Source organism: Pogoniulus pusillus, chromosome 15 (assembly GCF_015220805.1).
Source record: "Pogoniulus pusillus isolate bPogPus1 chromosome 15, bPogPus1.pri, whole genome shotgun sequence".
NCBI classification, from domain to species: Eukaryota; Metazoa; Chordata; class Aves; order Piciformes; family Lybiidae; genus Pogoniulus; species Pogoniulus pusillus.
In genome coordinates, this window is record NC_087278.1 from 8,840,934 (window position 1) to 8,908,939 (window position 68,006).

The 68,006-nt window shown below is 50.0% G+C and overlaps 4 protein-coding genes across 8 annotated transcripts in view; all 4 read left to right on the forward strand.

Annotated features, from left to right (window-relative positions):
* The first annotated feature begins 5,975 nt into the window (after positions 1–5,975).
* Positions 5,976–22,189, forward strand: CBX7 (chromobox 7). 2 transcript variants are annotated; one of them, XM_064155234.1, is made up of 6 exons: positions 5,976–6,191; positions 7,560–7,603; positions 11,520–11,585; positions 12,095–12,161; positions 12,730–13,069; positions 15,037–22,189. In XM_064155234.1, the coding sequence occupies exons 1-6, from the start codon at positions 6,123–6,125 to the stop codon at positions 15,183–15,185; spliced, it is 735 nt and encodes a 244-aa protein (XP_064011304.1). In that variant the 5' UTR covers positions 5,976–6,122; the 3' UTR covers positions 15,186–22,189. The 2 variants fall into 2 exon arrangements, with proteins under 2 accessions (XP_064011304.1, XP_064011305.1); XM_064155235.1 differs by having other exon boundaries at positions 15,040–22,189.
* A 4,789-nt stretch (positions 22,190–26,978) lies between these two features.
* CBX6 (chromobox 6) lies at positions 26,979–44,433 on the forward strand. 2 transcript variants are annotated; one of them, XM_064155237.1, is made up of 5 exons: positions 26,979–27,098; positions 27,252–27,295; positions 27,493–27,558; positions 27,749–27,815; positions 35,828–44,433. In XM_064155237.1, the coding sequence occupies exons 1-5, from the start codon at positions 27,030–27,032 to the stop codon at positions 36,740–36,742; spliced, it is 1,161 nt and encodes a 386-aa protein (XP_064011307.1). In that variant the 5' UTR covers positions 26,979–27,029; the 3' UTR covers positions 36,743–44,433. The 2 variants fall into 2 exon arrangements, with proteins under 2 accessions (XP_064011307.1, XP_064011306.1); XM_064155236.1 differs by having other exon boundaries at positions 26,980–27,098; positions 35,774–44,433.
* Positions 44,434–47,722: 3,289 nt separating this feature from the next.
* NPTXR (neuronal pentraxin receptor) lies at positions 47,723–58,189 on the forward strand. Its single transcript, XM_064155238.1, has 5 exons — positions 47,723–48,485; positions 55,040–55,262; positions 55,375–55,619; positions 55,943–56,122; positions 56,519–58,189. The coding sequence occupies exons 1-5, from the start codon at positions 47,913–47,915 to the stop codon at positions 56,741–56,743; spliced, it is 1,446 nt and encodes a 481-aa protein (XP_064011308.1). The 5' UTR covers positions 47,723–47,912; the 3' UTR covers positions 56,744–58,189.
* Positions 58,190–64,084: 5,895 nt separating this feature from the next.
* The window catches only part of DNAL4 (dynein axonemal light chain 4), a 4,779-nt gene continuing 857 nt past the window's right edge, over positions 64,085–68,006 (forward strand). Inside the window, exons 1-4 of one of the 3 annotated variants that reach the window (XM_064155240.1) lie at positions 64,085–64,439; positions 65,489–65,712; positions 66,444–66,527; positions 67,693–68,006. The exon at positions 67,693–68,006 is cut by the window's right edge and continues 857 nt beyond it. In XM_064155240.1, the coding sequence (XP_064011310.1) occupies positions 65,641–65,712; positions 66,444–66,527; positions 67,693–67,857 (321 nt within the window). In that variant the 5' untranslated portion in view covers positions 64,085–64,439; positions 65,489–65,640 and the 3' untranslated portion in view covers positions 67,858–68,006. The remainder of the gene's footprint in view (positions 64,440–65,488; positions 65,713–66,443; positions 66,528–67,692) is intronic. The other 2 variants (XM_064155242.1, XM_064155243.1) reach the window with 2 other exon arrangements.

Genomic DNA, 68,006 nt, shown 5'->3' on the forward strand with positions numbered 1-68,006 from the left:
GATCTTAAAAGTGTTTTTCACCCTAAATGATTCTATGGTTCTATGAATGGCTCTAAAGGGCTTAGGGGATATTCTTTCAGGAAGAAGGTGCCTGGTGCTCACTTTTTACATAGGAAATCATCAACAAGTAGGAGAATGACTGCTCCACACAAAGCACATGCTTGATGCTGATGGCAATAATTGTCTTCTCAGACCCAGAGCAAAACACTGAGGTACTGAGGTGCTTCCTAGGGCCACGTTCAGGTTTCTGGCCTCTGCTCATAGAAGGAGGCACCCCAAAGGGTGAACAAGGAGCTCCCTAGAAGCAGAAGGCAGAAAAAGTGAGAAGTCAGTCCTTTCCTTGAACTTAGGAGCTAGAGCTGTGCATTCATCCTTCTCCTCCATTGTCCTTCTGTCCATCAGAGCAGAGGCCACTTGGAAAGGTACTGTCACGGAGTGCAATATGTGTAAATGGCAGCCATGTGGACAGAGACCTCACCCAGAAAGCAGGAGGTCTGAGCTAAGTGTTCTCCTCAGCTTTGAGGGACTGCAACGCTCTATGCTCTTTCCATCAGCTTAGTCTGTTCTCCTCTGCCTGGCCTGGCCTGTCCAGGCATGGTTTAACATGTACATCTTTAATATAGATGAAGAGCACCTCCTAGCTTCTGTGTCCCAAAAGCATAATCCAAATACTTGAAGGTTGGTTTCCTGCTTCTGGTACCAAAGCAGGAAATGTGAACACAAATGCCAGTCATGTCATGGCCTGCACAGGTGCTGAACTCTCACCTAAGTGTGAAGGATTCTCTGCCTCCCTACCTGGTTTTCACTATTTCAAAACTTTCAGGAGGCTTCAGACATGAAGGAAGTGGGCACTGTAAGTCTGTCCCACTTCGCAGCAGAAGGGAGAGTCAATATGCACAGTCTCACATGCAAACAGTCCTCTGTGGAAGGAAACATTTTGGGGGCTGGATGCTCTAGAAGCAGGAGGTGCTGCGAGAGGAGGATACATGAGAGTGGGAGTCTTTGGAAGTTGGAAGCAATGAACAGCTGAAGAAGTTTCTCTAGGGCATGTAGGAGCCAAAGCTTTTCAAAGACGTATCATCTGTCGACAGATGGGCAGGCTTTCACTAAAATAACAAAACTCAAATTAATTGAAACAACAAAACTCAATTTCATTGAGACCACAAAAATATTTCTTTATGAAAAACAAACCACAAAAGCACTTATTTTCCCTTGCCCACCCACGCTTCAAGCCTAGGCTTCAGACTGATTAAAATCCTACTCAGCTTCCCATGGAGCAACTTACCTGAACTGTGTACTTTGTGAACCAAACCAGCCTGCTTCACTCATGCTGCAACACAGAGGCACTCAGCGGCGCAAGTGACCCAGACCCAGAGGGGTGATGGTTCTCTAGCTAAGCATTTACCTTGGGAAGCAGAGAGTGGCATTTCAGCACCTTCACCAGGACCCACTTAGGTATTTTGTATGAGTTGGGCACTGAATAACACACACACAGTCAAGGATGGAGACAGAGAAATGCCCAGGAAAATGCCCATGCAGGTGAGATGTGTCATGCCTGTTCTCTGGCCCAGTGAACTTACAATTTGTATTGCACCAAATGAATCTGTGCTCCCCTTGCTCCTGAGACAAATAATCATTCTGGGGGGCCAGTTCCCCAGAAGATCAGATTTCATGGCCCCGAAGATAGGGAAGGGACTGGACCTTGATCTCCAGCACTGCCGGGTGTGTGCCATAACAGAGCTATTGTTTAACAGGTAATAAAACAAGTTACTTTCCAGTGGCATTTTTAAACAAAAATAGTAGCTGCTACTTTCTGTGTTGATCCTGCTCTGGGAAATAACTGAACTCCCCCAGAAAGACTGGTGGTTCCCAGTCACACCTAGGGGTGAGCCAAGGTGGAGAGGAAAACTGAGCTGCCCACCAATTTGAGGTGACCCTAAGGGACAAGTGCTAGCTGTGTGGTGTTTAGAGGACCACAGTCTGGAATTCAGTGCTTACCCTCCCGTTTAGATGGTACTTTACGTGCCTGAGATCTGTGCCACAGTGAAAGAGAAATTCCGGCTGCTGTGACCTAAAGAGGTTGAAAGGTAGAAGTGGACAACTGTCATGCCCCATGGTGGGCAAAGAAGGAAACTGAAATGACACTGGACTTTTCTTTCTTCGTGGCAGACCCCAACCAGAGCTCTCAGATGAACCTAAGATTGTGCCAGATGCTCTTTCTTCTAAGACTAGCTCCTGTGGCCAAAGCAAGGAGACACGTGTTTGTTTTCCTCATGTGCATGGGGCTGTGATTTGCTAGGCTTCCATCCACTGCCAGCAAATCCCTGTGCTGGGAGCAGGTCAGAACTAAGTGTGGAATGCAGAGCAGAAGTGCAGCTTTAAAAACGTTCTTCATTGGTTGCTGTCAGGATGGCTCCAAGTAAAAGCCAAGAGCAGCAGAGGGCAGCTGCTTTCCTTCCGTAGGTTTCAAGAAACTAACATTAAAGATACTAATTGATGTGGGCTTGTTGACAAGGTGGGTTTTTTTCCGATGCCTTTGGGCTTAACTGCACTGATACAGCAAGTATCCTGCCTGCGCCTCAGCCTACACTGCTTGCTGAGCCAGCTCGGGGGTCCGAGCGGGCTGCTCGCCTTGGCTAGGGCAGCACCGACCGTGCCATTCGCTGTCCTTTATTCCTGTGATGCGTTACTAAGGCTGCCTACCAAACCCGTAGTCTGGGTATAAAATGGACCTGCGCTCGCAGAGCAGCATGATGGGTGCCATCTACTGATAATTAAACATACAGCACCAGAGAGACTGGCTTGCCCACCGAGGCAGTGACACACCGCAAGCGGCACCGGCAGCGGGGCTCTTCATGGCTGCCACCTCCCGTGATCTTACAGAGCCACGGCAGCATCACTCTTGTGGGCTACTAAAGCTTGCTTCTGCTGCAAGGTCGTCCCTTGAAGCTTCATCAAGCAGCGTTTAACCAGAGATGTACTGGGTTGTTTTTGAAGCTATGCTGGTATTTGCTGCAGTCTTCTCCAGGGGGAAAAAAATCTTTGCAGGATTAGCCTTTGTAGGGTATAAATGACCATTAATAATTTTTTAGTGTTAATGTAAGTGCTTGTATCAACTGGAAGCTGAATCACTTAATCAGGCTAGTAGCAATTAAAATGGTAATTTTTCTGTACTAGATTGTGCTTCCAATTTTCACTCAAGTAAAACTCTTTGAAGTTAATTGGAATTTTGATTAAAGACTCCTGGATCTGGGTCTCCGAATTTGTACTAAGGAAGGTTCAATATTTGCTTTGGTTTTCTGCACATGGAGTTCACAGCTATATATTAGCACGACTGTACAATTAGTCGTAACAAGAACAACCCCAATAAAGATTTCTGTAATCTGGTTCTTGATACGCTTTATAGAAGGTCTTTTATCACAGAATGGCTTTTAAAGTGCTGTTAAAACAGAATTCAAGATCTGAAAAACCTTGATGGCTTAAATTGTTTGTCTTAATTATTTCCAGTTTCTGTAGATTTCTTAGTAACATTCACTTAATGATAATTCAGAACTTGGGATGGAGAGGGAGGAAGGGACACGTTCTTGCTTGCCACCTTTAGGGTTCAGGTTTTTGGTTGTGGTTGCAAAAAAAAAAAACCCCAACCCTACAGTAATTATATTAAAGCCATTGGTAGGATGAAAAATAACAGCTTTAAAGAGTGACATTTTTTTCCAAAGTGTTGCCAGCACACCCACCACACCTCCCCCTGCGACCTCTGCAAAAGGTGCCCAGACTGTTACGAGACAATTAATAGCATATCCTAAAAATTAAAATCAGGCAAAAGCAGGAGGTTGTGGTACTGAAGGCACTTGGAGAACCGGGGAGGGGAGCTCTGTCATTGCTTCAGTCCTGACTCATGCAGGTGTCAGCACAGCCACAAGTGAGGAAAGAGTCCCCGCAAAGGAAGGAAGCCTTGCTCAGAAAAAAAAAGAAAACAAAACCAAGGAACACATATTTTTGTTATGTCGTGGGATCTGCCCGGAACTTTGCTGCATGCTGATGTCATCTTGTGGACAGATTTCATCCCTCCAGGAAAAAAAAAAAAAAAAAAAAAAAAAAAAAAAAGAGTTTTTTTTTAAAGCTGTGGTGAAACTGATGCAAATATTGCTTAAACTTCACTTGGGTCAGCTGCTGGTATGAGAACAGGGGAAAACAGAGAGAAAGAAGGGAATAATTATGCAGAAATTATACTGACAGTACTGAGTGTGTGGGTTCTTGTGGTATAGTGCTGTTTGTAAGAAGAGTATTATCAATTATGACCAAAACGCAGGTCGATTCGTTTAGAGAACTCCTTTAGTATTCACGAACAAAGTCTCATCAATTTTGAAACACTACACTCCTGACTTTACAAAGGCACATTTTAAGTAACAAGCTGTAAATATCCTGTACTAAGAAGTGCAATAGTTCATCAACAGTGGATTCATGTGCACGTTTGTTGTGAGTGTGGGACTGAAATATTTTATTTTATCCCCAGGTGATCGCTGTAGAAATTTGTTCCATTTTCCAGTTCAGCACCACAGTAGTTGGAGTCAAGTGCAAGGATAGAGACTACAAACAGGTCGTTGCGATTTAGAGCAATTTCTGACCTTCTTTTGTCTCTACTTTTTCTGCAGGTCTTAATTTTTGGTAAACAAAGTAAACTTCATCTTAAATATTTTTCTCTATCTCCTTCAAAACGTAGAAGCATGAGAAAGGATTAAAAAAAATCAAAGCTTTTTATGTTATTTTGCAGTATGGTACAAAACCCTCACGGATGTGCTGCTACAGAGCCAAAGCTATGTTATAAACTGCTAGGTTTGCTTCATGGTCAGCCCAACAGTCACAATTGCCAACAGTAAACCTCTGAGTTCTTAAACGGCTGCAATAAAGAACAAGCTACTGCAGCCACGGTGCGGATCGAGCTTGTCCGGTGAAAACAAACACTTTCTAACTAAACGGCTGGCATTAACTTGCTCTCACCGTAGACTTCTTTCTTTGTATTTGCCATTTGTACAGGGCTCATCCCATCTCAAAAGTTTGCATGTGAACAGCATCCAGTGACGTGCAGTCACTGCGGAGGAGCGATGGAGTACATGTGTGACAGGTAAAGTAGCTACATGTGTAGAAATCCGTCCCTACTCTGATGAAAAGGTGTCCTAGGAGACTTCCAAAAAGTAATCTTCTGTTTAATGCAGTGGCCGGGAGGCAAAAGCACATTTCTGTGTGCCAGACTGGTGAGCAAAGAAGTGTGGACACCTCGGTGCTGAATGCCTGCTCACAAGGTTCTCCTGCAATACCCACGCAAGCCTCGGCCACCTAGAAGAGCTGGCGTTACGTCCTGCTTATTTGAAGATGTCAAATAGGTACGTGTGTGCTACGGCCAGAAAATCCCACAGCACCTGACGGCGAAGCACTTGCAGTGGGTGCCGGGACAGACGAGCCACGTCGGATTCCGCCTGCCTCGCCTGCTTCAACGCTGTCACCTGCTGTCTTCCCACCCGACGACAGGCGATGGCTCAGGGCCATTCCTGTGCCGCACACTGTGAACACCACCGCTTTGCGGCGGCTGCAGACAGCGCCGCGGGCGAGCCAAAGGCTCCGCACGCCGCTCCCCCCCGCAAGCACCGGGCGTTTTGGAAACCGACGACCCTTTTCGTTAAGGAAAGCGGTTGCCAGTAGCAACCCCCCGGAAAGGGGAACGGGAGGAGAGACCGCGGGCCGGCCGCTGGGGGAAGCGAGGGGAGGAAGGCGGAGCGGAACGGCGGGAACGGGGGCGCCGAGGCTGGAGGGGGGCTGACGCGGGAGCGGCCCCCGAGCCGGTTCCCGCCCAAGCCGCGGCGCGCGCCCCGCCTTCCACCCCCCACCCCCCCCCGCGCGCGCGCCGGGGAAAACGTTGCGCAGGTTCTAAAGCGGGGCCGGGGGAGGGGAGGGGGCGCGGCCGCGCACGAGGGGGCGTGTGTGTGGGAGCGGCGGGTAACGGCCGCCGCCGGGCTGCCCTCGCCGCCGCCGCCACCGGAGAGCAGTCCCCTCTCCGCCTTTGCGACAGCTGGCCGCGAGGCCCGCCGGTGTCCGGCGCCAGCGCCGCCGTCCCGGCCGCTCGCATGGAGCTGTCGGCCATCGGGGAGCAGGTGTTCGCCGTGGAGAGCATCCGCAAGAAGCGCGTGCGGAAGGTGGGCTGCGGTGAGGCGAGGCGGGGCGGGTCCCACCAGTGGTGGGGGGACGGCGCACCGGGACACCCCCCGCCCCTCCTTACTCGCACAAGCGCGGCGGCCGGGGGGCGTGGTGGGGTAACGGGCAGCGTGGGGTGGCGACAGCACCACCGGCACCTGCCTGGGGCCCGTGGGGCCGGCCGGGGGACGCGTGTGCTGGCGGGGATTGCTCATGAGGTGGGCGTGGGTGCTTCGGGGGTCCCTGGGGTAGCCGTGGGGTGTGTGTGTTGGGGGGGGTCACTACTGGAGGTTTGAATGTCTGTAGCATCAGTGATGAGGTCAGCGGACGGGACAGCCCGAATCAAGAGACGGTTTGTGGCGATGTGGTGGCTAGCTGCTTAGTGACTCAGTTTTCCCAGCCACGAAATCGCTCCCTGTCCCCACAGGTTGCTACAGGGATTAACCCCTAAGCATGCCGCCCGTAGAGATCCTTTGGTGCAAAGTTCCTTATAGGGCAGTGTTTTCCAACATTGGGAAGCTGATGAGCCCCCCATGAGAAAAACGAAACCGGTTCTGTGGCTCAAGTACCGGAGTGCTTTGCTTGCTGTGCTGTAACGTAAGGGTGTCCACAGCTGTCACTTCTGAGGGGTGGTCATCTTATATGCACTGAAAGCCGCTGCTCTGCTTTAGAAAGTGATCTGTACAACATTAAAGCTGCTCAGTATAACATCAAAGATTGTACTAGTTGTGCACGTTGCTCATTGAGCCCTTTGAACATGGTTTGCAGTTGCTACACTTTTTTTTTTTAAATATATATTCTTTTAAAGTCTTGTGCTGAGAGTGAACAAATAAATGGGTAACTCTGAACTTCAGCCGCAAGCTGCTGTTTGCTTAGGTCGAATTGTTGAGTGACTGTGATGAATTGAACAGCGTTTGAGTTAAGCATGTAACAACTGGAAGGGAGCATGCCAAAGAGATGCTTTATAGGTCTGAAACACTGTGTTTCTTCAGGAAAGTTCCCTTTGACACTTGCTCCTGGCATACATCTCCTTCTTGCGTTTATACGTGCTGACTTCTTGTAGAATTGCCTGTAAATGCAGGAATAGTTGCAACCTTGCTTAACTTTTGGGGTTCTGCCTGCTAGGCTCTGCAAAGGTACAATCCCAAGCTAATGTTACTTCAAGCAGTCTTAAATAACCTCCTCCCCATTGGCCCACTTTCTGGGGAAAAAGATAACAGCAAGGGAGGTTGAAAGAGGAAGTGGCTTTCTTTTGAAAATAAAGTGATGGGAAATGAGTTTTTCAGTTACAGATTTTTAATGGGTTGCATGTCATACCGTAGTGTATATTTGGTTGCAGAATTCACCTGTTTTCTTCCTTACTCCCTTAGGGTAAAGTAGAATACCTGGTGAAGTGGAAAGGATGGCCCCCAAAGTAAGTTGTGTTTTATTTGTCTTTTTTTCACCCCTTGATATCCAGTAATAGCTTATACAGTATTTCTCTGCAAATGAGCATCTTATTCTTAATGGCTAACCTCTTGTGCCTCATTCCAATAATGATAAGCAGAAACAGAGAGCCGCAAACCAAAACCAAATCTGACTTCCACACTGGCAGCTGAGACATACAAATTCTCTTCCAGTCTATTCTGAGTGGGGTTTACCACACTGAAACACTCCATTGAGATGCTTTCTAGACACAAATGTTTTTAAATTCATTATGAGTTCAATGGGAACCTTGATTCTTCTGAGCTTGGAAGGATTCCTTCTTTTCTGAGTCAGCACCAAGAGGACCCCACTTTATTTTTAGAGCTCTATGCAGTCTTTTAAAATAGAAAACAAATTGATTGGCTCGTCTTGTCCTACTGCTTCCCCCCTGCAATTCACCAACGGAAAGGGGCAGTGTTTCAGCTTTATTGATTGTAGTCAAATGCAGGTGATCTTTGTCCCTTGAAAATTACTGCCATGCCTTCATTTCCTTGTCTAAAATCACCTATTTTGAGTGCCTTTTCTGATTTTGCTTTGGTCACTGTACTGCAAGAAAAAAATGTTTTTGCAGCATTGCTGTGCACTATTTACAGATTCTTCTCTTATTAAAATGCCACTGCTTTGAAGAATGCCTGAATAGTCTGTACAGTGCTTTGAGACTAAAGGGATTAGGTGACTGGAGACTATTACTACTATGTTAGTTAGCGGTCTACATCCCATATGGGGCCCCTGTCTTTGCTTTTGTGTTTGTATCTGGGTGTGTGTACATACACAATGTGCGTGGGTACAACTACATCACACATTCAGTTGCACTGCATGTTGCTAACCAAAGGGAACTGCTTTTACTGGTTGACTGTTGCAGTAGGAAAGCAAGGCCCACTGGGGTGGTCTTGGCAGATTGTACCTGGTGTCCAAGATGCGTTCCTGCATGCCTAGTCCTTGTGCTTATAGGGCATGTGTGAATATAAGATGCTTCCCCTCTGTGGTGTTGGTGGGAGAGGGTGACTTTATTCTTGACTGTGAGTTCTTATGTCAAACTGTAATCTTGTGCACTTGTTAAGCACCAATTGCCATTTAGTGTGGGTCATTTCTTAACTTCATTTCTTCTTTCCTTGGCCTTGTAAGTAGCCAAGCCTAATGTAATCACTGGTAGAGATTGAGAAATATATTTGTAGTCCATGAGGCACCGTCCCCCTTTGGCCAGAATACTGATGTTTATCCCATTCTTCTTTCAACAAATGCATTGAGGTCCTTCTCTTCTAAAGGCACTTGCCAAAAAGGTGGACTGAGGCATGGTATAATGTTTCCTTGGACACAGCAGCCCTTGTTCTTACTGATGCCCCTGCTTGCCCTGTGACTTGGAGCTCTGGCAGAGCCAGAAACTCTTTGAGGATTTAAAAGCATAGCCTTCTGCCCAGCAAGGAAGAGGTGTTAGGGTTTCTCTCTTTTGATGCTGTGACATGTCCAAACACCTTCCCTCTTCCTCCAAATTCCAAACCTGAAGAGCACTGCCTTTTTCCTTTTTTGATTCATTTTAACTGTGGTTCAAGTTGCTTAAAACCCAAGGCACTTTGCGCATTGAAGTCACGTTCATCCTGCTAGTAGCCTCTGTTCCATGTTTCTGAACAGACCTATGCATGTGATGGCATGCAGCAGCACAAGTTGTTTACATCTTTGTCTTGTAACATATTCCAATTCCTCATCCCGCTTCATGTTTCACTTCATTCCCCTCCCAAACCTTGTGGCATTGCTCTTTATAATCTCTGTACCAATTATTCCATCATTCTCATTGGAGGTTTCATGGAAGGGAATAATGATAGATCAGCTGCTTTCCCAAGTAACTGATAGTTCACCTTGTTTTTCTTTCTTTCTTTTTCCCTTTTAAATAAAAAATTCCTGTTAACGTCCTGCACCTCAGATTTCTGGATTGTACTGCCAGAGCCAGGGAATGGAGGATTACAATCTGATTCTAGCTGCAAGCTTGTTTACAACTTGTGTTAGAGTTAAGAGGGGAGGGGGAAGAGGAGGAGAGAAGGAGGGGGAAGGAAGATCATATGATCTCTGTTTTCCAGAGTGCCTGCTCTCTGCAGTTGTGCTGCAGCCCGGGCTGTGTGTACCCGTATATACAGCTCGGTGTGCGCGCGCGCGGCAAACTCAGACGTGGGGGTTTTCGTATGCAGTGTTTTGCCACTGCAGCGAAGCCAGAAACAGAGCTGCAGAGAGAGAAGGGCAACACCCACCAGGTTTTTTTTTTTTTTGGAAAGCAAAATCCCTTTCTTCTCCTGCCTGTGAAAAGCAATCCAATGTTTTTTTCCCACCCTTGTGTTATTATTTTTCTTAAAGTTGTAGAATGACTGCCAGAATCCCTGCAGCTGGGAGGAAACCTTCCTCTGCTCAAACAGCATCTTGGCTTTGACAGCTCGCAGTCAAGTTGCTGCAGGAGTCTTGAGCAAAGGAGAGGAGGGATCAGCTTGTTTCTCCCTTTTGTGAAAGGATTGTTCTTTCATTCCTAAAAACATTCTCCAGGAATGCTCCTGTATTTCAATACCTTTCTTCTAATAGAGAAATTAAAAGGAAAAGCACTCCCAAACCACCTCCCCTGTATACATACATGCAGGTGTCACGTGCCCACACGTGCAGCTGTGCTTCATCCAGAAACGAAAACATCCTAAAACACATCCCCCCTGTGTGAGGGCATTGATATGAATGCACACTAGCCCACCTCCGTTTCACTTCTCTCTGGCCTTCCTTTCCAGGGGCTGGGAGGAGATCTGCCTCTAGGCTGTGGACTTCACATTCCAGGAAAATAGATGTTCTGTGGCATTTGGGTTTCAGACTTTCTTTATTGCTTTTGAGTTTTTACAGTAGAGACATGTCACCTACCTTTTCTGGACAAACATGACCTTTTAGAAGCAAACATGCTATAAGGACTACCTTGTGATCCTTTCACCTTCCACAGTGAGGGGGATTTGGCTGTGCTCCCTAGTATTTAGTGCAGCACTGCCCTTTGGGAACAAGTTTTAACATTGCCTTCTGCGTGGTTTCAGTTCTTTCCTGAACATCTGACTCCTGTCACAGCTGTCTGGCAATCGAGGAGGAAGATGGGGCAGTGGGTGACACTCTTCACAGGCTGCTTTCAGAATGCCAGACTTACTTGAGTAGTTTTGGTAGCCCTGACCGCCGTGTAGATGGGTTCCTCCTGCACTGGTACAGAAATACTGATGACCTCTGCTAGACAGAAATAACCTGCAGGGGGAGCCGAGCAAGAGGAGGAATAGTTGGAAAGTTGCCATCAGCTCGCCGCGGGGCTTAGGTCCTGAATATGTTTACCTGAGTGGCATCATTGGACAAAAATTAAACTCTTCTTGAATTAGTACTTTTGGCTTCAGTGATTAGAGGTAATTAATAATGCAGGTGAGAAAGCATACTTACTCTTTGAGCACTCTAAATTAAGAGAGACCTATTTTTCAGAAAGCTGTATCAAATCATCTCTCATTGTTTCACAAAGTTTGTTTGATTTGAGAGGGTGCTGCAGATGAAACCTGTTAGGCATTGATTTAAAATCAGTTTGCAAGTGTCTGCAAAGGCTTTGCAAGCCACATAGAGGGGAGCAGGAAAGTCTTCCTGTTCTCTTACAAAGAGCTGCTTGACGCTTGGCTCTGCCTGTTTTGGGCAAGGCAGGTGGTGTCTAGGGGAAGATGAGGAGAACATGGCTGAGATTCCTTAGACTTCTTGCAGTGTTATGGCAGGCTCCACCACCCCTTGTGAAGACAGTGTCCAGGGCCTTTGCACCCTGGTAGGAGGCCTGCAAAGAGAATGTTTCATGAGAGTATTGTTTACTTTATATTCCTTATGTTTCTCTTCAGATACAGCACATGGGAGCCAGAAGATCATATCTTGGACCCCCGCCTGGTTGTGGCTTATGAGGAAAAGTAAGAGCGCATACTCTTTCTTCCCCTGGACACAGGGAACAGAAATAATGTCTTTATTTCGTAGTGTGCATAAAGTGCCTCTCTTGTCCCTACTTCAACCAGAGATGAGATATATGGCAATGAGTCTTGTTTGATCTTTGTCACCCTAGTGTTGACTGAGGTGAACAAGGCAGGCTTAAAGCAGTTTGATTGGCACTGTTCAGGAAATGTGGCCAAGAACAAGCAGTATTGAGCCAAAGAGCAATTGGTCTCAGATTTTAATCATCTCCAAGGCTGGACTGGAGCGATGCAAGGTGATAAATTTCTCTAACCCATCCTTGATCAGCTGAGTCAGAGAAATTCCCTTATTGCAAGGCTTTCACTCCTACAAGAAGCAGTTCTGGGATGTTTTCCAAGCTCACACTGGTCACCGTTGGGGTTTAATGAAGGAAATGAGGAAGCTGTGCAGCGAATGGTGTAAGGCCCATTTTGTGCTGTGCTGTTTAGTACTCTGTGTTCTTTTTTCACAGGGAAGAGAGAGACCGTGCATCAGGGTACAGGAAAAGAGGGCCCAAACCAAAGCGCCTCCTACTGCAGGTAGCCTCATGCTCTTCTGTGTATTTCTAACTTGCTAGCTGCTATGTTGCTCCCCTGCTCACAGGAATGTGGAAACTGTCCATCTGCTGTTGCGTGCACAAAATTGGAGGTAACAAACTAATAAAACAGTATGAAGTCAGTGGGTAGGCAGATAGCTCAAAAGTCAGCTATCCTGTCTTTAAAAAGTTAAAACAAAGAAATGCTCTTTCTCTTTGAAATAGGGTTTTATAAATGTTGAGCTTGGGTGTTGCAGGGTACCTAGTTTTCGTGCTCTTTTAATTTCATGTTGGACTTGTCGGAAGCAGAGTTCCAGCACATTTTGACTGCTGCCAAGCAAAGCAGCCAATCCTAGGAAGCATATATTAGGAAAAGCTTAGCTGGCAGTTGAAGAGGTGAGAGAAACAATGTGGTAGAAGCAGCACAACTTACCCTAGCTCATCTAGATGTTGAGGGACTGAACAAAGAATAGTTTCCTGGCCCTAACTGTATTACCAACCTGGTTGATTCTATGATTCTATGATTCTACCAGTTTTCCACTCTGACTCTTGCTGCATTGATGTCTTGGCAGCGGCTCTATGGCATGGACTTGAGGAGTGCGCACAAGGGAAAGGAGAAGCTCTGTTTCTCCCTTGCACGGAGGTTTGGAGGAGGAGACAGTAGCCTGCCAGGGGCCAAGACAGGGCAGGCAGAGTTCTCGGAGAAGACTGGGGGAGCAGTCCTGCCATTCTCTCTGCGGAAGCAACGCAAAAACCAGAAGTATTTGCGACTGTCAAGGAAGAAGTTCCCCCGCATGGCAAGCCTGGAGGGTCGAAACTGTAGGCATGAGTTCTTCCTGAATGATGCAGTGGACTTAGAGGCCAGGCAGGGCCCTGAGGACTGGGAGACCATGCAACACACCAGCAAAGAAGGTAAGGTCAGATACTTCATGTCTGTAAGGTTCTGGGGTGTGCAAAGCGTGCTCTCTGCTTCCTTCTTGCTTTATCCTGGGATTGTGGTTTAGGTCAGGTCATTGAGGCAGCTTTTACTGGTTCACACTGTCGTTCTCTTACCTAGAAGTTGCTTTCTTATTTGGGTGAATAGCACAGATTTTCTGGTGCTGTTGCTTCTCTGTAGTTTAACATCAGTGACAGCCCTCCCATTGTTAGAAAACATGTGGAAGATAGCTGCAAGTTGCTCTTCTCTAACATTTTTCTCCCAGCAGAGGTGACATGCAGGTGTGACAGAGATCTATGTTCACATAACATGCATATTGAGTCTGCAGCTCTGCTAAAAGAAGTTTGGCTGGCAGCAGGCAAGCCCAGTCACTGGCACTCCTCTCATAGCCCTGCTCTGAAGAGCTTTTAGGAATGCTGCTAGGAACCTGTAGCACATTCATCTACCCCATCCTTTCCATTCTTCTCCACACCCCACATGCCTTTCTGTAGAGCTGTGTGAGGGGGGGATGAGAGAAATTAAGCGGGGATGGTAACTCCTGCCTGATCCCCACTGTGTAGGCAGCATGTGTGTAGGCACGAGAGATGTCCAAGCACATTTGGCATTTTGGGGAAGGATACCAGCGTCTTGTGCAGGAGAGCTGTGGGATGCATGTGTTGCTCTGAGTTACCAGGGCAACTCTATCCCTGTGTTGTTAGAGCTTCTGAAGGCGTAGCTTTCCTTGGAGTAGGAAAGCTGAGGCTTGTGGTGCTTGTAGTAACTGAGAGAATCCTGTTACTCCTTGCTAGGAGTAGCTGTTAGCCAAGAAGGATTTGGGAATAGGTCTGTGTTCTGGGAATCAAGCCTATCCCTCCTTTCTCCAGGGAGGCAGCAATGGGGGTAACACAGAGGAACTCAGTGTTACATCCTGGCAACGGGCAGATGCGTAGGGCTGTTCCCCTCTGTGCTGGGCTCTAAAGCATTTGAGAATTGGAAGAGTGAACAGCACTACAGATATGTAAAATTGTTTTTGTTTTCCCCCTGGTATACGGCCTGCATGGAATTCCAGTTATTGTTAGAGGGAATTGGACTCTTTCTGAGGTGAAAAGTGGGCACCTCAGATATTTGAGACAGAGGCCAGGAAATACACCTCTAAGAGGCTCTCATTCCTTGCCCAGGTTAGGATACAAAAGTCTGTAGTAGATGTATACTGACAGGGAAAGAGTACATTTTCCTTCCTTTCTTTGTGCATTTTTGTGACTGTCTCTGGGGGTTGGGGACAAGTGAGGCTTTGAGTGACAGAGGGACTGATAATTATTCTTACTGTAAGGAAGTGCAGGGATGCCTGTGTTTCTTGTATGGTGCTCTCCAGGAGCAAAGGAATAATAGGAGAAAGGGAGAGCAGTCTCTGTGAAGCACCAGTGATGGGTTGAGAAAATTGCATTCAGGCTGCACTGCAGGTGCAGTATGAGGAAAAACCTCCATTTTAGATCACTTCAACTACTGTAGAAGTACCTAGGGGGAGTGTGTGTTTGTGATTTTTGACTTTTCTGAAGGGTAGGGCACTTCCAAACAGGTTTGCTCACACCTGGGTGAGCAGAGCTAAATAAGGGGATGAGAATGAGTGAAAGGTATTAGGGACTTGTGGATAGTTAGATGAGCTGGGGGATATTATGGGGTCTTCTGGTTCTTGTGTAGGTTGCTCTAATGCTGTGTCTGGACACGGCTACTCTTCCCTTTCCCTATTACATCCTGCAGTATTCCATTTTCCCTTAGCCTGTGAGGGGAGGGCTTGCCCATGCTCTTGCTTGCCTTGTATGTGAAACTCAGTACAGGATGATTTCACCTGGCATTTGTTAGAAAGGAGGCTGTTTTTCCATCCTTACCTTCCCTCTCTCTTCCTTCTTCTCCCTCACTCTCTTGTCTCTCACTAACATGCTCTTATCTGCCTCTCCTTCTGCAGCAGATGTGGATGGCAATCTCCCTTGGATTCCCACTGTGCCCCCCAGCGAAGTGACAGTGACAGACATCACGGCAAACTCCATTACTGTCACTTTCAGAGAAGCACAAGTGGCCGAGGGCTTCTTCCGAGACCGGAGTGCACAGTTCTGAATCTCTGTTTTCAGTGCTCCCCAAAACCAACGCTTTTAGGGAAGGTTTGTTTTTTTCCCTTAAAGAAACAAAGAAACAATCAAAAATGTCTCCTCTTAAAATGTTTACAAAGACCTTTTCTTTTTCTCCCCCCCCTTTCAGATACGCAAAAAAGGGCAGTGTATGGGGTGTGTGTTTGTCATTGCTTTGTCCCTCTGAAAAACTGACAGCCTTTTCCCTGGCAAAGACTCACCTCCTAGATGTGAAAGCAGCAAGTTGAACAATTCACCTTTTATCTTGTTAAGTGGCAGCAGCTGCATCTGTGGGGAGAGGGCATGTGGAGGTGGAAGGAGAGCTGGATCTTTAGCTGCTGCCTTGTTCTGCAATTGATATCCTTTGGATAAAGATACTTCTCTCTGCATTGCTCTTCCCACCTTCTTCCTGCCTCTCTTCCTACAGCAGTGAAAGGTGATGGATCCAACCTGTGTAGATAACTCCAACCTGTTCAGACTTTCTCTCCAGTGCTGTTTTCCCTGTAGCCTGCTGTCAGGACTTCAGAACCATATTTGCCTGTCTGTGGTAAGTCAGTCTTTGCAGCATGGGTCTGTATGGCCAGCAGAGGTTTCTCCCATTCATTGTTGATTATGCAGAAAGACTGAGCTGCATCTCTGAAGTCTGGATTGGCGACATAAATTCAGTTTGCCCTCATTAAAAGCTCAGAGACCCAGCACAGTCGAGACACAGAGTTTTGTATATGCTAAACAGGATTTCCAGGCTTGGCTCTGCTGCGTAATGGAAAATGGGGTGTTCTTACCCTTTGCCAAATTGAGTATTAGTGACAAATGCTGCCTTGGATTGGTGGTAATAAGTTAGTTGAAAACTGAGTCCTCTCTCCTAGGAGGAGGGGCCAATAGGACAAGTGAAGCATTGCCTATTTCCTGGCACTGCAAAGATATGCAAGATACTGGCACAGGCCCAGGACACAGGAATTGGATAGAGCTGAGCTAGAAATGGACCTTGATTGCAGCAAATTCTGTTCTTGAATCCCATTGAGAGGTCCAAGGTAAACAACATATGAGGAAGGCATGTGTTAGATCTGAGGAGGCAAAAAAAAAAAGAGACTTCTGGATTGCACTGCCTAGGTATTATTCTTCCATGACTGCAGTCTCCTCACAGTGTCTGATCCTGTACTGCTTTGCTGATGGGAACTTCCCCTTGGAAGGCTTAAAAATCTTTGCCAAGGAAAGTGGTCTGCATTTCAGTGGCCCTACCTGATCTTGCACTTAAAAATGCCTTGTGCTGGACTGCCTGTGACACTTCGAGGTTTTTGAAGACTTGCTGTATTTGGAGCTGGTAGTTTAGCATAGCATCTGTTCTTGCACATGCATGTTCTCTTCCATTTCTTTGAAAAGCATATTTTATTTAAATAAATAACTTGAATTTTTAAATATAGACCTTTTCCTATGGAAACCAAGAAAAGTAAGCTAGAGTCTAAGGTGGGAACTGCAGGACAGAGTGCTGCAAGGGTTTGATTGGTTACTGTCATGATCATTGCCCTTAAATCTTTTGATTTCTCGCCTCACCCTACTTGAAGCATCTCTTACCTGCTGTATTTGTTCTAAATGAAGCTATGAGTCTTGTGAGCTCAGAGGTAAGACACCAGTGGAAAATTTCAGTGTGTTTATTTGAAGGACTTGGCTGCTGGGCTGTAGGATTTGGGAGCTGTGGGGCTTGTGGTCCTCCAAATACCTACTTTTTGCAGAATGCTTGGACTTGCCCTGATGGCTTTTATTAAAAGCAGGTTTCACCTCAGGTAGGGCATGGCAACTCAGTGTAGACTTAGAGTTTCCCTTTCCATCTCAGAGCTACTTGAACAGACTTGTCTTCCACTATGTCACAGCAATTCCAGAACCACTGGGAAGGTCTTGAATTTCTGGACTAACCTTTTGTCACTCAAAGAAGTGACATGGAGTTTCATTATGGTGAAATCTGAGAGGGTGAGAAGGGGAAACTGGTGGGGAGAATTATGTGGTGGGAGGAAGAGTGAGTGGGAAAGAAGCCTGCAGTAGCTAGCAAGGGCAAATCAATGAGGTAGGCATAAAGGCTCAGGATGTTTGTTGAACGTGGGTGCCCAGGCTTCTGTATCTGGAGTTGAACTCCCTTCTGCAGGATGTGGGGTCAGACAGTGTTGTCATTGTCACCCACACACACCCCTACCAAATGTGCTGAATGCTAGCATCTCTCTCTTGTGGCCAGTGGACACACCAGGTGACTGAGTCCACTCATGAGGGTTATAACAGGTCAGGTATTGTGCTGAAGCACAATATTTTACCTTATATTTTGAGAAGTCTTGAACTCCAGCCCATCCTGCTAAAATCTTCATGGAGTTTGTAGGATCTGGTTGCTTTATTCTAATGCAGCTTTTGTCCTGTTTTCATCTCAGTGTGCAAATACCCTGAAAAAGCTTCTTAGTTTCTGAGATTCCTGTCTCGCTCTGACCCTGAAAGCAACATCAGTCCTGCAGCAGGAAAGAGCCTGTCCTAATAAACTGGATTTCCATCCTCTGCTTTTCTAGGCACTCACCAGCTGGGACTTCTCAGTGTTTTGATTTGGCATTTCTCTTTTAAACATCTTTTTCTCTTGCAGTGGAGTCAAAGACCTGTGGTGGCCTTTCAAAGAGGATCCACCCACAGCTTCATATTTTAATAGTTTTTTGAATCAAGCTAGCTTGTGCTCAGTTTATGACTAACCATCTTGCTACACAAAGTACCTGGCTGCTGTGTTGCTTTGTGTACAGGTCAGTGAGGAGTTAACCCTTAATGGGTTAAGCCGCAACAAGTTGTGTGTGAGTTTGGTTTGTGCGTGGGAGGTGGAGTCTGTGGTAGGAAACTAAGCAGTTACTGTACTGAGCTGGACTTTTTTTTTTTAACATTCATTATTTTTTTATCTTAAAGATCTTTTTGAGAAGTTATTTCTCTTTTTAAAATGTGTTGTGTTCCATATTGTCTGGGACATATCATTGTGAACTTCCTTGGTAGAGTTGGTCTTCAGGGACTTTAAAATTAGCTTTATTCCAGTCCTGCAGGTGTAGAGACATACAGAGGTTTTACTTGTGATGGCAAAAGGGGTTGCCTGGATTTACTTCTTTCTCCTCCCCAACACTATCTACCAGTTCAACCCAAAATCTGAACATGTAACTGGGACCTCTTGGGCTAACATACCAATAAAATTGGATGCTGTGCTCAGAGCTTCATTAAGCATTCTGTTTGATTAGAAGAGCCAGAATAACATCCAGCTGAAGCTGAGTTGGATAATTATATTTGAAGCACAAACTGAGACTAGAACTGGGCTAACTCTTCCATACCTCATTTTGCTCCATGGCTGTAAATGAGACAAACCAGCCAGTGCAAATTACTGAACCTACACAAGGAGCAAACTTCTCTAAGAATAATTGTCCTAAGAGTCATTCTTAGAAAAGTTTCCATGTGAGAATTTACCCAGCCACATGTTGGGGACAAAATAGAGATATTCACAAAATCACAAAATGGTAGGGGTTGGAAGAGACCTCTGGGGATCATCTAGTCCAAGCACCTGCTAAAGCAGGTTCACCTAGAACAGGATGCACAGGAATACAACCAGGCAGGTTGTGAAGGCCTCTAGAGAAGAAGATGCCACATCCCCTCTAGGCAGCCTGTTCCAGTGCTCTATCACTTTCACAGCAAAGAAGTTTTTCCTTATATTTAGATGGAACTTCCTATGTTCTAGTTTGTGCCCATTGGCCCTTGTCCTCACAGTTAACATGGTATATATATGTGAGTGAAGTGAATGACTTCATGAGATTGGAAAACCTTTATTATTAACACTGTTTAAAAAAAAAGAGAAGGGAGGAAGGAAAAAAAAAGGATTGCCTCTGTCCTGGATGGTTATAAAATAGATATTATTGTTCTGATATATAAGTAATGCCTTGGAATAGCAGGTTTTACAGATAAATAGTGGCATTAAGTAGCCTTCTAGCTCCTGCATGCTCTTCATTGTTTTGCATTTGCTTGAGAGCACTTTTGCTTGTGAAGTCAGACCAAGGTGGGGTTTTTTTTTGTTTTTCAAGCAAAGCCAGGGTATTATCATAAGAACACCCAAAAGCAGTTCCATTTGCCAAAGTAATTCCAAATTTGTCAGTGAATCGACCCTTGCTTATATTGGAGCTTCACATGGAAAGATGCTTATTGAGAAATGAATGTCTCTTGTTGTTGTTGTTGTTAGCATTGTGAAACTGTCTGGAATTGTTTCTCTGGTGTTTTGTGATTGAATGTATAAAATTTTTTGTTCACCTCACTGGGGCCCTTGGCCTCAGTACTGTTCCCTGCTGTGTGCCAGCAGCTTGATGGCTTCACTGGCAAACAGAAGGGAGGCTTTACACAGGTCAAAAAATAGGCAGGGCAGCTCATACAAGACCCTTGATGGTAGCCACAACAGAGGTCAGGGTGCGGAAGATGGCAGCGAGTGCTGTCAGCCACATCCCTCTATCTGAGCAAAGCAAAATCTGCTAGTACCTCTCCACCCTTTCCTCTCAAGCTTTAATTTGTGATTTCTAAAGCAGGGAAAGTACAACCTCCTCTTTTCTTCTAAAGCTAATTAATCGACCCATCTTCTGTTCCTCCCTTGCTTATCTGCAGCATAGGAAGAAGAGTAGGGTGGGCCTTTCTAGGAAAAAAGTAGGGGCAGCTAATTGTCAGGGAAGAGAGGGAAAGTTGCCTTAGAGTTGCTCTTGGTCTGTGGTCGAGGAGAGGCCTTTGGGTGAGCTTGCAGCTGAGAGACAGGCACATTAGAAGTGCAGAGAACTTGTAGTGAAGTTGATAAGCAGGTGGATGCCCCCTGAAATTCTTAGTGGGCCCTGTGAAGAGGAGATGGTCAGTGCTGTCTTTATGTATCTGTCTTTTACCGTTCAGGAAGGCAAGGGAGATGTGTATGTTAACAGCTTGCATAGGGTAGCTTTTACATGGGAATGTATAGCCATAGCATGTACAGGTAAAGAAAGTGTGTTGCTTTTGCCATGCTTGTTGTAAAATAATTTTCCCCAAGGGCATGGTAAACTTGCTTTGAGACAATCTGTTATGATCAAGAGACTGTGTTGTCCTCTACCTGCTGACTTACTGTCTTGACCGAAAAAGAATGAACCCTCTGGGTATTGAAACACCTGGATTCTACCCAAGCAGCTGGGCAAAATGGAAAGCCCTTACAAAACAGCTCCAGGACGACTGGAAGGAGAGAGAAGCATTGACTTAAAACTGACTTCAGAACCTTCCAGTCCTTTCCTGTAACAAGTACTTCCTGGAGCCATGACCTCCTTTTCTCTGCCTCTTGCACCCTTAATTTCTTAACGTACATTAGCTTAGCAGGGAGCAGGCAGGAGATGATCTCTGGTTGACTAGAAGATGTAGAGAGATGCAGAGCTCAGTGGGAGCATGTAATGACTAACTGGGAGGAGATGGTTTGCCACCAAGTTAGGATGGGGTAGAAGCTTTGCTGCTGAGATTGTTTCTACCTGCTGAGGGCTGCTCTGCAGAGATACTAGGGGTTCTTGATGGGAAGTGCCAGTCAATATTGAAAGGAGCACTCCTAAAACCATCTGTCACAGCTTATCTGTTACTGGAGTAGCAGAGTTTTGGCTGGGAGGGGAATTTTGGAGGAGGAGAAGGTGGAAAGCCTTTTTTATTATTATTTCTAAACAGAAAATGCAGTGTCAGCACAAAGAGGCTTTTTTTTGCAAATCTGTCAAAATGTTAAGCAGGGTTTTTTTTGCTTTAAATCTGAAGTATGTTTCGAAGCACTTTGGAAATGCAAAGCATTAGGAGTGCTAAGTACTCCTTATCGTCTGGCTAAAAGTGGCGTTTGAAAAGCAAAAGATGTGTCTGTTTCAGGCCGCTGGCTGCTCCTTATCGCTTTTACAGAGCTGCCACCCAGCCCTTTGCCTCCCTCCCACGCCGGAAGGGGGAGCGTGTTCCACCCTGCCAGCTGAGGGGAGGGCTCCTGAGGGAGGAGAGGAGACCTGCAGAGACCCTCAGGGTGCAGGTTAGCTTCCTCCTCTCCAATTCATTTAAGGAAAGGGAAAAATGAAATTGTTTGAGTGGTCCTAGTCTGGAACTGTGACCATTTCTTTCAGCTCTGGAGACATCTTTGTAGTTTCCCGTCTGAAGAATTGCACCTTATTAACTTAACTGAGGAATGGGGAGAACTCTGTTCTTCTGCAGGGAGTGAGGAGAGGAGGGAAGGGTGAGCCAGGAGCTGCCTTCGTCAGCTGCTGGATTTTTCCAGAGCATTTTTCCACCTCATCTCCAACAGAACGGCAACAAAAGAACTAAAATAATGTAGATGAAGCTTTTGTTCTGCGTATCTCAACAACCTTTGAGGAGGCTGAGATCAGAGAATCTTTCTCCCTCACCTAGCCTGCTCTGTAGCTGGGGAAACCCCAGTTCTCCTGCTGGGTTTTCAGCACCAAGCCTTTCCCTCAGCATACACACAGCATTTGGACTCTTCTGCACACTGACTCGTGTAATTTGGTATGCTTCCTTTCTGTTGCGGGGGAGGAAGATGGGGTCAGCTGGAGGGGAGGGTCCCCAATTATTTTTCTTCTTGTCTCTTCAGTTGTTGCTGTGGTTCCTGTCAGCACGCTATAGAGTACCTGAGTCTTTGCACACAGAAAGCTTCTTTTTGCACAGAATGAGCTTTTAGCTTTTGTACAGACTAATTGAATGTATTTGGGGAGGGGGGGCAAATGGGGAGTCAACCAATTTCAGACAAACCAATCGGAGTATAATGCCTTTTCTGAGCGAGTACGTGCTGTAAAAGGAGATTGCAATAGCAAAGGGAGAGCAGGCTCAAGTATAAATTGACACAAAGTGTGGTTTTATTTTTGTACTGATATGGATGAGAGACTGTACAGCATCTATTTATTTAGATGATTTATGTGGTAAATGTTGCAAACAAAATTATTAAAATATTAAATATGAGAACTGACATTTACATAATGGTCTATTTGTGTGGTCATTTACCTTCCCAGGCTTTAATTCCACAGCTGAATTACTTTCTGCCAGTCAGTTCTGTTGGTAGAAACGGGCAGTCTGGCTGGAAAAAGAATGGCAAATGCATGTACATGCGTGAGAAAGATCAGTAAGTGAAGAATGGAGCCTGCAAAAGCCTGCTTTTGACATTGCTCATCACTTTGATTCGAGGAGGTTACGTTTTTATTAATTTTTAACCCAGTGAATAAGTTAAATCTGTACAGAGGTGACCAGGGACAGTTGGTCTTTGATGGATTAGAATTTGAAGAAGGGAATGCCAGTGGCAGGTTGTCGGCTGCTCTGGGTTTAGGGAGTTCTTGATGTCCTTGCACAACGCTGCGATGCCAGGAGAACTCTGCCAGTACCAGCAGAGTGCTGGTGTGTTCCATATTCTGTCTCCTTTGGGAATAGAGAATATCTGAGGTGAGGCCCAGGTTGCCAAACATGCTTCACTCTGGTTGTCTGCAGGGAAGCCATTCTCAGGGTTGGCCTGTGGACCTTTCAAGGAGCTTACCAGTAGCACAGCAGCTCCTCAGTAGAGTTGGGCCCGTGATTCACAGCAGGTAATGTGGGGTTTAGCCTAGGAGCCCAATTCCTAAAATTGCTGATACTCTGTGGACAGAATCCCAAACATAATTTTGTCCACCTTGGTTTCTTATTTGCTCCCCCGGTGTGTGTGCCTCTCCATCCTCTGTGGAGGGGAAGCTAGCTGAAATCGAGGTACCTCAGCAGCAAATGGTGCTCAGATGGCTTTAGTAGATGGAAGGTGGGGGTGAGCCTTGCATCTGAGCGTGGCTATGACGTCAGTGACAACAGCGGAGGGGGATGGGGTGCATTTCCTGAGTCAGTCATGGCAGCGTGGTGAAGTCTTGCCTGCCTTACCAAAGCACTGGCAGCATGCGCTCGCCCTGAGCCAGGGAGGCTGGACTGGAGTGATGGCATCGGAGCAGGACTCCAGCCAGCCACTTACTTTCTGGCAGCAGCCAGTGAGTCAGGTGAAGTTGGAAGAAGCTGCAGTGCAGAGTTACGGGAAAACCTACTTTGGAAATTGTTTCTTCCTACCCCTGCCAATGCCGCAGAGGCTGCCTGGCACTAGAAACTCATAACAGCTTGTCCTTCTGCATGCATGTGTTGGCTGGATTAAAGGATAATCTGGGTAGTACTTCTTTGCTTCCCCCCTCCTCCCTTTTTCTTTTCTTTTTTTTTTCCCCCCAATAATCTGTAATTATGTTGCCCCTCTGATCCGTGCAGTGCAGCCAGCACGTCTTGTGCAACTCTCCTGATAGGATGCCTGAGAACAAGGGTGCTCAGCTGCACCACAGGATGTGCCCCAAGGTAACTGGAGTGGAATGAGCAGCTTGGTGTTCTCTGGGTAGCATGGAGTGAAACAATGTGCTGGTAGTCACCCTCTCTGTATTCCGCACCTCTCCCCTGCTCTTGGGACTCCTCATCCCAGTGTTGCACTCACCAAGCGACTGTTTTTGAATCAAGGATAAAAGAAACCTGGGAGACTTGCATAATCACCCCAATCCAGTGGCAGCCTGGGTGGCTGGTCCTGCTTTGGGAGCTCATGGGCAGGCCCCAGGGATACCCTAGCGGTGTGTGAACCACACAAGCCTTTCTCTGCTACATCAAAAAGTTAGCAGGCTGGAGAGGCGGTTCTATCCACTGCTTGGACTTTGCAGAGCTATGAGTAATTGCTTTACAGGGAGGTGCCTGGTCAGCTCTGAGGGGTCTATCTCTGCACTTGCATGTTTCAGCTGGAAAATCTCACAGTGTGTTGATGCAGTGTGTGATGACCACAGAGCCGAAGGTTCACTTAAAAACCAATGCAGCGTTTGCTTGAGGGGCAGGGCTGTGCACCAGGTCCTAGCGTAGGCAAGGGAATGACCATTTCTTTACAGAGATCTGCTGCTGACAGAAACCTCCCTGGAGCAAACAGCAACAGTCACCTGATAACTCGTGGACTTTTCTAATGGAGGTAAGAGCTGCACTCCTGCCAAGTCACAGGTTTGCAGAAATGAGCCTGGAGGCAGCTACCAGGTGAGTTTACCATTATCAAGTGCTATTAAGAAGTGTTCTTGCACCTGCACCTCTTTCCTTGTGCTCCTACACCACTTGGTAGTGATTTTGGTGAGAAAGGTCTTGTTGCTCCCCCAAAGTTTATTTCCCTGTGCTGACTTCTCAGCGCTAGCCAGAAGTGCTGTATTGTATCCAACGGCACTGGGTTCTTGCAGACAGGGAGGCACCAAAAGGATACTTTATTTCAGTGTCCATAGTGAACAATAGCTGTGCTGGGAGAGACATCTACCCGAGCTGTTGGGGTTTTTTTAGTGTTTTAACTGGAAATATGAATGAAACAAAGGAAATATGCAACAATGGTCTGAACAGCTGGATATTCTGCTGCTATTTTGCTTCCTGAGAGTAAGTTAGATGAAAGAGCCTGGGGTCGGTCAATACCTGTCCAATGGCTGCTGGCAGCGATGTGAGCAGTCTGTGTGTCTGGAAAGACGGTCCTGCTGACAAGTGAAAGGAGAAAATGCACGGAAAGCATACATGGAGCTCTCTGAAATCCTGCTGCTCCTCTTGGCCCAGGATCAGGAGCACCTTGTGCTCCTGCCCTGAGGTGAGGGGAACTGAGCCATCCTTGACCTCTACATGTGTCTGGAGATAAGGCCATCAGTTACAGCTGCAGCAGGTGTGTTTGTGTTGCTGTGTAAGGACTTTTCTCCCATTTGAGTTGGGATGGTTTTCTTTATAGGGTGGATGATTTTTAAGGTCCCTTTCGACTCAAACCATTCTTATGATTCTGTATTGGTGTTTGGAAGTCCAATTGCTTGACACTTAGCCCCAAGTGTAAAAGCAGTTGTTTAAACAGAGCTTACAGTAATACATATGTTAATTTAAACGTGAATGGTGTTAACGAACACTTAATGTGCCAAGTCAAAAGCAGTCCAAAAAAATGAAAGACAAAACACCACGAAGTGTGATTAACCTGATCATTTGAAGGCACCTTCAAGCCTCTGAAGAATTGTAACAAAAAACCCCACAAACTGGTGTCTAGAGAAGTAGGGCAGTCCAGAAGGACTTGTCCCATTCCAGATGCAGCTTTTGCGTGTGTCAGGGTTTTTGTTTTGGGTTGGTCTATGATGGTAAATACCTGAGAAAAGGCCTATTCTCAAAGCAAGTGCCATGACCTAAATGCAGAATTAGCAGTGGTGAAGTACACTGCGGCTCAGTCCCTAACCACAGAAACACCTCGTTCTCTGCTTCTCCTGGACAGCAGTCACAGCGACCCTGGTTCATTCGCTGTCTTGTCTCTATCAGCATTCAGCGACCTGTCCATCCGCTCCCCTTAGAATGAGGACAGGGCAGCCGGGAGCACATCCTCTTCCTCTGATCAGAGAGCCTAGTGGTGGCTGCAGTGTTGCACCTGCTACGGTGAAAAAAACTCACAACGCTATGATGGATCTTGCCTGAATCATAGTCACCGAGGAAAGTGCTCATTCTCCTGCCTCCCCAACTTGATTTTGGGAAATCCATCCCTGGTGGTACAGGTAAATACAGACATTTCTGGAATGTCCTCTTTCTGGATGGAACTTCTGAGCCAGAGATGGAAAAAGGGAGGTGAAGGCAAATGGAGAAAGTGCCACAGGGGCTACGAGTGCTCCCTGCCAGGATGGCTGAAATGTGGGTTGCTGGTGAAAGCACAGAAGACTGAGAAATTGGCAGAAATTAGTTGTCCATTGCATCCCTCATCACAGCTCAGCCTTTTTTCAGAGGGTATCACTCTGAAATGCACCCCTCCTCACCCTAAAAACGGAGCTAAAGCAGGAGAATACACTGTTTTGCTGTGCCTACCATGAGCTCCTCGCAGAGACAGCTGCGGAGCTGCGAGCTTCCATTTTGAATCACAGAGAGTAATTTTGAACCAAGTTGTTTTTTTTCCCCCCTGTCTGTTCAGCACCTGCAGGAGAATGTAAAGCACACACTGCGAATTAGGCAGGACTGTGCAGCAGCACACAGGGCAGGGAATTCCTCTAAGTGTCTTAACATTTTTCTGGGTTTGGGGGCAGGTTTATAGATGGCCCATTTACCTGGCACTGCCTCTTACTGGCTCCAAAACGAGGGCACATGCAAGCGCCAGCCGAAACGGGGAAAAGGCGGGGGGGGAAAGGATTTAAGCGCCTTTATTGCTCGGTTTTGCTTAGCAGGTACTTTCTGACTGCCTGCTTACTGCCAGCGCCTCTCCGCAGGCTGAAGGAGGGGACGGTGCAGGGCGATGGCGCATCTGCGTGTGCAAAAGGCAGCGAGGAGGCTGCGCGGCCCCCGCTGCCGCCATTGTTTTGAGGGGAAAAAAGCAAGCCCGGTTCGGGCGGGAAGGTGCTCAGGCGGCGGGGGGCCAGCAGCAGCAACACCGCCGCCATGCCGAGGGTCTGCCCGGGCGGGCGTCGCCTCCGGTTCCCCCAACCAACCGCCCGCTACCGAGCCTCGAACGTCGTCCGTCTCCCTCCCCCCTCTCCCCCGGGACAGGGCCTGCCGGTGCCCCCCCGGGCGGCGCTGCCGCCAGCCTCCCGCCGCGCGGCCCCTTTAATGGCGGCGCCTGCGCGCGACCCCCTTCCCGCGGCGGTCGCCCTCCCACGGGGGAGGAGGGTCACGCGCGGCCGCGGCGGGAGGGGGCGCGCGGGCGTGCGCGAGCCGGCGGTGGCAGCACGAGGAGGGCGGGGCGGGGGGCAGGGGGCGGGGCGGCGCTGGCGGGCGGGATTATTATGGGCTGTGGGCGCCGCCGTTGCTGCTGAGGAGCAAGATGGAGCTGTCTGCAGTGGGGGAGCGCGTCTTCGCCGCCGAGTCCATCATCAAACGGCGCATCCGAAAGGTGGGGGGCCGACCGGCTTCAGGGGTGGGGGGGCGGCCGCAAAACAGCCCATCCCTCTCCCAGCTCCTGGCTGCCGGGTCCTGGCCGCGCCGCTGGCCGGCCCGCCGGACCCCCGCCTTACTCCCCCACACCCCTCTTCTCTGTGTGTTGCAGGGGCGCATCGAGTACCTGGTGAAATGGAAAGGCTGGGCCATCAAGTGAGTGCATCCCGCCCGAGGGGGCCCGCCGCCAGCCCGCGCCACTCCGCGGGGGCCGCCCTCAGGGCTGCGGGGGTGGGGTGGGGGGAGCGGGATGGGGAGAGGGGTGTCACTGTCTACGGCTATGGACGTGTTTGAGCGCTAATCCTTACGCTTATCCCCCCGCCACCCACCTCTGCTGCCCGCGTCTCTGTCAGGTACAGCACCTGGGAACCCGAGGAGAACATCCTGGACTCCCGCCTCATCGCCGCCTTCGAGCAGAAGTGAGTGCTCATCCCCCATCCCGGGCTGGTGGGCTGCAGCAGGTTTGGCTTGGGTGGAAGAGCGGGAAAGGGCAGACAGCATTCCCTCTTCTTTTTTTTTTTTTTCCCTTCTTTTTAAAGCCACCTATGTGTTTCTCTTTTCTTCCTTTGGGAAAAGTGTTAACTTCTTAACAAATTTGATTCCCTAAAGGGAACGAGAACGTGAGCTGTATGGGCCCAAGAAGAGAGGACCTAAGCCTAAAACTTTTCTTCTGAAGGTAACTCTTATTTAAATAACTTAGGCCTCCCCAAATGTCCCTCAAACCTCGCTGGTGCTTGTCCTTGGAAGGACTGGACTTTTTAGTGACTTGTGTCTGCTCTCTGGCTGTGGGAACATGGGGACAGCTCAACGGGAAAGGGGCGGTGGGGAGGTAGGGAAAGGCAGAAGCGTGTGAGGGGAGAGGATGTGTGCGTGCCCCAGCAGGACGGTCAGCACACGCGGATGTGCACAGTGAGCCTACAGTCTCTTTTTTTTTTTTCCAATATCCTCTCCTTCTTTACGGCCTTCTGCTGCCGCAGTGAAGACCCAGGCAGCCGTGCTCCCTCTTCCTTCAGCAGCCTATTCCATCTAGCTTGTGCCCTGCAACTTAGCAGCACGCTGAGCAATTGGGCAGCTGTGGCAGGAATCCCGCTGCCACTTGAGCTTCTCCAATTGTGTTCCAGGATGTAGGTGCTCCACGGGAGTTTCATGAAGGGTTCATGTTTTGATCTCTATACTGCAGGCTTGTTTTGCTTTGCCTTTTGGGATTTTTTTTTTTTTAATTTATTTTTGACAGAGTAAGGAGGAATGTTTCATCTCTATGTAGGATAGCAGATGAAGTTTCCAGTTTCTCTCTGATAGACCCAGCATCTCTGCAAGAAGATGCAGTCCTAGTCTACTTGCTTGCAGTGAAGAGTGAGGAGCTTCCCCCCAGTTTGTTTCTTCTTTGGATGTTCTGTTTTTCATTTAAGAAATCTGGGAGCTATGTGACTACTATGTAAGCTCTCTGGATTTACTAGTTTTCAGACAAAACTCCTTGCTTTGCTACTCTTTTGCTCCCCTTCTCCAACTACCTCAATCTCGGGCTCCAAGTAAGTGTCAAAACAACACGCCTTTGTACGATTAAGACAGATGAGTGAGTTCACAGCTTCCCTGGTTTTGATCTAGTATAAAGCTGTGGAAAAGCCAGGATGGACCCTGTGGTCAGGCATCACTATCGCTAAGTCATCCTATGGCTTTGGGCAAGTGATTTAGCTTTTGTGCATGTTTCCCCATCTGTGAAACAGGTTAATATTTCCCTTTGCCTGACAGCGGTAGGAGCTTTACTCAAGTATGTGCAACGTTTTAACTGTATGAGTACCAGAAAGAGTGGCGAGAGGTAGGGTGCCACCTCCTCTCTGTTTTAAAAGGATACAATGAAGCAACATGGAAGAACTGCAAGAACAGGCGTATTCTGATGCCCCAAGTGAAACCCAGGGGAGCGTGATAACCCTTGCAAAGTCCTGCTGGTGGAACTGTCCTCCCTCATTGTCTGTCTTTCTGCTCATAGTTTTCTTTATATGCAGACTGAGAACTGCAAACATAACTGATACACACCACCTCTTACTGCTTTATTCAGGGAAACTAGACTAGTTGTTTTTTCTCTTTCTGGCAGTCATGCATTAAATGAAACCCTTGTGTTTAGGTTTTCAACAATGCAGAGGAACGCTTAAAGGGAAACCACCAGCTTAAAATAGTTCTCTACTTGAATTAAAAAATAGTGGTTATTTGTAACACCTGACATTCTTCAGAGTGGTAGAGAAGTGTTTATGCTGTGCTTTTGAAGTTGCTGTGTGTAAGCAGTTTCTTTCCTCTTCGATTCTGACTGTGATATGGCAAAATCTATTGCCAGTTTTTCACTCATTTAAAATATACCAAAACCACCCCCCAAATTCAAAAATAAAACCCACTCATTCCTCCTCTTCTTCCCTTGCCCTTTAAAACCCCCATAATTTTGGAACCTGAATTATTCAACAGCATCCTTTGAATCAAGTCCCTGACACGTTTCTGTGGCACATCTTTCTGCCAGCTGCTCCAAACGCTACTGAAAACCTGTAGGTTTGTGTAGCTGGCTCTGTACTTTGTAGAAGATGGATCACGATAGGGAACGAGATGAGCTCTCCTGAGGACTGGTGCCACGTTGTGGGAGAGGCTGGTGGGGCAGAGTGCTACCAGTGCTGCTTGGTTTGCAGCTCTGGGAAACGTGGAGCAGGTGAAACTGTTAATGCACTGACTTGCTGGTATTATGTGAGTTTGGATCCTACCCTAAAAATAACACCCCAGGCCAGACAGCAAGAAGTAACTATCTCAGCTAGCCCATTTGGAACTTGTTTGAGCTTTGTTCAAGCAAATTGTTACTAGCAACATAACTGTGTCAAAATGTGATAGAGATCAGTATGATAGCTTTTGTTGTTGTATTAGTGAACTCTTCTGACCTGCTGAAGATGTGGTTTTGACCTCTGCTGGTTCTGTGGCCCTGGTGCCTCTGCAGGAGGAGTAGGATTTGGTTCTGCCTTGCACATTGACAGTGATTTTTTTTTGGTTCTTTCAGCTGCAGAATCTCTTTCCAGTGTGAATTACGGAAGCAGGGGAAGAAATTGGATTCTTGCATCCAAGAAGGACTCTTTGGAATTGGCAGCTAGAACAATATTCTTTTTGATCAGTTAACTGAACAGATTAGGACTGGATACAGTGATACTTAAGAGTTTGCTCTAGGACTGCTTTGGTAGAGTAGTTTCCCCTTGATGGTTTGCTAGGAATTTTTCTGTGTATCAGTGCTTAACATGGGTTTCTGAGTATTCAGTAAGGCGTTGAAGTAAGTGCCTTGATACACAGCTTAGTCCCCTGGCTTGTGTGGGTGTTTTAGTTTTCAGTTGGGGCTAGGTTTATCCTGGGATTAGATCTCAAAAGCTGCAGATAGGCACCCAGGGGGATTTGCAGAAAGCATTGCAGCAGGTTAGTGTCCCACGCTTTTGGGAAAGCTTTGAAAAGCTGCATCTTTGTCCACCTGCTGCCTTTCGTAAGCCAGGGTCCTATTGCTGAGAGCCGTCCAACATTTGCCCTTTTGATGAGGCTGCAAAAGGAACTTACAGTTCAGGCTTTGTAATACTACTGTCAAGATGGCTGGTGTTGAAAATGACCCCTGCAAACTTCAGCTGCGAAGTTTGGGGCAGGAAATGTGTCTTTATCCATTGCATGCTGGGGCAAACTTTCCCACAGCTGAGATCAAGCTTGGTGGGAGGTTGTAATGCTTGAGAGGCTGCTGGCATGCTGCAAGCTGTGTGTTGAGCATATGGGAAGTGGAGTTCTCGGTCTGAAATGGGCAGCACTGTACGTAAGGTTTTAACTTGGGTGTCTGGCAATTGTCCTTGAGGACAAGCCCTTCAGCTGCAGGTCAAAATGGAAGCTGGCATGGAGTTAGAAAGAGACATAGTGTGTGCTGTGCTGATCTTCCTCTTTTTCCCTGCTCAGTTTGCTCTTCATTTTGCTTTTCCCTGGGCACTCCACTGTGTGGAATGCAAAACTTGCCAACTAATCTAATAAAGTCTAGCAAGTGCTATTAAGAGACACAGAGCCTGATCTGTGAGCTCAGTGGGTAGCTAGCAAAGACCCCTAGTCTCATGGTGGCTGTGGATACTAAGGTGAAAAAACTGGGAAAGGTTAATGGGAAGGAAGAAATAAGGGAAAGCATAGTGAAGGAGAGCCTTAGCAGGAGGGGGAGAAAGGGCTGAGCAGTGTGGTTTTCTGTCACTTCGCCCTTCCTTGAACTCTGAAGTTGGAGTTGGATTTCTTTTGATCTCCTCCCCGTTCGTAAATTATCCCCAAGTGGTTTGAAAACAGACTGTTCCTCTTTGTAGCATTTTGTTCCACATCCAGTAGGGAAACTTTACTTTATGGCAGTGTTGCTTGGGAGAACTCTGCTATGAACTGGCTTGCTGTTGCCTTGTCACTTGGAAGACTGCAGAAGAAAGAGGGCAATAAAAAGGCAGAATGGCAGCCAAAAGAGGGGGGAAAGAAGAGCTCTTGCGAATGCTGTTTGGAGCAAGGACTGTGGGAATGCAGGTGGAGAATAAAAGACAAAGCAGAAACAGTAATTTATGAGAGAGCAGTGCTACTATGGTGCAGCAGTGCTACTGGAAATTACTTGATTTTGAAATAATTAACTAGAAGTCTGTTGCCTTACAAGATCTTTTTTTTTCCCTTCCAAATTGCAGAGGTTTTGATACAAATCAGGTAAAAGAGACTTTTCTAAGCACGTGGCTGTGTACGTGCTTGTGTGCCCCGGCGCATTAAGGGAATGAATGAACAAATATGCTTGGTGGGCCTCAAGGGACATTTATTCAGAAATAGTAGGGAACTGGGGAGATACACTAGTTCCCAGGGGCAATGAGGGAGAGCTGTGCAAGCTAAATAAAGGTGCTATGTATCCCAAAAGGAAAAAGGGGGAAGGGAAGCAGTCCTAGCAATTGGCTTGCTTTTGTGACTGAGCACTGCAGCAAGCCTCCAGAAGCCGCATCCTGATGTAGGCTGAGCTGTAAGCTGAGAGTGAATTACTTTGTATAGATGCTGAGTACCTCTTCAGCAGTGAGCAGTTTTTGCAGGTGAAAACAGCAAAACCCAGAGAGGTGGTTTCCATTTGGAAAACTGAGTTAAGTAGCAAGCTGCAGGGACACAGCTGGAAGGATTAAACGGGTTTGTTTTTCAAAGACCTTATGATCATATGGCTCATGAGTGTGATTGAATAATGGATCTGTAGCAGGCAGAAGTACATTTCCAGCCAGATGCTTAATCTTATGCAAACCAGAGGTAGCAAGTTACTTAATGTGAAGTTGGAAGCAGGAGGGGAGCCCAGAAAGTGTGCTGTCCTCTGCAGAAAAAAGGCTTCAGTTTGTATAGCTGATGCCTGAATAAACCTGATCCTATGGTAGGAACACTGAGCTTTGCAAGTGAGAGGGCTCTGGGGGCTTATCTTAGATAAAGCATCTGATACTATTTTTCTTGAAACCTTATCTGGAAAAACAAGCTCAAGGTAAGCTGAATATTTGCATATTGCTCTTTGTAACTCATGTTAAAGCTGGTCACTGGGGTGTTTCACACAGTAGCAAAATGCTTAGGGGAGCACTATTGGGTCCCAGTGTATCCTCTGCCTTAATGATATGGTCACAGAGATCAATGCTGCATGTAGTCTACCTGGAGACTATTGAAATTGGAGTGTAATAAGCATAGAGAGCTGAAACATGAGTTTAGAAACATCTTCAGCCTTGAGGAAGTACCCCAAAAGTAACTGGAAACTCAAACACATAGGAGGTGAAGGAGACCTAGTGGTTTTGGCACATTGGGAAAGTTCTAGCCATGGGCCATGGCTCTGTGCTAGCCACTGTGTAAGCACAAAACCAAGACAGATCTCTGTCAAAACAGGGCAGGTACTGATGAATGTGCACAGCCTGAGAAAGTAAAATCAGCAGGTCTGTGGAAGCAGCTGGGCAGTGACCATCCCAGCAGTACCACTTCTCTTTCAGTGTGGTTGATGAGAAGCTTTGAGCAGTTTTTGGGGTGTATAAAGCAACTGGGGTGTTTGTGGCTGTTTCCCCCAGACATGGGGCAAACTGCCTTCTTACACAGATATCTGAAGGCAGCGCTGTGGGCAGGTGGCATAGTTAACTCTGAGTGGGGTGATGTGGAGAGGGCAGAATTCGTTGCTCCATGGCATAATTACAGGTCAGAGAATTAATCTGGAAGACCTGCAGTGTTGGCAGCAAGAGAGGCCCTGAAGGATGCCCATGTCTATCCACTGAAGCTGTGGATTAAAGATTTTTACTGGTGTATCTGTCTGCCCTCTCCCATACTTCCCCTGTCTTCTGTTTTGAGATGGGATGTTGTGTTGCTCTTCACTCTCAGCTGAGCAATAGTAAACTGATGAGAAGCCCAAAGCCCAGGAGCAGCAGTGCTGGAAGAACAGAGTTGTTAATCCAGGCTGTGCTGATAGGTACATCAGAAAGCAAGCTGTGTCTTCTCCTGGTGTCTGCCATCTGCTTTAGAGGGACCAATGAAGACAGAGAGGAAGCACAGTCCTTGATGTGCATCAGTCTGTGTCTGTAACCTCCTCTTGGGTCCTGCAGGGCCTCTAAATTGTGGAGCATTGGGATTGGAAGAGTTGGTATGTGTGGATTGCTTGTCTGCTGCTGCAGTGCTCCAGACTGTAGGATATGTAGAACAGGAACTAGTCAGGTGTCTGAACACTGGGGCATAGCTTAGCAAAGAGAAACTGTCTGGGACTGGGCATCCTTTTGCTACAGCAGATGACATGTTGGAGTTTGTGCTGGAGACGCTTCGCTGTAGCTCGGTGAAACAGCTCTGTACAGCCCAGGGTTAGCATGCGACAGTGTGCTTGCCTTGGCAGTTGTGTTACTTGTCCCTGTTTTTGTCGGTCAGCTAATACAAATTCTAGAGTCCCTGGGTCAGATGACACTTCAGACTGTGTTTCCACATACAGCCGAGGAAGGAAGCCTTATCTTTGCAGTCTCTTTAAACCCAGGATCCAGTATTACTGAAGGGCATCATCATCATTCAGCATCAGTCAGGGGAAAAAACCCTCTGCTTGTTCAGGATCTTTTGTTCCTGTGGGATCTAAGTGGGAAAAGGGCACAGGGTGACAGCAAAGCTCTGAGAGTGTAGAGCCAAGGAATTGAGTTTACAGAGCAAGATCTGGCCTAGGTCCATCTCTTTGATCTGTTAGATCCCAGTCTTTAGGTGAACACGTTTTTCCCCAGGCATTTCTCAGATAGCAGACAGTCTACAGAGTGGCAAAAGAGATGGTGTTTGAGTGCTTGAGGTCTTAGCTGTCAAGAAGGTACCCTGATGTTGGCCTGTGCTAGAAGGCAATGAGTGGAAAAGCTGTCTTGTTCTGGCACTGCAGTTCTTGCTGTGCCCACGAGGTGGGGGAAGCTGCTTACTAGATGGGCATTCGAAGGGGCGCCTGAGTGGCTCCTCCCTGTGACCACTGCTGAGAGGGAATAAGGAAAGGGGTTTGGGTGAGGAGACCTGTGGCGGTGAGAGGCTGAGCTCTCTAAGGGAGTGTGCTCTGACAAGGTGTGACGCAAGAACGTACTCTGGGTTTCCATGCCCACAAGGTCTTCAGGTCATACTGCCTCAACTTACCAATGAAACTCTTGTTCCTGCTGCCAGAAAATGTTCCCATTTCTGGTGCAAGAACCGAGGCAGGTTTTGGCACTATCTCGAAGTACCAGAAGAGCTTAAAAGGTTTGTGTCCCTGCACTGGCTTTCAGGGAGGGCTGGCACTGAGCTGATGTCGTTCCTGTTAGTAGTTTCCAACAAGGGTGGTGTTCAAAAGAGCAATGCAATCTTTATTTTTTGAGATGCAGTTAAACTTGACTTGAATTCCAGCTGGCCTAGTCTCTGACTTTAAATGCTGGACTTTGCTTTCACAGTAGAGTAAGGAAGAAACTTGCTTGTGGTCTTTAATTAAAATTAAGCTTCAGATCTGTGCCTTTCTTGTGTTTAGCTAAGATAGCTCTGTCAGACCATCCTCAATTGCCTCCATCTGTGTTCTTCAGGAGTGCCTTTTACCATGCTTTACAGAGCAGACGAGTCTGGTTGTGGGAAGGGAAGAAAAACTTTAATGCATTGCCACCCTTCTCCCTCTTGCCTTGTGCTCATTTAGGAGAGGGCCTGATACAGTTCCCTGTCTTGAGACTTGTGTGTAGTTTTGGATGCTAACTCAACGCTAACATTCTGGTGCCTAGGAGGATGCATGGTCTGATCAACAGTGGAGGGTTGTGCACATTTGCTAATGATGAGTGGAACCTTGGAAGTCACTAACTGTAACCCTGAAACATGGCTAGAGAGTGGCAGTTCCTCCTAGTGAAAATGTGTCAACAGAGGCACAGCCTGTGGAGTAATTAGCTGCCCAAAAAGGATCTAGACAGTGCTTCAGGCTTGTATGGGGGCTGTGCCATAGCCATCAATAGCCCATAGGGGTGTATGGTGACGTGTGCTTGTGATTATTGTGGGTATAAATGTGGCACAGTACTGCTGGGAAGTGCTTGTCCTGAGGTGAGCAATGCCCAGTTTAAGATTTGGCTGCACCTAGACTGCCTCTCTGACACTGTTTTTTTTTCTCTCTCCCCACCACCGCAGGCTCGGGCCCAAGCGGAGGCCCTCCACATTGGGGATGTACACTTTTCTGTCAAGCCTGGTTCTAGCACCTCCTCTCCCAAGCTCCACTCCAGCGCTGCAGTGCATCGGCTTAAAAAAGACATCCGTCGGTGCCACCGCATGTCCCGGCGCCCCCTGCCTCGCCCAGACCCCCAGAACGGTGGGAGCGTGGGCGGTGGGGCTGGCATCCGTCCTCCCGTCTCGCCCTTCTCGGAGACCGTCCGCATCATCAACCGTAAGGTTAAACCCCGCGAGCCCAAGCGCAGCCGCATCATCCTCAACCTCAAAGTCATTGACAAGGGTGGGAAACCAGCCAACGGGGCCGGGGGCCTGGCTCGGCCCAAGATCCCGTCCAGAAACCGTGTCATTGGCAAGAGCAAGAAGTTCAGCGAGAGCGTCCTGCGCACCCAGATCCGCCACATGAAGTTTGGCACCTTTTCGCTCTACAATAAGCCGTCCACTGCACCCCCTCCATCTCTGGAGGGCAAGGGGGAGGCTGAAGGCTCCCAGGCAGCCTCCTGTGGGCTCATTATGAGCTCCACCCCCTATGATGCTCCCAGCTCCAGCTCCTCGGGCTGCCCATCACCCGCCCCACACTCCTCCTCCGACCCTGATGATTCCCCTCCAAAGCTACTCCCTGAGACCCTCAGCCCAGCCATCCCTGACTGGCGTGAGTCGGAGGTCCTCGACCTCTCGATCCCACCCGAGTCAGCTGCCACCAGCAAGCGTTCTCCCCCAGGAGGGTGCAGTGGGGGGCAGACGCCCTCCTTGTCCCTCTCTTCTGACCCAGAGCAGGAGGCTGGCGACTGGCGTCCTGAGATGTCTCCGTGTTCAAATGTGGTGGTCACAGATGTCACCAGCAACCTCCTCACTGTCACCATCAAGGAGTTCTGCAACGCAGAGGATTTTGAGAAGGTGGCGGCAGGCAGCAGCGGAGGTGGCAGCAAGTGAGCAGCCAGATCCCCCCGCTCCAAGAGCATGGGGGAAACTTTACCTGCAAGAAGTTGTGGTGCGAATGGCTGTCCTTAGTTCTCTCCTCCTCCCCTTGGCTGTCCCTTTGCCCTCACTGCCACCTTTCCTCCTGCCCACTCTCTCTTGCCTGGAGGCTGGAGTGTGTCAGTAGTGGGGAGCAAAGCTGCCCACCATTCCCAGGTGTTGCTGCCTCTGGGAGGAGGCAGAGAAGGTTGTGGTGGGGCTGGGGAGTGGTTGTTTGTCCTTGAATGTGGTGTTGTCCAACGGGCGGTGGAACCTTTGAGGATAAGGGATGGGTGAGTGTGTGTGTGTAGGAGCGTGGGGAAGGTGCTCTTCCTTCTCCTTCCCCTTCTGTCTTTGACAAAAAAATGAAGAGCTCCAGACACTTGATGGGAGGATGTGAGAGGATTGGAGCCCTTGCCCATGCCCCCTAAGCCTTCTCCCACAATGTGCATGCAGTCTCTTCCATTCCTATGTTTGCTTTGTCATGACTCTCATCCTGCCATCTTCCCCTTTCTTGGCGAAGGGCCTGGATCTGCCCTCTCTGCTGTCCTCTTGGCAGTTGCTGATCCAGATGTCCCCAGAGCAAGGGAGTGGCAGGTGAAGCATCATGCCTGGAAGGTGCTTTGAGACAAAGTAGGGGTGATGGGGGGTGCCCTATGCAGCATATACCCCATATTGGCTTCCCTTTGACTATTGGTGCTACCTTGGCAGTTGTATGGGCCCTTTCAGGTGCCCTGATTCTTCCTTCCTCTTCTGCATCTTCCAATTTATTAAGCTCTGCAAGGGAAGAGAAGGAAAGGGGAGTCAGATTGTGGCCCTGATCTTCCTTCTGGTGTTCATCACTTGCACTTGCTTGGGCAAGAGGGCATGAAATGCCCTTCCCCAGCCTATCCATGGTGGAAGTGAGAGTGGGTTGTGCATCTATCCATCAGTTTGGGGGAAGATGTGCCAACAGCATAATGCTGCCTCAGCCTGGTGAGTCTGGTCTCCTGCCTCGGGTATAAGCTTCCCCAGGCTCTTTTTCCTCCCCACTGCTCCTCTGGAAGGAGAGAAGGATGAATGCTAAGGCAGGTCATTTGCTCTTCCTGCTTGCTTTGTTCTCTCCTGCTCTCCCTTCCCTGTGGTGGATGGCCTGGAAAATGGTTCCCCTCTGTCTTTTCAGCATCTGAAGCAGCCCTTACAACTGCCAACCAAAGGTGCTAATACCTGTCTTTCTTGCAGTGTGTGCATGTGTACTAGATCTTCTCCCTCAGAGCTCCTATGAGCTGACCTAGAAATTCCTTCTCTTCACCCCTAGCAAGTAGGAACAAGCAAGACCACAGCTTGCTGTTCTATGCTCACAGCTCCCTCTTACCCTAACCACCCTTGTTCACGTATGAAATAAGCTCTCTTTTGCCTGCCATTTCTGGCTTGCTCCAATTCTGTGTGGTTCCGAAGCTCCACAGTGAGATGCTCTTATTTCACTCTCCTTTCTTCTACAGGACTCAGCCTGTAGGGGTAAGGAAGAGAGGTGCTGATAATTGGTGGGAGAGCCTCAATCTCTTAACTCTGCCCCTGCTATTCAGGATGGAGCAGAGGTGTCACTTCTACACAACATGCTGCAGAGGTCAAAAGGGTGGAAAAATTCCTCCTGCCAGGGTTCACCTACTTAAAAACCTGCCCTGGGCGGGTGAACACAAGTGGGATTGCCCCTCTGGTGCTTCCACAGGAGGATGCTCAGGAGCTGCTGGCTCTGAGGGGTGCTCTTGTGGAGTAGTGATTTTTGTGATTGCACTGGTCTGAGAGTAGAAGGGAGGCAATTTGTGGGAGAGTTGTAACATTTGTCTTCCCAAGGCACATCATTGAAGTGGTAGAGGGATAGACTGGCTTCTGATCTTAATTAAGGCTTCTGTGCCCAGAGCTTGTCTTTCTCTTCCTCCAGTGCCCACCTTGGTGCAGTAATATCTTTGATGTCCTCCCCACAAGCCTTACCTCTCAGCAGGTGGCATTTGGAGTGGTGGGACACAGTGAATTTACACCAGTTGTGGTTGGGTGTCATGCACAGACAGTCTGAGGGGAATTCCAGGTGCTCTTCCAGGTGCGCCACCCTTTGTACACCTCTTAATTTTATTTTCCTGGGTTAAAGAGCTTAGTGGACTCTTTGGGGATGTGATTTCATTCACATCTGAAGCTAGGGGTATGGAGAAAGACTTCCCTAATCCATTCACCAAGCTAAGGCTTCCTATAACTTGTTGGACTCGTGTGTGTGTCTTAATACCTGCCTGTATTTTTTGTGTCTTTAGTTTCTTTTGCATCTTTCCTGTGCCTGGCACACCTGAGGATCCCTTATTTTAGCATAGCCTATCCATTTAACTGCAGTTTCAAAGATGAGCAGTTTGTAGGCATAGGGAAAAGCTTTTCCTTAGGGAAACATCAAGGAGATTCTTCTTTTTCCCTTCCTTCCCCTTCTCAACAAGTACTATTCTGTGGCTGTGAGATAAGAGGAGCTTTTTTTATGGGGTGGATGCAAACTGGCCAGTCACTTTAGGTTGTTGAGTTACTGTTTGGTGTGTATGTGGTGATGTGTTTTGCTTTGTGATATTGAGGTTCTGAAAAAAAATATGAAGCATTTAAGTGGGAGATAAAAGGGAACTTTAATAGGAAACTTTTGATGTATTTTGGCCAAGATGTGTTTGCTTGGCAGAATTCTTTTCCCTGGTGTCTCTTGTATGGTGTTCTTTGGGTGCAGGGAGCAGGAATTGATTAATTAAAGGGTTTTGCCTTTCCCCAGAGTGACAAGCAAAGGAACTGTCTGAAGAGCAAGAGAGTAGGTCATCGTAAGGGATACTTAGTGAGGACCTTCTGTCTGTGATGAGGAGATGAGGGGACTTGCTGCAGTAGAGGAATTTGTGCGGTAGATCCTCTTCATAGAGGAACAAAGAGGCATGATCTGGCTTGGCTTACAGACACAGCTTGACTGCTTTTGTGACAAATCCCTCCCTGGGTTGGGTCACCAGGTGGGAACCAAACCCTGAACCTCTGGATCCAAAATAAGGATCCTCTGCTGTTTTGACTAACTCAAAACAGCATTTTTTTGCTGTCTTGAACACTGCAGCAGCCTCAAGTGAATGAGCTACTTGAAGCTGACTAATCTGCCTTCGTATTCACGTAGGTTATACTCATCCTCCTGAATTTTTGCCTTTTCTCCTTAATGGAGATGGGATAGAAGATCATCCATGCCCTTTAAAAAGGACATGGGGTTGAGGGAGGAGTTTATGAAAGTATCCCCTTCCCTTCCCTGTAACTCCTAGGAAAAAAAAAAAAAGCAAAACCAGGGAAATATTCTCTGTGTCTGTGCCATGTTTGTTCTCTTGTCGTGTTTTTAGAGGAGATTTTATGATGGAGTGGATAAAGTGAAATGATTAGTTTTGCATAAAAAAAGAGAAAAGCTTAAAAAAAAATTTCTACAGGGAGAGAGCGAGAGAGAGAGAGTTTAAAAATGAATAATAAATGCAGTGATTGCACAAACTGTAGTGGTATTAGATGGTCCTTAGAGAAAAGAGTATTTTGTAGTATTGAAGCATGTGTGTCTGGGATGGTGTTTGGCTTGCTTGAACTGGAGGGAAAGGTATTCTGGGACTAAGCAGCGATCTCTGAGCTGAAAAGGCAAGTTGTATCTTGGAGGAACCCTGTCTACAAACCCTTCCCATCCTTGCCTTCCAAGTGTTGGAGTGAATTCTCTTTCCTCCCATACCTCTCCTGTGAGCTAAGGTGGAATCTCCAAGTGGTTTTCCAGCCAAGCAGCCCTTGGAACTGGCCAGTTGCCTTCTGCCAGAATGTGGATCAGGCCCCAATATGGAAACAGTTAACTCCCTTTGCATGCACAGCAAGCTGCTAAGATTTGGGGTTGGCATGTACCTTTCCTGCCAAGTCACTTCTCTTTTCCCCCTCCCATATCCAAGCACGGTGGACTTATCTCTTGAAAAGCAGATAGGCTTTGCCTCTTTAGGGTCTCTTAGCATCTTCCAGCATCAGGTGGGGAGTGGCATTTTTCTTCATAAGATTCCCCACATCAGGACAGAGAACTGAGTCCCATCTGTATATAGTCCAGTGTCCCACCTCTGACAGCAGCTGGGTCTTCAGAGGCAGGTGAGGGAGCTGCCTTGTGTGCTCTGAAGGAGTTGCCAAGTGAGGCACACCCTTTTCTTGAGGCAAGCAAATGCTTAAGGTTTTGGGGAGATGAAAGAAGCACCTCGATGGAACTGTGTGGTTGCCGCTTTCTGCTTTGGCTTCCTGTTTGGCAGTGGGAAGGAGTTGCCTGAACGTTCCTTCAAAGTGAGGAGGCAGCTCTTGTGTGCTGTCTTTCCCGTCCAAGATGTCTCTGCTGGGCATTCATCTGGTGCATGGGAGTGACTGCAGGGAAGGAGGAAGCCGCCAGATGTTGGTGTCTGAACAGAAGGTGGCAGGCAGGAGACGCCAGGACAGCTTTTCTTGTCTGGACTTCTCTGGTATCCCTGGCATTATAGTGGCAGGTGACGGTTGTCTCGATGCTTCCCATAGCCTGAGCTGCTCTTGGGAACTCAGTCAGTGCTTCCTATAGCCTTCAGCTCAGAGTGGCAGCCTCTTGTCCTGTGCTCTCCTCGGTGAGCAGAGGGGGATTGGGGAGGTGTGAAGCTATTGAGATGCAAGCTCCTTTTGGAATGGAAAACAGAAACGTGTGGCGAGCAGGCCCAGCTGTGGTGAGCCACTGCTTCATTTCTGTTTTCAGAAGAGAAAGGGAGCATTTCTCTGTGTCTCCCCTTACTGAAGTTCCCAAGGAGATTTTTATGAAATAACCCCCTAAACAACCACACTCCTGCTTCTTACTAGGTAGGAGCTGTCTCTGAGCTGTGTCTTCCTAGGGATTTCACTCCCTTTCCCAGCCCCTCTTTGTAGAGGAGGTTTTGGCAGCTCCCAGCATTTGGAGATGATCACTTTCCTGGGGATCTCCTGGCAGAAAGAGGTTGCTGTGCTAAAGGATGGTGTCTTGAGTCCCCCGTGCTTCTGCCCACCCCAGGTTGTGGCATTAGTAGGGCTGCTCAGGAGCAGGTTCTTCTTCCCAGGGAGATGTAACAAACCTGGAGTATGTGTCTGGCTAAATGCTTATTTTTCCCCTTGCCTCCTTTCCTACCTTCCAACAAGGCCTTTTCCTCCTTGCCTGGCGTGTCCTTTTACTCCAATATCGCTTGCTTTTGCTGCATTTTCCAATTGCCCCATAATCGTGCAAGAGCTGGGATCTTATTTACTTTTATATATAAATATATAACTATGAAAGAAACTCTCTCCTCTTTCCCCTGTTTCACCCACCACCCTGTGCACAGCCTTCCTAAGCTCTGTTCTGAAGGTGGTGTGCTCTAGAGGGTTAATTTGGGGCCGGGGATTTGGTGCCTCCTGGGTTCTGTTCCTTCCTAGTTTTGCCGTGGCCTTTCTGCCAGCTGTGTCACTGCCCTGTGCCTCTGTCTCCCTGGCGTGAAGGTGGGTGGAGGGGACCATCCTGCTGAGGGTGCTGGCAGCCTGACTCCTGCGGCATTTGCACAGAGCCAGAGGAGTGCTGAGTACTGCTTCAGAAATCCCCCTCCCCCCTGTCTGTGCTTCCTTCTCTAGGTAACTCCAGGAAGTATCTTCATTTCATCAGCGATTTGGGGTTGAGAAAATAAGTGGCTTTATTTTAGGTTTTAGGTCCTTCCCTAGAGTGCATTGTGCATGGTTTCTTTTTGGGAGCACAGATGGGAGGAGGTGGTGGAGTCTCCATCCCCTCCTTTGCCCTTCCATCCACTACTTCTCTCCTGTTTCAGTGTTGCCCTGTGTCAGGCTGGCATGGTTAAGTAAAGTTTGCACCCTTATCTGTGCAGGGTCAGCCTGCAATGTCATGTGGGCTCTGTGTGGTGCATCTGAGGTGCTCTGTGTCCATCCTGCCTTGCTTGTAAAGATGTTGCAGAGCTCAAAGTTCTTTCTCTGTTATTTAAAATTTCTCCTTGGTCTGAAGGGAGGTGCAGTCAGTTTGCCCTTCCTGCGGTGGTGGGCTGCCTGTGGCAGCTCTCTTGTCCCTTCCAGCTTCTCCATGGTGGGAAATATGTCCCCAGGACTATCCTGAAGTACAGTCCTTGGAGTGAGCGCTGTGCTTTAAGCCCTCTCCCTCTGGGCACCTATCTGAGTGCTGGCAGACGCAGTGGCAGGAAGGAGTAGGGATACCCTCTGATCTTCTGGGCTGAGTGGAGCAGGGGGATGGGCATCAAGCACCATGTTGCAGTGTAGAGGAGAAGCAAGGTGACAGAAGAGCAGCTAGATGCAGTCAGAGTGATTTGAGCTTCAGGGGTGGCTCAGAAACCCTATCTGGCAGGAGGGCAGGGGCATGGTCAGAAGAAGCAGATGAAGTGTTCATTCCTGTTCTCAACTTAATTCCTTTTTCAGCTGAGCACTTGGAGCTTGCACTAAACAGCAGGAATGCGGCTGGGTGCCTCAAAGCACTTTGTGGGGCTTTGGAGCTATGTAGTGCCCATATGTGCCCCAGGGCAGCCCCCACCCCCCCGGCTGCACCCTGCTCTCTAGGGGTGCTGAGGGTTTTCTTCTAGGCAGAGTAGCAGGCAGGTTGCTCTTTAGCTGACCTGGAGGGAGCCTGCTGCTTCCAGCCCCCCAGCTGCAAAGGGGGAAGTAATCTTAGGTCTCAAAAAAGGAGACTTCTTTGTGATGACTTCAGTTGTCATGCCCAAGCTAATCAATTCAGTATGCTGTCCTACTCTTCTCCCCCCTGCCATTAAGCCTTCTAGGTTCCTTAAGAATAGAGGACTCTGTTTTGGGATATCTCTTCCCCCCCACCTTTCTCCATTTGTTTTCTTTTTGGATAGAAAGTTGTCTAGTGGTGGTGGAGGACAGGGGCCTGCCTGATCTGATCCTTCCTTTCACCTTCCCCAGTGCCAAGCTTAGGCTCAAATCCTGCAGATTCCTGCAAATACTGAACTTTGAGCAGGCAAGTTACCCCCCTGAGCTCTGTGGTACTTGAGTGCTTCACGTTCTGCCTGTGCTAGAGTCTTGGCAGCATCAGAGCCTTACCCTTTCTCTTAGAGAAGGTCAGTCTGAACTCCTAGAGTGCTGATGGTTCTGGTGTGACCCATCTGTCTCTTTTTATTTCCCCTCACTTGGCATACAGAGTGAAGGTGATGATAATTTTATTATTTTGTTTTGTTTAATTTAAAATAAACCTAAATATGTATCAATGTTTTGGTTTTTTTGGGGGGGAAAATGCATTTAAGGATCGTGCACGGATGAATTGTATATCTATATATATTATTTTTTTTGTGTCTTGCAATTTCATTTCAAATAGTGTTTGTTTTTTTGGGTTTTTGTGGGGGTTTTTTTGTGTTTTTGTTTTGTTTCATGTTGTTTTTTTAATCCAGTTCCCAGCTGGCTAAACTCTGTCTAGAGCGGATGGGTGGGAGGCATAGTGACTGAAGGGGTGATGGAATCACCCCTTCCTCTGGCACTTCTCACAAGAGAATGGTTTGCTCCAGGTTTGGGGGTGGGGGTTGTGCTAATTACTCTTGTATTCTTGTACATTTTGTTCTTTCTGCTGCTCTTGAATATTGTATCAATGCCAGAAATGGGGAGTTAAAAATTAAAAATTAACCCAAATAAAATTGTTACATTCCAAACCCTCTTCTCTCCTCTTCCTTGGGTGGGTTGTCACCCACTCTGGGTCTCAGTGACCTGTGGAGCTGGTAGTGAGGATGCTGAAACACCTGCCGTAAGTCAATATGCAATTTGAACATGCTTAATACCTTCTCTCATACTCTGGGTCAGTTCTGATTTGTGGCTCCAGCCCTCTGGACACAGAAGCTCCAACAAAGGATAAGGGAACCTTCTCCTGTAACAGAGAGGGAAGTATTGGGGTGCATTTTGAGAAGGCCAAACTATAGTGAATGGAACCTGCATATGCCTCTCTGAAGTGCTTTTGAAAACCTCCCATGGGCTGGTCTCCCACATCCTTTTCAAAATGCAACAACCTACCATCTGCTTCAGACTTCTAGCTCCAAAGTGTGGGCCTAAGTGCACTTTATGATGTGCTAATTTTAGAGTGAAAAATAATATGTCTAATCAAAGCCCCATCTTCACTCCAATTAGTCTCCCATAGCAATGTATAAAAAGGTGGGGAAGGTGCTGTTGGTGTGAGAAGTGATGGGGAAAGTGGATGGAATTTGAAGAGGTATTCATCAGGCAGGGGCAGAGTGGGAATCCAGTACTTTAGGGTACTGGGAAACACCCTCAGGGCTGCACTTCATGCATGGTCATTGTGTCTTGCTTGGAGGGGGAGTGACTGGCCTGAGCTTGGGTATTGCTGGCAGACAGCAGCTGTTAGGTCAGCCGAGGCTGCAGGTGCATCTGAGGTGCAGGTGCATCTCTGGTGTCCAAGGGTCAGCAGCCCCAGGAAAGCCATCTCTGGCAGTGGTGTGTTTTGACGAGCTAGGAGCAAGGAATGCTGCTCAGTGAAGCCAAGCACAGCCAAGATCCAGTGCTGTTCTCATGCCATTGTGCTCTTCTTGGCTTGGTTGCCTGCCAAAGTGTCTATGGGGTCAGCACTCATCCTCTCCCCTGTGACCTGGTTTTGCTGAGGGGTGAGCAGGTTTTTGCCTGCACCAGAGTACAGTAAAGGATGCTACCTCTGACCCACAGTCTAGAGCTGGAGCGAGACTGAAGAGGTAGACATCACCCTTGGGAGACAATCTGTGTGGTCCTATGTTGGTGTGCTGTTGCAGAGAGAGCCTGTAACCGGGCTGAGGTGATGCAAGCCTGCAGGGCTGTCAGACCTGAAAATGAAAGTAGCCAAGATTGCCATGCTATGTGAAGATCCCCAAGTGAGATGGACTTGGCTCACCTTGGGGACAGCTGCCAGCCTGAGACACCATTTGGGTGTTAATTAGATGGAAGAAAGTCCCTTAATCTCTCACTCCATGCCATTCTGGCCTGAATTCGTGAGCTTGTCTTAAAACTTGCTTCCATTGCCAATCCCAATCAAAACCGGGCTCCCCACAGTCCCCCTGCCCATTTTCCCCATGAGGGCAGGGATTCAGCATCACTGTGTCTCTGTCCATGGAGCTGGCTCCCCAGTGGCCATCTTTGGATTGTTATTTATGGGACAGGGAGGCTGCTCCCACTGTCTGAGTCATCACTGTGAAAATGTGGGTTTGCTCCTGCTTTGTCTCTGGTCCCTGATGAGGGAGAGATTGGGACCCCAGGAGCAGTGAGCCCTGCCCTGCTGCAGCATCTAATTCTTCCATCTCCTGGCACGGGTGAGTAGGTCAGAGCTGGTGTGGAGGGGCTGACCCACCCCACACAGTGTCATTCAGAGGGATAAACCTCACCATCGTGGTCCTGCAGCCTCTGGCAATAAAATATGAATGACCAGGCCAGTGCAAAGTCTCTAGCACAGCATCACTGCCTCCAGCCAGGGACCTGAAAAGCCTCATAGAGACACATGGCATTTTTTGGGAAGGCTTGCAGGTAAAAGATGCCAGTCTCACCCTGAGCTCCTGCAGCGTGGGCTCGTCCAGAACCTGCATTTGTTTGTTCTGAATCCGCTCCTGCCTGGCTGCTGAAAGGGATGAGCAGGCTGCAGGCAGAGGTGACACATGGGAGGATCAAGTTGGAGGCTGGTGGACCTCCCACTGTGCTGCAGAGTGCAGGCTTCCGTATCCTTTGCATCCTCCATAGTACCCACTTGTTCCAGCACACTAAGCGCTCATGCCTGGACAACTTGCTGACCAGGGGCCTGTCACTGTGCTTTCTCCACATCCACCTTCTCATTCTCCCTCCATGCCCACCTTTCCCTCCTTGTGGTTTCCTTCATCTCTCCTTCTTCTTTAAACCACCCCATCTGACATCCTCACCTCACCACAGCCTCCCACCATCGCAAGTCAGGCAAGGCCTCTTGCTGGATCCAAGATGAGGCTTTCGTGGGGCTGAGAGTGACTGTGCTGTGCAGGTGGCAAAGCCAAAGTTGGGGAGCATTTGTAGCTCTGGCCCCTTTGCTATCCACTCACACCTGCATGGAGGGTGGGAGGTGTAATCTTTGCTGGTATTTCATAGCCAGAGCTGGAGTTGCTTTAAACACACATGCTGCTGCTTCCCTGCTGGCTCAGAAGGATTTACTACCATTGACTAAAAGTAGTTTTGTTGGCTTTCCCTCCACTGCTCCTCTTTGGTGGGCTGGGCTGCATAGCTGAAGCTCTAGCATGCCAGGGGAGTAAGAGGGTACAGCATGGCTGGTGTCAGATGGGTGTGCGTGCTCTCAGAGCAAGAAGAAAGTGTTTAAAGTGTCTTACTTTTTGAGGGGCAGATTGATTAAATGCATTTATTTTTCAAATGGATGGCGTGGGACTGTGGAGCAGAGGGTGAGGCATCTCACCACTGCTGTCTGCAACAGTTGTGTCTGGGGTGGGAGAGCAGAACAGCCACCCTGCTGCCCTCATACAGGAGGCATTTGCAAGAACTGGAAGGTTGCTGGTTTAATTTTAGGAGAAATGCCAGAAGGGAAAGGGCCAGCAGCAGCCCGAGACACTCTTCTTGGGGACGCCAGTTTGCAAGGTGTTGAACCCGAGGTATTTTACATTCACCTTAAGTGTCTCTCAGGGGAAAAATCCTCCCTTGGGCTACACTGAAGGAACATCCCGGCCGCGCCGCTCTCAGAGAGCCCGAACCCAGACTGCCCCTCCCCGGCTGTTCCCGTATGCTCCCCGTGTCTGCCCGCTCCTCCCCGCCCTCGGCCCCCTTGCACGCTCACCGCCCGGGCCTGTCGCGCTTGCAGCCCGAGGAGGGATGCTGTGCTGAAGTGTCCCTACGAGGTGCAGGGCCGGGCAGGGCTGCACAGCCGAGCCGGGGCCGGGACCGGGGCGGAGGCAGAGGCGGAGGCGGTGCGGTCGGCACCGCCCGGCAGATATAAGCACGGCGCGGCGCGCTGGGGCTTCGGGGCTGGTGCTGCTGCCGGTACCATCCCTCGCCGCCGGCTCCCTACGGACTGTCCGCTCTTCTGTCCGTCCCTCCACCCCCTCTCGCTTTATTTTCTCGCCGTCCGCGGGCTCGGGCCCCCCACGCCGCTGCCACCCTGAAGTTTCTGGCTGTGCTGCTGGCGGCGGGCATGCTGGCTTTCCTGGGGGCCATCATCTGCATCATCGCCAGCGTCCACCCTGCCGGTACCGCCGCTCCCGCCGCTCCCCCCACCGCCGACAATGACTCGGCCGCCGCCGCGCTCCTGCCCGCCGCCGACAAGGGGCTGGGAGCGCTGCACGGCCCCGCCGAGGCTCTGGCCAGCGCCGGGCCCCGCCTGCCCGGGGGGCCGCAGCCGCCGCTATTCAGCCGCTTCGTCTGCACACCGCTGAGCGCCGAGTGCCCGGCCACCGGCACCGGCCCCGCCGCCAGCCCCGGCCCCGAGGAGCTGCTGGCGCTGCGGAGCGCGGCGGCCCAGCTGCGCCGCACGGCGCTGGAGCAGAAGGAGCGGATTCGCATGGACCAAGAGACCATCCGGGAGCTCACCGGCAAGCTCAGCCGCTGTGAGGGCGGCCTGCGAACCCCCGGAGCCGCTCCCGCCGCCGCCGGGCTCCGCGCCGCCCCGCGCCCCAGCACTATGGGTCACCCACCCGCCGAGCCGCCCGCCGTGCGAGAGCTGGAGGAGGCTGTCCGCGCCCTCCAGGACCGCATCGACCGGATAGAGGTGCGAGGGGATGCTCCCGGGAGAAGAATCTCTCGGGGGCCGGGGCGGGGAGTGTGCTCCCGGGAGGGTGCTCCCACACGTACCATTCCCCAAGCCTGCAGCCACTCACACCCCAAGCCAGCTCATCCCCCATGGCAAGGCTTCAGAAAGATTGTCCTTGTCCTGCTCTTCCCCAGTCTCTCAGCCCCAAGCCAAGAGGTTCACCCTTAGCCCCATGCTCTTTCCTCTACGCAAGGTGGTCTCAAGGGGCCAGTACTGCCCTTCTTTTCCCCCACCCCGTGTGGATCCAGCTAGGGCACCTCGCTTGCCCTGTAACGCCAGCCAAAGCCTCCGCCGGAGTAGGTTGGCAGCTCAGGGGCAGATGCAGCCCTTTATCAGAAAGGTAAATCCCACCTGATGCCATTGCAGTTATGAATGGGACTTCTCACACAGCAAAGTGTGATGCCACTTGCTGCAAGCCCAACAGCCCCTCCCTGCGCGGTTTGGAGCAACTGTTGTGAGAAGGAGACAGCTGGAGCTGCTTGCTGTGCCCATCACTGTGGCATCAGGCTGTTGGCACTTGTGTTGTGGACCCTTGGCCCCTAGTGTGTAGCAGCCATGTAGTGTGTGCCCAGCAGGCTCAGTCCTAGCCCAGCCACAAGCACCAAGGGCTCTACCATGATGTTTGCTATGAGGTCCATCATGGAGGGCATGTCTGTGTCAATGCTGGGTTGATGTGACCTCACCATTCTTGGGGACCTTGGCAGACTTTGCAGGATGTGGCTGGAGCAATGTTTTGTGCATGCAAGAGCTGCCAGAAGGGATTTGTCTCGTTTCCCTGGGGGGTTTGCTCCATATGTTCAATCTTTTCTGAGGGTTGTGCTGTTCTCTGAGGTCTCCTAGGAGCTAGAGTTACCTGTAAGGACCTCAACCTCCTTATCTTCCCATTTGGTTCCATGCTGCCCTCTCCGTTCCTCCCTGGAGCACAGAGCTGGGAGAGGGGGAAGCACCATATAGTGTCCCTCTCTCCAGCTTTGCCCTTCTGCTCTCTCATTACAGCCATGTGGGTGCAGTAGCAGCAGGACATGGATGGGAAATTCAGAGCCACTGAGGTCAAGGGCTGAGGAATGAGGCTGCAAGGAAGTTATGGTAATAGATGGAGATGGGAGCAGGGATAGAAAGACAAGGAGAGGCAACCTAACACACACACATTGAAAGGGAAAGAGCTGGAGACTGGAGGAAGCACCTGTGAGCTGCCAGGGTAACGCACACACATGCACACAACCGAACACAGAGGCACATGTGGGGAGAGACTGGACACAATGCCCAGAGCCCAGTGTGGCCAAGAGGAGGGACAGAGCCAGAAGCAGGTTCATCCAACTGGGCTAACAGCAGAAAGAAAAAAAAAAAACCCAAACAAAAATGCCCCTTCATGCAGGTACCTTCACGTGCATGAGGACCAGGCGATGCACAGTGGGGCAGTGCCTGGCACATCACTTTGAGCTTCAGCCAGCATTCAGCCCTTAGCTGCTCTCCAGTCACGCTCTCCACCTTCCCTGAAGGGCTGTGTCACCCACGGGCTGTCCTGGCCCCTCTTCAGGGTTTCTGACAAACACAGGAGGTTTGGGGTGTAAGTAGGTGAAGCTCACAGGGGCTGGAGCAGGCTTTAACATGTGCCTGGGGAGTGTGAATTGATGCTGGGTCAATCACACACCTTGCTGAGGAAGAAGACAAGCAGCACTTTCACCAAAAAATGTTCCCATTTGTGCTGCTGGGGACCTAAGTGTCCCAAGGATACTCTGCAGGGGAGATGCAAGACCTCGTGGCTCAGCGAGCTCTGCCAGCTCAGGAAATAGGGCAGCATGTCACAGGTGGGCTGGACTTTGGATGCCCTCGCTCCAGCCTGATGTAACATCGCCTGGGACAGCCTGGTGACAGCTGCAGCCCAGCCAGCTGTGCCCTGGGGCCACATCTCAGCCCTGCAGCGATGGATGCCTATAGCCTCTCTCTCCATCTTGCCTTCGTCCCTCAACATGTGAGTGGACACCTGTGCCTCTCCACCCCACATGGCTCAAACAGCCCAGGGAATTTTCCTGGGGCACCTCATGGCATGGGAGTGCACCCGCAACCCCAAGAACTCTCCTAAAGGGCAGTGGTGATCATCCTAAAAGGTGACCTGGATGGGGACAGTCCAGAGGTAGCCAAGAGCATGCCAGAGCCTCCGTGAAACCCAGCAGGAGTGAGGGAAGGAGAGGGAGCACTGGTGAAGCCCAAGGTGTCTCAGTCTCAGGAGAAGGATGACACAAAATGCTGTGGGCCCTCCTGGGAGGCATCTCCCTGTGGGCAGTAGGTTTGGTGTCAGAGATTACTGCCAGAGGCTCTGGAACCAGGATTGTGGGGAGGGGGCTGACAGGAGATCACTGATCTAATTTAGGTGCTCTCAGCCCCAGCTGTAAGGCATAACAAGATTTATCAATGCACTGAAAAACTGCTTAAGTCACTTGATTCTTCATTTTGGTGGTAGGGCAGCAGGACTCCCAGAGCTCCCTCTGCAGGGAGGGCCTGTATGGGCTTGCTCTTTGCCCTCCGTTTTGGTTTCACATGGGCACATCTCTCATCCCCTCCAAACCTCCCCTAAGGCATTGTTCGTCCTCTGCTTGTGTGCAGCAGCCTGGCTTGGCTTCTTCCTTCTGGTTTTAAGGGATTCTTCCCACTCTCCACGTATGTTCATGTCCACACGCTTGGGCACATCTTGGCACATTGAGCCAGTGGGCCCAGATGCTTCTTGCCGTGCTTTTAGTTGCTGATGCAAATGGAAATGAATCTGTTCTAGAAGCGGGGGTGAAACTGCCTCGGCCCCCTGGGATGCGTCAGGGTGCAGATGCCCTTCTCATCTCCACCATCCCTTGGACAGGAGCTGTCTGGGAGGAGGGATCTGACCTCAGCAGAGCTGTAAGAACCTGTTTGCTCTTCTGTGAGTGCGTGGCCATGCTAGCCTGGCCCTGCCGTTGTAGCTGGTGACCTGGCTGCCGACAGGAAATCTGTCTGTAAGGACGTGGGCATGGGAGTGAGGTGACTGCCTGCTCCTGCCTCCATCTATGTCAGAGCAGGGTTAGAGAGCCCCGGAATGTGACAGATCCAAGTGAGGTTTGAAGAGGACAGAAGCAGCAGTGACCTTGGCCCTTGTGAGGAGGAGGAGGAGGGAAAGGCTGATGCATCCTTGCTTGACCCCTACCCTGAGCACTCCACCCTGGAGCGTAATGACCTCTAAGCTCCTGTCTGGGGCCAAAAGTCTCTGAGAAGGTGGCAGGATCTGAAAAACTCTCTATTAGATGTGCCATCCCATGGCAGTGAGCATCCTGTAGCAGCAGCCTCCACAAAGGAGCTGTGGGCAGGCTGGGAGGCCGTGGCCGATGCAGGGAGTATTTGTGTGTGCAGGGAAGGCGCCGGAGCTGCTGTGTATGCACACCTGGCTCAGCAGCACCGTCTCTGGGGTGTGCCAAGGCATCCTCTCGGAGCCCTGCCCATCCAGTCTCAGCAGCCAAGGTGGTCACTCATGTGCCAGCAGCTGAGGGAGAGCAGCAGTGCCCAGATTTGCCAGTGCATTAGTAAATGAGGCTCTGATCTGCTTACATAAAGTGCATTTGCTGACCAAGGGCTACAGCCCAAGCAAGCGCATGCCAATGTGGCTGCCCCGGCCCACCCTGCCTTCCCCCCCACCTCCTTCCAGCACTGACATTTAATGTGATTAATATTACCTGGCATCTTTCAGTATTTTTGCCAGTTTTGGTGGCCAAAATGCATCAAGCGAGCCTCCCCCGCACCCGCTGCCCACTCCCTGGCTGCCTGCGCGGCGGCAGATGGGAAGCCGGGTGCCTGCCGAACGGGCAGGGAGAAGGCACTTCTCCCTCTCTCCCCTGCCCAAAGGTCACCCCTAGATAACAGCTGCACATCCAGCAGTAATCATTTTGCAAATAGTTTCACGTGGGAGAAAGACGCTCGAGTGGTAGCTCAGAGGTGCTGAGGGTGGTTAGGGGATAGAGCCCAGCACTGGGAGAATCACCTGGCACTGTAAGGAGAAGGGTAGGGAGGTCCAGTCTCCTGTCCCACTGCAGTCTGCCTGTGGCAATGGTGGGGTGACCCTCAAATTCTGCCATAGGAGGGTACCAGCTGCATCCCTTGCCAGGAGGACCACTGGGTCAGCAATAGTTCAGCTGACTGCATGGGTCCAGCTGTTTGTGCCCTGGCTGGAAGGGTCAGGGACAGCTGGAGAAAGGGATAAAAGAGGAAAATCTCAGAGGGAAGGTATTGAGTAAAAGGGGAGAGACAGCATGTGTGTGCATGGAGGAGCATGTCAGGAGATGCTCTGAAGCCAGAAAAATGGAAAAGCCATAGGGAGAAAAGTTACAGAATGAAGAAAATAGCAGCAGGGAGAAAATCAGGAGCCAAGGGAGAGAAAAAAAGCACTCAGTCACTACTGAATAATGTAGGGCAGGCTACTGGGGGCTAGTGAGAGTGACAAAAGCTCCCAGCCTCTTCTTTTTTCGTCATTAACAGATGGAGCCGTGCATGAAAGCAGGAACGTAGGCTCCAAACCCGCAGCTCGAGCAATCAAAGCATGCGGCAGACAGCAGCGTGCCAGCCTCCGCCGCAGCCAGCAGCCCGAAGGGATGAGAAAAGCTCTCTGAGCCCACGAGATGTGGACAGAGGCAAAGGCGACTCCGTCCCACCTCCGCTGGCCCCACCACTCAGCCGGCTCCGCTTGGAGTGCAAGTTTTGGTGCCCCTGGCTGGGAATTATCCCTGGTGGGAGGATGGAAATGAACTCTTCCACTCACCTTTCCTGCCATCCCTGCCCTGTCTTTCAGCCATCTGCAGTAGTGGGTCCCCAAGACACTCTGCCGATAAAAAGGGCTAAGGCTGCCTCCCTGTCAGCTAATCCCTCCCTGTTTCATGGAGACCAAAGACAGGAAACTCTGCCAGGTGCTTCTCCCTTCCTGGAGAGGTTCTGCTCTCTGCAAGAGCATCCCCAGCACTGGCATTTGGTCAAGGCTGGCATGTGGTCAAGGCTGGCAGATGTCCCCTGTACAACCTCTCTTTTATTGCTTGGTTTTAGTTCTCCACATTGGTTTTCCTTGGAAAACCTGTGAGCTTGCCCTGGCAGACCCTGCTGGAGACCCTAGGATGTTGTAGCCACCCTCTCCTTTGCAGCCTGAGTGTGTTCCTGCCTAATGCAGAGCCATTTGTGCTCACGCCAAGATCATCTTCTCCTCTCCCTCTCCCTGCTGTGCCCATCCGCCAAGGTTGCCTCCTGCCCAGCTTTCCTTCAGCCTTCCCCTCTGATGTTCATGATGCACTGCAAAGTCTGGTGCTGACACTGGTGGGCAACCCCCACTGCATTGTTGTGTGCATGGTCATGAGGTCCTGCTTATACTGGAAAAGCAGGATGCAAGGAAAAAGAAAAAGCTGGAAACCACAATCGTAGATGATGAGTGTGGTGACCTCCTCTGGGCGAGCTCCAAAGCAGGGTGAGGGGCCTGTTCAGGTCAGCAGGGACGGAATCACTCCATGTACCACCACATCCACACCTGGATGGTCAGGCCTCAAGCAGCCATGCAGGTGCCACTTGAGTCAGACGGAGGCCAAAGCAGAGGCAACCATGGCTATTCTGGCACCATCAGGAAGGTCTGACAGTGCAGAGAAGCTGGTCACCATCTTTCCAAGCCCGTGGCAGAGAGTCTAACACCTCAAGGATGTGGGGAACAGAGAAACCTCAGGAGCATGGCAAAGGGTCACATGCTCCTTTCCAGTCTGGTTTTCTTCCAGCAGGGGTCGGGTCTCCCAGTGAGGTGGGATCTAGGGTCTCTTAAGGGTGCATTATAGGATGTGAGCATCCTCACCAGCCACCAAGGAAAGAGTTTTGGTCTGGATTTCAACCATGGTGGGAGAAAATGTGCTTGATGTCCTCAAGCAATGAGTCATGCCTTGAGGACTGCAGGACTTACTGCTGGCTCCACTTCTCCATGGCATCCTGATGGCCTGAAAGAGGTTGACTTAATGCTTAGAGAGGGTTACCTGCTCGACCTGGCACACGTGCACACACGTGCACACAACCTGGCTGAGCTGGGCTAAGAAGATTACAGCCCCATTAGGTGATGTTAACACACCAGCCACAACGAAGCAAAGCAGCCTCACGAGCAGTAGGGAGGAAAGCGCCAAGCTCCTTCTCATGTTGTCCTCTCCTCGTGGGAGGCTGCCACAGAAGCAGAGCCAAGGGATAACCTGAGCACCTGTGCGACCCACCCTTGCTCTGTTTCTGAAGCAGGAGAAGGTCATTAAGAGCCACCAAGCTTCATTTCACAGTAACAAGCTCAGTGGGGGTGCAAAGAGGAGAGTTACAAAATCAGCTGGAGGCTCTGCATAAAACCCTGCTGCGGACATGGGTTTGTGTCCTCAGCACTCCCCACAGTGGTGTGGGCTGGGCATGTCCTTACTTAAGCTCCTACAGTGACACCATGCTGAAGTTTCTCTTTTCTCCCTCCTTTCCTCCCCTGTCGTGGCCGCTGCCGAGTGTAGCAGGAGCTGCCAGCCCGCACCAATGGCTCGGTGCCGACCGCCCCTGCTCTCGCCCGGGATGCCCTCCACACTAAGATGGAGCAGCTGGAGGAGCAGCTCCTCTCCAAGATCCTGACCCTGCAGAAGGAGCGCCAGGCTGCCAACACCGACCGCAGCCAGCAGCAGCACAACATCGAGAAGGAGCTGAACTCCCTCCAGAACCGGGTGATGGAACTGGAGCATGGTGAGTCCTGCCTGATGGAACAGAGGTGATGCAGTGAGGTGCTGGGACAAGCCACCCTCATCTCAGTGATGACTGCTCACCCTGCTCTCTCTTCTCCATTCTTGGCACACAGGACCACCAGGCTATAGCCCTCCTGATGCCTTCAAGGTGACCATCCCAGTGCAGAACAACTACATCTATGCCCGCATGAAGAAGAGCCTGCCAGAGCTCTATGCATTCACCATCTGCATGTGGCTGAAGTCCAAGGCTCTGCTGGGGCTTGGCACCCCTTTCTCCTACTCGGTCCCAAGCCAAGCTAATGAGATCGTGCTGATGGAGTGGGGCAGCAACCCCTTGGAGCTGCTCATCAATGACAAGGTCAGCCCAGTTGTGCATGGAGGGAAGCCACTGCCCTCAGCTCCCCTGTTTCACTCCCTCTGGGAAATGAGGCTTCTGAAAGTACTTTGGGGGAGCTGGGAGGAAGAGGCTTGGGATGAAGGAGGGAGACAGGAGGCTGATGAAGATGGGGAGGATGGCTTGCCAGAGTGGGTTTTAAAAGGGAGAAACAGCTCATCCAGATGTATGTAGAATTTGGGGTGCCACCAGCATGAAGGTGCACCATTTGCTCTGTGAGGAGCCTGGGGACACTGGAGTCCTCTGGCAGTCCCACTGAGTGCCAGGCTCTTGCTCTTCACGATAAGGTTGCCCAGCTGCCTCTGAGCCTAAAGGATAAGGCCTGGCACCACATCTGCGTGGCGTGGACCACCCGAGATGGCAAGTGGTCAGCATACCAGGATGGTGAGCAGCGGGGTGCTGGTGAGAACCTGGCCTCCTGGCACGCCATCAGGCCCCAGGGCGTCATCATTCTGGGCCAGGAGCAGGTACGTGCTGGCCCAAGACCAAGAGCTGCTGGTTTGAATCAGTGTGGCATGAAGCCAGCCGGGAGGCACAGCCCCCACATGGGGCGAGGGCAGGGGTTGGCACGGTCAGGAGCGCTCAGCACAGCGCGGTGGCAGTTTGGGCAGGAGCTTTCCCACCTGGTCATCCTGCAGGCCATGTGTGCACGTTGCCACCTTCTCTTCCTTCTCCTTATCACTCTGTCCCCTATTTACTTCCCACCCTGTCCTCTTGCCTCTCCTCCATGAGTCCATTCCTTTCGTTGTGATCAGGCATCTTGCTCTGCTTCTCCCCAGACTCCTCCCTCTCCTGCTTGCCCTGTTTGCCCACTGGATGCATGTTCCTTCTCCTGCCTCATCACCTCTCCTGCTTTTTCCCAGGACTCACTGGGTGGCAGCTTCGATGCCACACAGGCCTTCACAGGGGAGCTGGCACAGTTTGGCGTGTGGGACCACATGCTGGCACCAGCAGAGATCCTGGGCTTGGCCAACTGCACCTCCCACCTCCAAGGCAATGTGATCCAGTGGGACGACCAGGCAGTGGAGGTCTTCGGAGGTGCCAGCAAGAGGAGCTTCACCGCCTGCGAGGAAGGGAGGAAGGCATGAGTGGCCCCTTGCCTCCCTCCCCAGCACCAAGGAGCCTGGTGCCAGCCCCAAAGCAGGGAGCCCCTTTCTGCCCTCCCAGATTGCCGAGCCTCACCAGGGCAATGCTTGAGCCTCCCATGCTGATGTTCTGGGAGGGAGTGGGCCCCTGGCAGCCCCTCTCTTGCCCCTGCACCAGCAGCGTGGCTTGTCCACATTCCTGGTGCATCTGCCTCCAGGTCTTACCTTGCTTCACTTCTGTTTCGAGAGGATCTCACCATACTCACTGAAGTCTCTGGTATGGTGAGGGTCAGCCTCAGTAGGCAGTGGGAAGGAGACCTCTGTCTGCCCTAAGCCTTGGTGAGGTGCCAGTGTGCAAGCAGCCCTGGAGCACATTCCCTTTTCTTATTTATTTCTAGTGCCCTGCTTTCTGGTTTTGTGAACCTGTACTCCAAATGGGCCCAAGGACTTGGCCAGGAGCATCTTTCCCTCTTGTCCCTATCCGTTTGTCTCCTGCCTCCCTAGCTTTTCAAGCATGGCCCTAGGGAGGCCAGGGGAGGATAGTGGAGGGTCGGGGAGGTAGTATTCCCATCCTGTACCCCTTCCCCTGCCTCCACTGCCTGAGGCAAATCAAGCTTTTGAGGCAGAGGAAAGCAGAGTGCTGTCGCACTCCCCCCTGCCTCCAAACTGGAGGGCCACTCAGCAACCAAGGGAACAAGGGAAAGGCATAAAGCTCTTCACCAGCCCTGGCCAAGGGGGAAGGAGTGTGGCACTGCCATCATAAGGAGCAAAAGCAAGGGGAAAAATAAAAGGAGAGGATGGTGGTGGCCAGTGGAGCCCTGCTGTCTTTCCCCTGGCCTTTTAGATGCTGGAACTGGGTTGCTGTCTTTGCCTCCATCTGGGCCCCCTGCTCTGAGTTGCTCCTGGACAGGGATGGGGCCACCGCCAGCCTTTGACCTGGGGGGTGGATGGGGTGGGCTGGTATTTTCCCTGTGGAGTGCCTGAGAATATGCTGTTTCCATGCTGCGTGGTCACCTGCATCTCAACATGTGAGAGTGTGTGTGTGTGTGTGTGTGTACATCTGTGGTGGGGTGGGAGGGTTATTTCAGGGGTCTCATGGTTGCTCAGTGTGGTGTCCAGCTTCCAGTGCTCCCCTCTACCCCACTCCCACTTTGTGCTTTAGGCAATGGCTGCCCCCGCACGCTGGGGAGGCAAAGCAGCCAGAGGAGACAGCCCCACCACCCAGCATCACCCCTCGTCAGGGTCTCTGGCAGGTGCGGGGGGGCTCAGCCCTTGTGCCAAGTGGGAAACACTGTGACCTTCGTGCCCCCACAGCGCTGTCCCCTCCCTCCTCGCTCACGCTGCTTTCTTTGCTGCACGTTCGTGGAAGGGGCGCCCGCGGGCGCCCGTGCTGGGACATCTCTTTTGTAACCTTGATGGTGAACAATAAACGTGACCGTTCCTGTTCCAGCCCTCTGCGAGGTCTCTCTGAGGGTGGAGGGGATCGTCTGCTCTAAGCTGAGGCGTCCTTGGAGGGAGCTGCTGAGGCCTGCAGGTGCAGGGCTGGCATTAAAGAAATAATGCAAGGGTCTGGGTGTCCCCAGGAACAGGGATGGAGTTACAATGTGGGCACTGCCCATTTACCTTTATTGTGGAGCAAAATGGAGTTAAGGCTGCTTCTGAGATGTTAGGGGAAGCACCTCTGCACAGAGGAGGAATCTCCATCCCAACAGTGGGGAAGCAGCCATGGCCTCCAGGACAGACCATGTTGAGGAGCTCATCTTTGGTATAAATCTAGTCAAGCACTAGTAGTGAGTTCCTGACCTAGCTAGGAACAGCTATTGGAGCTGTCTATTCTAGAGTAACCTGTAGCCAGGTCTGCATGATGCTTTTTGCCCTTGGGCAGGTCCTATTCATCCTAGGAAAGGCACAACCTCAGCAACATTGGAGAAAACAGTGCATAAAGCAAGAGGACTTTGTTTTCCCATTGCTGCCATGCTGATGGTGTCTCCTCGATGAGCCAGACCTGTCACCTCAGCTCCCCCCTCTCCTTCTGGGGGGCATTTAGTGCCATGAAACAAAGTCTGGGGCTCTTATGTTCAGCACTCGAAGTTGAGTGGGTTTTTTTAAAAGAAAAATGTATCCTGGAGTACATACTTCAGCTGGAGCATAGGCTCCAGGGCTTTGCTGAGCCAGAGCCTCAGCCCCACATCACTAACAGCAGAAAGTTCCACAGGTCACCTTTGCTCACACACCCAAATAACTAGCAAGGACAGCACTTGATAGAGCAGGAAATGTCCAAGCCCATTGCTAGGTTAGGAGGAGGTGAAACAGGGGAAGGAACTGGTTCAGAAGATCCTTCTAGTAAAACTGCAGGAGCCCTGCAAGGGGGCTTTTGGGGTTGCTGGCCAAGGCAGAAGACATATGGAGGATGAACAAGGATGGAAACAGCCTGGCCACTGGGACAGGCTATTGGCATAAACCTGTTTCCTCCAGAGCCTAGAAACCCAGCTTCTGCCAAAATTTGTGTAAACCTCCCTCAGAATAGCAAAAAACAAGAGGACATCAGGAGATGCTCAGGCAGGAACTTGAGTGCTGCCCTTCGCCTCCCTGCCAGACGATGCTGGCATGATCCCAAGCCCAGACATGTCTCTGGGACACGTGGATCTGTCATTTCTGGGATAGAAAAAAACAGGGGGAGCCCAGCAGCTCAGCTTCTGCAGGACGACCTCCCCTCCTCACAAAAATTCACAGCCAGTTGGGCAGACCAGGGGGGATAGAGGCAAAGTTGATACAATTTCCCCAGAGATTTTAAAAGCTTACAGCAAATGCCTCAGCATAAGGCTTTTCAGGAACCGAAGGCATTATGGAGAGATCAGAAACTGGTTGGGAGACAGAAAATCATGAGCAGGAATAAATATTTGATTTCCATCCTGCCCTGGCTCTCTGCGGGAAGCAGAGGCTGCGTCTCATCCATCTGAGGAGGAGGAGAGCAAGATGGGACCGTTTATTTTTGGTAAGCTGAGCCTTGCAAGAGCTGCAAACCTGCAACAGGGCTTAAAAGGTGGAGCAGACAACAAATCAATGGTGTTGTTGGCTGGAAGGAGTAATTACAATGACTTACACATACTGCTGGCTTCTAAATTAAGCAGGAGCACTCAGGAGAAGCCCCGAGTCTCTCTAGGGGCAGCCGGCTGGCAAACAAGGTGGCGTGCACAGAAGAGAGGAGGAACAACAAAGTCACCCTTACTGGGGGTTTGAGGTGGAAGATTTTAACTGTGGTGTGGAGAAGGTTTTGCAGTTGGGTAGCTGTGCTCAGCTGGCACACCGTGTTGTCTCCAGACACCTAACACTGAGGGAGGAAGAAATGAAGAAAACCCAAGAGGCAGGCAGGGCAGAGGCAGGGGAACCATCAGGCTATGGTGTCTCAGCACAAGAGACCGTGGCAGAGGAGACAGCATGACTCACTACTGCAGGGCTTTTATGGGCCAAGGGCTGGTCAGACTCAACACTTGGCTCCCCCCCCCAAATAGCTTTGTCTTGAGGCAAAGAAGAGCAGGTAGAACATGGCAACAGGAAACCTTCAGGCCTGACAGCTATTAATTATTGGGATTGAAAAGGAAATGCTGCAATTTCTGAACCACTCCAGCCCCTGCCCAGCTTTTTGGAGGGCACCACCAGCCATGCAAACTCTGCCTTCCAGGGACATGGGCAGCCCCAGGAGCCCCACTTTGGAGTGGGCTTTGGGGAGTTCCTGTGCTCCTTGACACCTGCAGCCTCACCTCTGAGCTTGTAGGTCATGGGTCTCTACAGCCTGACAACCTCCCTGCCTCCTCAAACCAGGTCAAGCCAGCCCATACTTTGTCCCCAGGAGCCAACACTTCTGAATCCCCATTACCCTAGCAATAGGGGACTGCCTTAATTGCCTTCTTGTGCCTCTCCATCCTGCCGGGAGCCTCCTCTGCTGCCTCCCGGAGCCAGGAAGGCTGATTAAGTCTCGTGCGGTGCTCGCATGGGGAACGCACTGTGCTTCCTGAGCAGCTGGCACAGCGACAGCCCCCGCACGGCTGCCAGTGCTGCCACGACCGATCTTACTAGAGGCAGCAGCCACTGCCACAACGGATCTTACTAGAGGGAGCAGCCATTACTCGAGGTAGTAGCTATGAGATGAGATCATGACTGGGGCACTGCCTTGCCCACCAGACGTGAGGATCCGGCTGTCACAAAGTGAGTTGCTTTCTCCTCTGCAGCAGAAGGGCAGACTGCTTTTGGCTGCCACCTGTTTCCACACACCAATGTTCCCATCTCTGCCTTCCCTCAGCTCAGGTGGGACCAGAGCCAACCAGTAAAACATGGCTTCAGCATCGCTATGCGACCGGCTGAATGCTCCTCCAGAGACCTGCTGCAATCTTACCCACTCCTGGTGAGTTCCAGGTCCCCAGTCTGGGCCATCTGGTACTGCCCAAGGCGATGCAGATCAGCACCCAGCCTCTGGGCTGTGACCAACAGACAGGACAGCGATCTTGACCCCTCCTGCTATACTGCAGAGAAAAGGTGGGGCACAGCAGGGCCTGTGCCTACAGGAATGATGAAGAGATCCCAAAACCTGGCCAGAATGGGTCATGAAAAAAGAAAATCTGTGGGTGCCCTTCACCTGAGGAAGGATCAGCATGCTGTCTGGTCTCCTCCTAATGACAGTGATGGAAAGAGATAAAAGAAAACATGGGGCAGCATGTACATTTTACAGGCAGATATTGTACAGTTAGAGGTTGCATTTGTGTTTCTCAGCTAAGGAATAACATAACATAACATCAGGCAGCAAGTGTCACCTCTTTAATGCATTTCACCACCCCTGCCAAACACAAAAGGATGAAAGAGTTTCCATCTGTGATTAATGGTGAATAAGAACAAACCAGCCACAACAGGGCAACAACTACAATTCCTTACAGATCCAGAAGCACATATTGGACCCTTGCTCTGGACTCGCCTCTGCCTGTGAATGGGGGACCTGTTTGTTCAGCATGAAGCTAAAAACCAGGTGATGCAACACTGTGTATCTGCCTTTTGTGCTACCAATTAAGGGACCACTGTGTGTTAGCTGTGTTGGCCCACTAAGGCTTTACTTGGTTTGCAGTGATGTAGAAGCAGCCTGCAGAAATCCTGCACTTGAGGGTCCAGAAATGAACTGTCCACATTTTGCTAAGGAGTAGCAGACAGGAACAGGTCAGCAGGACACGCTCCCTCCTCAAGAGACATTCCTGCCCTGCAGCCCCACTGTCTCACCCTCAACAATCACAAAAAAGCCTTGGGCCATCTGCAGGTTTGGGTTTGGCCACCTTCCCTTAGCTTCTCACCCAGGAGCCACTGATGAACAATCTTTACAAGACCCAGCACTTTCTGAGGGAAACTGTCCCTGGGGACACATTGATCCCCAAACCAAAGCACATTTAATTGAAGGCAGAATAATGCATTCATACACAGACCCCCCTACATGCACAGACGAACAGAGGCACAGGCACACAGACACCAACTCACGCTGACTTGCTGCTTAGTAGCAAAAGTGGGTGAACTACATAGGGATTAAAGCATTAAAAAAACTACAGTAAGAATATGATGCCTGAAAGCTCTGTCCCCAGAGAGATTAGAGTAGCTGCCTGGAGATAAAGTAATGGTGATGGAAAGATCTTCTTCCTTGCAGATATTCTATTCCTAATTATCTCTTCTGAAAGAAGGGAGGGGGAGAAATCTCCCTGCTTTTATCCTGTCTCTTGACAATTTTAGCTCTGTGCTTGCCTCAGTGCAGAAGGCCAGAGGAAGGAGGAATCGGAACAGGAGATAGGAGAATGAGTGGAACAGGAGACAGAGCTTCATTCCTGTCACCATTGGAGGCAAAGATGAATGATCACTGCAGCGTCGTCATTACAAGCCCGAAGATGGCTTCGCTGCCTCCACCACTGCTTTGTCACGCAAACGACAACCAGGGGGTCTGATTTCACTGCTCCACTAGTGAAAGAGGCAACAATACGTTTTCCCTACAGCTACAGAGGGCTACGGTGAGGGAAGTGAACCTCTTCATGAGCTGACAGGGGCAAGAGAGTGCCCAACTTGTTCCTCTCCCCGTATCTTTTCCTTCTCAGACAGCTAGAAAGCAAATCTTTCAGCAGCCAGACAGCAATTATTATGTTTCAGTACATGCTAGTCAAACCACAGGGAAGATCTGGTTCATGAGCCACCCTGTAAGACAAGGACAGGCCCCAATAGAAACCCAGCCATCACACCCAGCAGCTGGAGTGTTGGCCAGAAGAAATCTTTCCCCTCAGTATTATCCTGGGGCTTGTTTCTTCTCTACCTGCATTTATTTCAGCTAAGTACAACCCTAGACCCTTGGAAACGGCTTCAGCTCCACTTCAGAAGCAATCGGTATGTGGCTAGCAGGACTCAGAGGCAGCACAGGTGTCCTAGAGAGCTGAGAGTAAAGGAAAATCTCAACAGACAGAGACATTACAAAGATAAAGGCCATGGGGGGCAGGAGGGGCCCTGTGAGCTCAGTGGGGATGAGGGTCAGTGTTGTAGGAGCTGCTTGCAAACTCCTGACCCCTTCTCAGCCTCCCGGAGTCATTTTCTTGCTCTTTCCAGCTGCACAAACATGGGCGCTTGTGTTTCACACACAATGAAAACGCACTAAAAAGCAGTAACTGCCTCAAACCACTCGAATACTCGTTGCTTCAATCAAAGCAGAAATAAGACTCAAAAAAGGTTTTAAGTCAGAAAAATACTGTCTCCCGACACCGGGCAGTTCGCGTGTGGGTGCCGACCAGCAGCCCCTGCTGCAGCCTGCCCTGCTGAAACCCACCCAAAACCTTAGAGGTCTGAGAAAAACAGGAGCCTGCCCAAAGCCCCTTCGTCAGACCCAGGCCAGAGAAGCCTGGGACGCCCCGAGCCGCCGAGAGATGCCTTCCCTTCAAGGAGCCCCTGGCCCAGCCCCGGATGCGTCCCGCGGATGGGCAGTGCACAGGCCTGGGGCCAGCACGCGTGGGGCACACCAGCGGCTTCCGCGGCCATGCAGAGACAGGCTCACCAGCCCTGCCCACTCACTGCAGCGGGGTTGACTAGCGAGGGCCCCAGGGCCGCCCCGGGCACTTCTCTCTGCACACCAGGGGCACCGTGCCGCAGGCGCTGCTGCCCCGCACGGAGCCTCGGGTCGCGGCCGTACAGGCCTGCTAAGGCCACCCCGCCGCTGCCACCGCCCCAACCGCCCGCGCGATGAGCGGCACGACAATCCACCAATCAGACGCGCAGGGCGGCTCGCTCGCATCCAATAGGTGGCGAGATGGGTGGAACTTCCTGCGTCCGTTGCTACGACAACCACGACTCTTCCTTAGCAACCGGCGCTGGGGCGGTGGTGCGGGCCGCGGCCGCCGCGGAGGTGAGGCCGCGCCCGGAGCCCTCTCGGCCCCTTCCTCCTGCTCCACCCAGGGCCGCTTACTAAGCCCTTTCCTCCAACTTCCGTGAGGTGGAGGGCGACGGGTCGGTGTGAGCGAGCCGCTTCGGGTCTGCGGCCCGCCTGCCCAGCACCCCTTCGTGGTGCTCGGGCGAGGAGGGTTGGCCCCCGTTTCCCGTCCCGCGCCCTTGCTCGCCCCGGTGCCTGAGATCCCTGTGTGCTCCCCCCCATCTCTGTCCACCGTCGGGGCTGTGGCCTGCCTTTCTGGACCCACAGCTGGTGAGTTGCCCCCGGACCGCCTTCCTGCCTTGTCTTTTAACCAGCGTAACTGCCTGGGGCAGCTTCTCCCCGGGGAAACCGCTGCCGACCTGTGGAGCACCTCCTGGCGGCCTGCCTCGGTCTGTGGCCCCTGGCGTGTCTCGGGGTGAAGCCGGGCATTGAAGCGGCTTCTGGGGTTTACCCTCTGCGGGAAGCTGGTACCAGCCGGGCGGCGGTTCTGCCAGGCTGTGGTGGGGACGTGTACAGATCCCACGGTCCTTCGCGTGCCAGCCAGTAGGCTGGCAGAATTAGCAGTGCCTCAGCCAGCAGCTCTACGTGCTTGGCATAAATGTTCGATCTGTGTGGTGTTGCACACTTGTGTTTGTTTTGTTTTCCTTTTAACATGGGATCACCTTCCTCTGCCTATGCAAAGAAGGTGATTTGTTCTGAATGAGTGAACCAGAGGGAAGACCCTAGTGAAATGTTCTGAATTTCTCAGTTAGATAGTGCTGTGCCTCTGCGTTGCCCAAATAGACCCATAAGCATGGTCCAGCGTTTTCCCATATGGTCCTTCCCAGCTGTCAAATGTTCAGGGATGTAAGGAGCAAGTGCATGAATCAGACCAAAATGTTCCTGTTAAACGTTTCTGTCCAGACATGCACACTAATCCTGTTCCTAAAAATACTCTTACTCTTCGCTCATTGTGTGCAGTTTGAAACTCTCATAGATAATAGCATCCTGGGAAAATCTGTCTTGGAATTAATCAGTGGATATAATGGCTAATGTATTGTTCACCCCTTGTCAGAAGCTGCATCCTGACTCTGCACTTTCCTCAAGCTTAACTGGTGCTTCTGGGAATGTGCTGTGCTCTTGAAGCCTCATTTATGGACAGTGATACATCTTTTAAATTCATTTGCATTAATGGTCGGTAAGAGGACTCTTTAAGTGCATGGTGTGTGAAGATGATACTGAGAAACAGTAAGATAGGACAGTATTCTTGTAATAGTTTTACTTGCCTTCCATTCTAATTCAAACCTTTATTTTTCTTCCCTGTCTTTGTTTTCACTCAGCAGTGTCTTCTGGGCTGAGAAGTCTCCCCTCCTGCTGGAGCTGCTCTGCCGGTGTTCACTGAGCTGTGTTCCTCTCTTCCCTCTGCACTGCAGCACTCTGCTGAGCTGCAGGCAGCCCCTCCACCCCTGCCTGTGGTCACTGTGGAAGGACTATGGCAGACACTGGGGAGGGGAAAAAGGAGGAGGCTGATTATAAAAGACTTCACAGCTTTCCGCTGATCAGGGTAAGAGGGCTGGATCATGTGTTTACCAGTGCCGCAGACAGGAAAGTCTGCTTTCTTTCTTAGCAACTTTCTAAACTGGAATTTCTCCCACTGAAAACGTGTGTACTGATGGTCCAGTCGAGGGATCCGGATCATCACCACTGATTTCTTCCTAACCCGTCAGGAAAATTCTTCAGTACTGTTCCACTCCCCCTGCCACTTCATCCAAGGGAAGCTTAGGGCAAAGTGATTCATCGAATAGGTTGAACATGCTGCCTTTGGAGCCCTTTCCGCATTCTGGATACAGCTTGCATTTCTGCCTAGAGGACCTAGAGTAAAAGATCTTGCTAGCCATCCAGAGAGCAGAAGAGGAAGAAGAGGATGTGTAATTTAGACTTTATTATGCTTATAATTATGGACTGTGAAGCAGTATTAACATGCTTTCCCTTCATCTTATTTATGTATATTTATCTTCTTTAAGATGTGCTTACTTTGTGTTAGTGTCAGGTAGAGAAGAACTCTGCTGGCTCGGACAGGGGAAGAAAGGGATCCTTCATAACGAAGTAGGCCATTTTCACTTTCACCATTGCCTCAAACAGTGGAAATGTACAGACAAACCTGCCCTGCTGGCAATGCCCCGTGTCCAGTAGTCCAGGCCGTGCTATAGCCTCCAGAAAAGTAAGGGCTCCTTACTGTTGTCCTGTGTCTTCCTCTGATTTTGCTGCTTAGTTCCTCTCATTTGCCCCTTTCAGCACACAGACATGCCGGAGGAGATGCGCGTAGAGGCCATGGAGCTGTGTGTCACAGCATGCGAGAAATATGCCACCAACAACGAGGTACTAGCCAAATCCTAAAACATCCATCCTGAAGTTGCTGTGTATCAGGAAACCTGCAGAAGCAGGGCTGTAGGTGCAGGGTAGAGTCGAGTCAGATCCTGACATCCTATTACTCTTCTTGTACTGAGCAACAGCAAAAGACAAAGAGCTTGTCTAGATTTCAGATTCACTTCCCTTTGTCAGCAAGATCTGTAATAGCACTTTATTATCCTGTGGGAAACAGAGGTCAGTCCCAAACCTTACCTCCTTCCTGATCCTGTCTTGCCTGTGCCATGCTTCCAGCTCTGTTCATAAAATGCCCTGTGTCATGAGGGTTTGACTTGAACTGTTTGGAGACTAGCCCTTCCCACCTGTTCTTCAGTGTTGAGCAAGGCTGGCCCCATCAGTGTGGAAGAGACTCTTGAGGGGATGAGCATGTGAAAGTCTTTGAATCTTTAGGTACATCCTGTTAAGTCTTCCCTCTCGGTTCTCTGCATCCTGGATGAAGTTACTGAGACCATTATAAATAGGGGTGGGGTGATGCAGAAGGTACAGCCTTTGGAAAGGCTGCCCTTAACTTCAAGAACCAGCCATAAAGGAAAACACACCTTTCTCTGTGGGCAGGGCACAGACTGTTTGTTGCTGGAGCAGTTTTGAGTTGGATCAAGGCAAAGCTACGAAGCCAGAGATTTCTTCTGGCCCACTCTGCCTGAGACTGCAAAATCTTCCCCCCTTCTTTTTTAGATCAATCTGGGAAAAGTGAGCCTTTCAAAAGTCAGCCTAGTTTCAATGTTTTGGTAATTAGCTGTAGAAAAAAAAAAGGACTCTGTAAAAATAGCCACAGCTTAGTGACCTGAATCTCCTCTTGTGCTCACCGCACCCGGCAAAACTCTAGCAGCATCTAAACCAGAACTCCTGCTGCACACTGTGCAGATGAGAGATGTGACTGTGAGGCACAGTACTCCAGTTTCTCCTAGCTGTTGTGTCAGGGGCTGCAGGAGGCAGACCTGTTTTACCCTTAGGTGCAGCTCTGGAGAGCTCCCAGTTCCTGTAGTGCAGCTGTTGTACCTGTTGCCCATGGCTTGTGTAGCCTGTTAAAGGGAGAAGACAACTAGTTTGTATATTTGCATATAAACTTGCTGCTTGCTCAGTCTAACCCTGTGCTCTCCTCCTTAACATTCTCCAGAGTGCTGCCAAGATGATCAAAGAGATGATGGACAAGAAGTTTGGGTCCTCCTGGCATGTGGTGATTGGGGAAGGTTTTGGCTTTGAGATCACTCATGAGGTGAAGAATCTGCTGTACATGTTCTTCGGTGGCAGCCTGGCTGTGTGTGTCTGGAAATGCTCCTGACATCTGGCCAGGCCCCAGACTCACTGCACCCAAGAGATTCTTCCTTGCCTTGACAGGTTTTGTACAATCTGGAGATGGGGCTTTATTTTTCAGTAGTCAAACGCTGAGAGCTTTTTCATACTGACGTACCAGTTCCATGGGGTACACAT

Bases quoted from the DNA above. Each gene is read 5' to 3' on its own strand.
- CBX7 (XM_064155234.1), top strand. From the start codon at position 6,123: ATGGAGCTGTCGGCCATCGGGGAGCAGGTGTTCGCCGTGGAGAGCATC. The intron at 11,586-12,094 runs GTAAGAGCGCAT...CTTTTTTCACAG, and splicing joins GTTGTGGCTTATGAGGAAAA to GGAAGAGAGAGACCGTGCAT. The intron at 12,162-12,729 runs GTAGCCTCATGC...ATGTCTTGGCAG, and splicing joins CAAAGCGCCTCCTACTGCAG to CGGCTCTATGGCATGGACTT.
- NPTXR (XM_064155238.1), top strand. From the start codon at position 47,913: ATGCTGGCTTTCCTGGGGGCCATCATCTGCATCATCGCCAGCGTCCAC. The intron at 48,486-55,039 runs GTGCGAGGGGAT...TGCCGAGTGTAG, and splicing joins ACCGCATCGACCGGATAGAG to CAGGAGCTGCCAGCCCGCAC. The intron at 55,263-55,374 runs GTGAGTCCTGCC...CTTGGCACACAG, and splicing joins GGTGATGGAACTGGAGCATG to GACCACCAGGCTATAGCCCT.
- CBX6 (XM_064155236.1), top strand. From the start codon at position 27,030: ATGGAGCTGTCTGCAGTGGGGGAGCGCGTCTTCGCCGCCGAGTCCATC. The intron at 27,099-27,251 runs GTGGGGGGCCGA...TGTGTGTTGCAG, and splicing joins TCAAACGGCGCATCCGAAAG to GGGCGCATCGAGTACCTGGT. The intron at 27,296-27,492 runs GTGAGTGCATCC...CGTCTCTGTCAG, and splicing joins TGGAAAGGCTGGGCCATCAA to GTACAGCACCTGGGAACCCG.